Consider the following 59,668-nt stretch of genomic DNA (forward strand, 5'->3'; position numbering starts at 1 on the left):
CTTCAGTTGAGCTTTAAAGCAGAGGAAGGAACTGAAGGAGCTCTTGATTTCCCTTTTTCTCTCTGCTAACCTTGAAGGAATTCTCTGCACATAAGACCCCCAGGCAGTTTCTAGTCCCCACAGAGATGTCTTCAACAGAGCAAAGACTGGTGTGGCTGCAGCAGGGCATCACAAGGTTGCACGATTTGATGGAAAATTATTTCTAGCAGTATCTGCTCAGGTATTACCGCTAACTGCTGCCACTGAACCTCTTCATTTCAGCACACCACCACCATGTTGGGCTTGCAGTTTGGCATGTGAATACATCATGGTGTGAAGAGAGGAGCAGCAGGAACAGTCCTGGGACAGAGGGGTGTCTGGTGGCTGTGCAATATGGCATTTTTACCTTGACCAAGGTCACAAATAGTCTCTGCAGCACAACCGGCAGTCTTCACAGTGACGTCAATATAATACAGCTCCTGAAAAGGGAATTTTCATCGAGGAGTTGGAGGTAGTCCTAGGCCAGTCTCCTATCACAGGTTTCTAAGTGGCACTCTTGTGATGACCAGGTTTTGACCATAGCTGATTTGTCGTGCACATGTGTGTGTTTCTGCACCTGGGCTCCCAGACTTCCTTCCCAAAATACTGGGAAGCTGATAATGTCCACATAACAGTCATGACTCAGTGCAAGCAAAAAGTCAGTGTGCTGAAGGTGAAAGTATTCCGGTCTCCTTCAAGAATTTCAACAAATTCTCAGTTAACATTTTCCTATGTACAGTAATTAAATAAACTTGTAGGGTGAACTGATCTTCTTAGTAAAAATGGCACCTGGCATTTGTGTGTGTGTACATGCATCAAGACTATTCACGAGCAGAAGTAACACAGTGGTACCACATGCTAGCTGACTACATGGTGACTTCCCCAAAGAGACAGGACCTCAGACCATTTAGAAAAGCATTGGTTTGTCTTGGTGCATCTCAGGGCACACTACAGAGCAGCAGATGTGATTTATGGTGCAAGACCTTCTGTAATTTTGACCTTAACTCCTGTCAAGCCAGCTTAACATCTTGTCCTTTTAATATAGAAGTTCTCATCCATAATTAATTGAGAACTTAATTGTAGCCTCTCAATGCTCAGCTGATACCAGGTACAGTTACAGAAACAAAACTAACATACAAAGAATTGAGACGTCCCATTGCACAGAAAGTATCAGCAAAAAGCTGTTAAGTAAAAACTTTCTGAATCCCACACAACTCAAAAAAACCACATCCACCCCCCCAAAAAAAACACAAAACCAACCAAACAAAACCAACTATGAGACTATCATCAAACTATATGAAGTTCATCTAATTCTCATGAGGTATTTCTATGTAAGTTGTTTAGGTAGTGAAAAGTTTCATGCTGGAAAGATACAAATGCGTAGTCTTACTCAGTGCATGCATTTTCATTTTCATTTACAAATAAGGAAATGGCTTCTTTTCCTTGGAAAAGACTGGGTTTGGAACTGTTGTTTGACAACTGGAAGTATAAATGATTGAACAGAAAGTACAAGACTATCTAGCTTCGTTTTTCAAATGTACACACACACGTAGTATTGATTGTTGCAGTGCGTGTCACACTCTTCTTCCTTTCAGAAGGTATTTCCATGATGGTGTATGTATGGTCGGTCAGCCACTAGCCGTATAACAACTTCAGGCAAAAGAAGAACTTCCAGAAATTTCAGCCACAAACACCACCACCAAAAAAAAAAAAAAAAAAAAAGCAAGTAAATATTAAAATGTTGAGCAAGTAATGCCTAAAATTTGTAATGCATCCAGTGTGCTTTTGCTGCAGTCCTGTTTTGAAGAAGTCCTTTACATGTTTTACATTCCTGCGCAAACTGGCAAGGCTGCACACATATAAACTATCCTGTTCAATCAGTCCTAGGTGTTCATATGCAAGCTTTTACTTAAGTAGTTTAGCTTTAAAATGCCTTATTTCCTCAGAGGTTTACAAAGCTTGCTTATGATTATTGACTAACCAAGGAGCACCATTGTTGTGTGTATTTACAGTTTTTCTGGAAGCAGTACACTAGTTCAGTGGCAGGAGATTTGCACAGGTACTTCGAAATGACAAGACAACCCATCTGACTTCTCTTTATGTATTTGGCTCTGTGGGGCTTCCTCGGGCCAAAGACTGCTCCTGGGATAATCTGGGTAAGCAAACATGTCTTGCTTGTTTTAACGACACACTGTGTGTCTTAAGACATCAAAAAAAGGGAGAAGCACATATCATATGATTTCTTCCCTTTTACTGTTGAGCAACAGTCTACAAACCCTGTTTTTTACTCTAAATATGTGCTTTCACATTTGCAAGCTAAAGCCATGAGCAATGCTGGGTTTAGAGTTAAGAGTTAAGAGTTTAAGAGTTTAAGGGAAACCTCACCTAGGTCTTAAAGTTATCCTACTACTGGAGGCAAGTTGTCTGTTAAAAATCGAAGTCTGTCTACTCCTGGTCAGATGCAGACCAAGTCTGTGTGTAAATCTTCTAATATCTCACCTGTGCTGCAGCTCTTGGTGTCGCAAACAGTGTTTTCCAGTAGATACTGCAGGATGCTATGCATAAAGACACTAGCCACACTGGTGGTAAAATATGCTACTCTTACCAGGTTCAGGTCCAAAGGCAGGAAAAAGCAGTTTTCAGATATTAAATTACAGGGGAATAAGAGGGACTGTCCTGGAAATGTTCCTTGTCCCAGTGGAAGCATCATGACCCTGCCCAGCGGGAGATGCTCCCTTGCCCCCGACCCAGCCTGAGCAAGAGCCCTCGAGGGGAACACGGGGACGGGACTGGGTCTGCAGCTGCGAACGCCTCGCCGTTTTCTCTCTTTTTGCTCCAGGTTTTGTTTTCCTTCAGTCTGCCAGTTGCCAGCTTTAAGTTCTCCCTAGGTTAAATTCCAGCCGGCTTAGCACGCTGTCACTATCTTCAGCCTGCCTGCACTCACAATAAACATTTAGACAAACATTGCCCAACATAGCGGCTCCGCCGGTGCGGGATGCCCCCAGGGCGGCCCCACATCTTCTTCGGGAGCTGCGGCCGCCGGCGCTGCCGGGGCTGGACCGCGGGGCGGCGGGTCCGACACCCCCCTGGTGGGCGCTGGCAGCGCCAGGGCACGAAGCAGCCCAGCCAGACCCCCCACCCTCCGCCGCGGCCCGGGCGCTGGCGGGAGGCGCGGCCCGCGGGCGCGGCCGCCAATCGCGGCCCGGCGGGCGCGGCCGCCAATCGCGGCGGCTATAAGAGAGGCCGCGGGGACCGAGCGCCATCGGGTCGGGGAGACGGGGGAGGTTTGGAGAGCTGCTACTGAGGTGAGCGTGGCACGGTGGGGGCTGCAAGGCGGGAGCGAGCGAGCGGGCGGCCGGGCCGGGCCGGCCGGCCTCGGCTCCGTCCTTGGCTCCGTCCTTGCTGTGTGGTGGAGCAGCTCCCGGCGGGAAGGCGCCGCCATTCCAGCCGCTTCCCTGGGAGGCTGCTGGCCGCCCGCCCCGCGCCCTGGCCCCGCCGCTCGAGCTTGTTTACAGTGGCGGCTGGAGGCCTCGCTTCGCGGAGGGGGACGGGCAGGGGCCGGGTCGGTCCATGGGGCCTCCCGGGAAGGGCTCTGCGGGACTGGGGGCGCTCAGTCGCCCCGGGGGGCTTAGGGGTGCGCGGCTTGCCCTTCTCTCTTGCGATCGGCTTGTGGAGGGGCGGGGATGCGAGCTGTATCTCGGCAGACGAGCTCGTTTCGGGTCTGTCAGGGCACGGGGAGGCGTGCCCGCGCCTGGCGCCGCCTGACCCCGCTCCTCCGCTCCCGGCAGATCCACCAGTATGAACCTGCGTCTGACCGCGCTGTGTCTCTGCCTGGGGCTGGCCTGGGGCGCTCCCAGGGTGGATCCCGAGCTGGACGGGCACTGGCAGCTGTGGAAGTCATGGCACAACAAGGACTACCATGAGGTGAGCTGCCCGCGATACGTGCTGGGCTCAGCAAGCGCTGAGTGCACTCGGCTGGGCCCTGCCAGCTGAGTCATGTCTGCTTGTTTTAATGCTGGCTATGGTCTGCACTTGGAAAGGATAATCACCCCCTCTCCCAAGGTCCCTTTCCTGCCTTTTTGCATCGACTGGGCTGTACTGTACTCCTTGGTTTTGTTAAAAGGGTGGCAGAAAGATCATCTCTTGAACAGTGTTAATACTTCCCATTTGAGTAGTCTAGGTTTTCCTGACTATACAAGTCTTAACAAAGCACATTATCCTGCAAGTGTAGTTTGTTTGATCTGCCTCCTTGAAGTATGTTTTTTTCTGGTTCATCAGAGAGAGGAAAGCTGGAGGAGAGTGGTGTGGGAGAAAAATCTGAAAATGATTGAACTTCATAATCTGGACCACACATTAGGAAAACACAGCTACAAGTTGGGAATGAATCAGTTTGGTGACATGGTATGTAAAGAGACCTGAAACATGCTGCTCTAAACAGCGATGTGTAATAGATGGTGACTGCATGTCTTTAATTTTTTTTTTTCAGACGACTGAGGAGTTCAGACAGCTGATGAATGGCTATGCACACAAAAAGTCAGAAAGGAAATACAGAGGATCCCAGTTTCTTGAGCCCAGCTTCCTGGAAGCACCGCGATCAGTAGACTGGAGAGAGAAGGGATATGTAACTCCAGTTAAAGACCAGGTATTCCTCTGATAGTGGATTTTTTATCCAGTTATAGGTCCAGTTTCTTGAAGGCTACCTCCAGTTCCACAGAGGAGAAACACTGTGGATTTGTTTAGTAAAGCCTAGTGCTAGTTTGATAAAATACCTGTACCACTTTAGGATTTTTTAGGTGTTCTGTACTAAATGTCTAAGAAAAAATACTGTAGTACCTTCACTTGTACATGCTTCGAGTGTGGTACTGAAGTTGGTCTTGTGGCTTTTGTGTTTTGCTTGTTTAGATCAGTGGTAAGGGAACTATAATTGCCTCATCCATCTGGATTTGTAACTTGTGATTTTTGTTTCTTCAGGGTCAGTGTGGCTCATGCTGGGCTTTCAGCACAACGGGAGCTCTTGAAGGGCAGCACTTCAGAAAAACTGGCAGACTTGTTTCGCTGAGTGAACAGAATTTGGTGGACTGCTCTCGCCCTGAAGGGAATCAAGGCTGCAACGGTGGTCTCATGGACCAGGCGTTCCAGTATGTGCAGGATAATGGGGGAATTGACTCAGAGGAATCCTACCCATACACTGCAAAGGTACTGAACTTGTATTGCAGGTGTGATGTTTTCTGTGTGGACTAACATATGTGTTGGGAAACAGATACCTAGAAAGGAAAATGTAGAAGTAATGATCAGTAAGTCTGTTCTTCCTGTTGCATCTTTCTTAAGAAAACTGGAATGACTGCTAGCCCCAGTAGAAGTTGCATACTGCACTGATGTTTGAGGTCAAAATCTTACCAGACCAGTTGGAAAAACTCGAGCAAATATTTTTATTCCTCCATGTCACTGCTGCCCTCCTGTCATAATGTCATGCCTCATCTTGCTTGACTCAGCAAATGAGGACCCAGCCCTTGTCAACAGTGCTACTTAGTTGTAGGGGTGCCATTCAGCTTCCCATAACAGAGCTGTTATGGACTTGCTACCCATACACCAACTAATTCTTGCAGCTAGTGTGATTTTTTTTTTTTTTTATGGTAGTTGTCAGTAGTGCTTCTAAGATCTATTTCTTGGCTAAATGTGCATAAATACAGATAAAGGGCAGCTTTCTAAAATACCTCTAATAATCTATAAGAAGTTAAACAGACATGAGAGGACAAAAGAGCAGTGATAAATTGTGGTATCATTTGAGAGCCTATAGTTTGTTTTTCACCACTTGAAGTTCTACTGGCTATGGCGTGTCTTTCCTTGCAGCTTATTTTGTGTTGATGGAATGTGCAATAGCAGTGCCATTTGTTGTGAGCAATGTAGAAGCCTTTGCTTTGGGGTTCCTGTTCACCTGCATCTGTGGAATTTTTTTTTTTCTAATCTTGACTCTTTGGAAGATCTAGATTGGTTATAGAAAGTGGCCAACTTCTTGAGTACACAAAGTAAGCAGCTGAGGTATGCTCTGTGCTCTTTTAGTTGGGGGGGGGGCAACTTCAGTACTGCACTTACCTACAAAGGTAAGGGAAGGATGAGCTTACTTACGTCTGTTTCAATTTGACATGTCCTGACTTTCAAACTAGGCCCTTCTCCTGAGGCTAATGCCTATGGCACAAAAAAAAAAAGTATAATGTGAAGAAGCACAAAATACATTAATGCTTTATGTAAGGTCATATAATACAAATAACTGACTTCCAAGTCATTCTGTACATTTTTTTGAACTATGGGAGGCTAAAATTCTAGATTTCAAGTGCTTGCTCATTGAGAAGTTTCTGGATTGCTTTGTAATTAATGAATACTTGGCTCTCTTCCATTGCCTGTTAATGCATTCTGGGCTTCTTTCCTCCCTGAAAAGAGATTTGTCCTGCTCACCAAAGAAGGCAGGGTCCCAGGATGTGGTAGTCCTTTGCATCCCAGTGAAGCTTTCCTTTTGGGCCCCACTTCCTTTGCTTTTTCTGTATCATTAAGAAACTCAAAAGCAGGTTCTGTGATCTCCCTCAGCTCTTTTCCTTTCAAAACACAGCTGAAGCAATTGGATCCTCTTCAGTCCCTTGCTTTTAAGGCAGCAAAGTAACAAAATGCCTCCTAGTTCCGGTGCTCACCTGTGTGTTAAGTGGAAAACTACGTAATAACTGCAGTTTTCTTTGCCTAGGATGATGAAGACTGTCGCTACAAGGCGGAGTACAATGCTGCTAATGACACTGGCTTTGTTGACATCCCTCAAGGACATGAAAGAGCGCTCATGAAAGCAGTGGCAGCTGTGGGTCCTGTGTCAGTTGCTATTGATGCAGGGCACTCTTCATTCCAATTCTATCAGTCAGGTGGGGATTGATAACTTTCTTTTTTTTTTTTTGAATACCCAGTATTCATTACCTTTCAGTTTAATAGGTGGGAAAAAACCCACAACAAATGAACACAAAACAAACAAAACCAAACAAAAAACTGTGATATAGAACATAACCAGGAGTCCTTTTAATTCTAGTCCAGGTTCTTCACATTTTGTACTTCTTTTGCATATGTGTATATTTGTTCTTCAGTTTCTGCCATGTTACACCTCACTTATGGTTCCTTTCTCTGACTCTCAGGAAGCTGTGCAAGATTTAATTTGACATAAAGTTTCTGGTGGGGGAGAATGGTTTCCTGCAGATGAGCGTGTTCACGTATGAACTTTGGCTTCTGCAGGTATCTACTATGAGCCAGACTGCAGCAGCGAAGACCTGGACCATGGTGTTCTGGTTGTGGGTTATGGCTTTGAGGGGGAAGATGTAGATGGGAAGAAATACTGGATTGTTAAGAACAGGTAAGATTTCTCTCTGCCTTGTAGCTTTTGGGGGCAGGGGAGAAAGGAAGGTAGTTTGTCACCTGTAGTGGGGGGTGGGGAGACAAGAGTAATTGAAGTCTGTTGATGGAAAATATCGAGATTGTTCTCCAATTGTATTGTATGACAAAAGTTAAACCCAGCTCATGCTGCTGGCAGCCTAATAGACAAGGCCCAGAGCAGTGAACACTAGATAATGCTTTTTTCAGTTAGTTCAAGGGAGCTTTGTACTGGAGCATCCCATAAAGATAGTAGATGTTAAAGTGGTGGAGCAGAGGGGAAAGGGAAGGAAGCCAGGTTGTGGGAGTGTAATGGATTTTTTTTTTTTTTTTTTTTTTGGAAGTGCTTCTCACTTGTGTGAAATAGGGTAACACTAGAGTTTTAAAGATGGTGTTGCCTCCTGTGCTGGAGGGAAAACAATAAATTAATGCCAAAGGGCACACCATGTGAGTCTGTCACATGTTCTCTGCATTGCTGGGGAACCACCCTTAAATGCTTTGAAGTCTTGGTCCTCCCTTAAAGTTGGCTAGGAGCAGTGTCTGAGCTTCAGACACCTATAATCCAGGGTTGCACATCAAGATCTCCACAGAGTGAGAGGATGGCTGCACCCTTTATTTCTGTAAGCTTGGGGTACCTCTTCTGTAAGATGCATTTAATTATGGGAAAGCACTTCAGTTTGGCTGCAGCTGTCTTGGTTTCTCTCCACAAATGTGGAAGGCAGCAGTTTTCAATTCAAACACTTCTTTCAGGAGGTAAATAAGTCTTTTCTGAATATGGAAACAAGCCCTTTACTTCTGTTTTCAGCTGGGGCGAGAAGTGGGGTGACAAAGGATATATCTACATGGCCAAGGACAGGAAGAACCACTGTGGAATAGCAACAGCTGCTAGCTATCCACTCGTATAATTTGAAGACTGAACATTTCAGTACAAGATGGGGATTTAAACTGAATGACCAAACTGATATTCACACGTGTGGTAGACTTATATCCTTTAAAAGCCAACTTGATTTTTTTTTTTTTTTAAACTTCTGAAGTATGTTTTACATGTTGGTGACATGCCACTTGTTTTAAATTAATGTAAATGTTGGTATGTAAACAGCTTGTAATATTGCTACCTTATGACTGCTTAATCTAAAAGATTCTTCTTTGTATTTTTTCCTTTTTTTTTTAATTACAATGTGCCCAAAGGTTTACTTTTGAAATAAACACCTAAATTCTAGTGTGTATAGATAACTTGGCTTTTTGGTCTGTTTTTTCCACTTGAAACTTTTATCAAATAGGCATCCTAAATTATAGTACTAACTGAAGCTTAATACGTATGCCTCTTTTCATTAGTTGCTAAAATGCAACTCTACCTGGGAATGGCTAAGATCTGTTACAAAATGAAATGTAGTGTTTGTGACACAACTAATTTAAAATGAGAAGTGTAAAAATGTGTTTATTGGCTGAAGTAGAAGTGACTGGAAATCTGACCTTCATTCTTTAAAGCTACTGACTCCCCAGAATGTGTCTGTAAGTGAATTTTTGACTTAGTCCTGTGACCCAGAGGCAATACCCTCTCTGCTGCTTTGTACTCCATAACAAAGATCTTTAGTCTTTTCATGCGCTACATGCAGCATCTGATCTCTACTCAGCATAGCACACTTAATGTTTTCCTCCTATACTAGCTTTTGCTGGAGAAAAAGGAATGCTCTTCCTATGGAAAGTGAAGTTGGGTCAGTCTGTTAATCCCTGGATACTTGATGGCTGACTGCACTTTACTCGATCCCCTACCCCCCACCCTTGCATTTGGGCTGGAGGGATAGGAAGCTAGTTTTGCAGCTTAACTAGCACTGGGTCAGAATTTATAGACACAAGTTTTTATGCGCAGTATCTTTCTGAGTCTGATAGCCATACATGCAAGAGAACACTCTGACTAGAAGTTATGGAAGCTGGATTTCCTTGTTGGAGAGAAGTCTAAGCTTGCATTTCATAAACACCTTTTTTAAAAAAAAAAAAAAAAAAACAAACGAACAAGATGAGGTTGCTAGAATAACCAAAACTTAACTATAGTTCAGTTGTGGATCTGTTCATGTGCTGCTTATAGATAAATTCTTTTAACCTGAATTTCCTGACAAACTCTTTTTCTAAAGGAAGCGCCTCACTCATTCCAGTGGCCATTTCACAAACCACAAAGCAGAAATACCGGTTAGAATTTAGCTATTAAGCTGACTTGCTAAGCCTGTTATGGAGAGCATCCACACTGTTTGGAGGAAGTGAATGTGGAGCTCAACTGGTGGTCCTCTAAAGGCATATGTTCGGAAGGAAGTGACAGTGGTCTGTATGTTCAAAATGAGAGACAAGGTGATACTGCTGCCAGGGAAATTACTACATAAGCTCCTTGTGTCATAGCTGCTTTTTGTTCTTGCTGCCCAAGGGAGAGACCTGTGTCTCTAAATAGTTTTGAATCCTGGAAGGTGACATTACTGTGAGCTTAGCAGCACTTAAGGTGTTACTGATTTTCTGTATTGATTAAAACAAGACAGTGAGACTATCCAGTGCAGGGTCAGACTGGTACAAAGCCTGCTGGGACTTGAACTGCAGCAAAAAATGGGCACCTAGGAAAGGTGTTTGGTTACTAAGACCAAGGTTAATAAAAGTTGCTGGGAAAACAAGATACCTTTTGTGAACAGATAGGAAATAACTTTCCAATGCATATGAATGGGAATGTAGCTCACAAAAGAGATAAAAGCCTCTGACTTTTTCAGAAATAAGATGTGATAACACAGCTATTTGTGTGCAATAAAACTTGATGACTGTTCTGGCTCAACATTCTCTCTGAGTGAAATATCAAGAAGGGGACAGGGTAAGTCAGGTCATGCAGGTAACTCAGTATTTACACAGTCTTCTTAAGTAACAGCTTCACCCTGAATTGCCTTACATGACACTGTAAACATTAAAATTTTGTGCAAGTTGCAGCTAGGCACACCAGTAGGAATTTAAAACCTGTTACACTTCAAGAGTTATATTAAATCTGGTTCTGTGATTCTGCTGCAGCAACCCTATCTTCTATAGAGCTGTTTCTTCTTTACTTTAGAAATACTACTAGTAAGTATCAAATTATTCTATAATGGTAAATGTCCTGTTGTAGGAAGCATCATCTCCGAAGCTGTTCCTTTGTGAAGATACAGCAAATGCATATTACGCATGTGTGCACAAAAAACTCCTGAGTAATTCCCAGAAAAGCTGTGGGTAATTAAAGCTCTTCATGACTGCATTCCAGTATTTTTTTCCAAGCATTCTTTGGTTTTATATTCCTGCTCATAGCTGATGTTCCATTTATTACAAGATGTGTTATTTTTAAAGATATCAGTGCACATGCATTTTCAGTAAATATCTGATCTATACTGCCCTGTTTAGACCCTGCCTAAATTACAGCTACTGGTTTTGTTAATGGGGCTTATGCATATCTAAATATGTGATTTGGGCACTGTGTTATACAGATGGTAGATGGCAGTTTTGTACAGTGATAATGCTCTGCAGTCATTGCTTGCTTTCATTGTGAAAATGAGCAGTTTATTTAAATTTGGGAAGAAAAAAGGTTTTGCGTTTGGTTTGTGTGTGCTAGTGCTTCTTAAATAGGCTGTGGTTGTCCTAGAGGTCTCGTAAGAGTAACTGTTTCTTCGACCTGCCTGGTGAATAACTCTATTTATTAGTAGTTGTCATGAGTTTCTAAAGGCAAATACTCTTGAGGCAAGGAAAACCATGAAATGAAATTATTCCACTTACACATGAAGGACTTCCTTTTTGAACTCCAGTGAGAAATTAATTTAACTGTCATGTAGGAAACTTTCTTTTCCCTTTAAAAAGTCGTTTTCTCATCCTGTCTGTGGCTGCAAAGTAGAATGGAATTTTGTGTGTTTGTTTTTTAATGTGTTGTTTATCATCTTTGCTAATGTTAAATCAATTTCTGAAGATTAGCACTGGAATAATAAGCTTATTATCCCCCTACATAATCCATGAAGGAAAGTAATTTTTAAAATATTTTGAAGGGCTACGGTGACAAAATATTTGTCATCCTACTCTGTTGAAACCTTACAGGGAAGCAAACATGACGAGTTGCATCCGTGAAGTTTTACTAAAGTGAAAGATTAACTGGTGGTCTGCGTAAGGGCACCCAGCGAACACATAATTCTGAGACAACTGGAGGTATAGGGAAGTGGGAATATCCACTTCAAAAAAAACAAGACAATAAAGACTAGTTTCTAAACATCAGTTATGCAGTATTTACTATTTATTTAATCTCCTTGATGAAATAAAAAGTCCTGCTGTGTATCTCTTACGCTTAAATGAATTAATCAGTTTTTACATATTAGAGATTAACTGTAATTTCTGGCTGTTAACCAAGGAATTGAGCATGCCTCGATGGCTGTGATAATGTACATTGATACTTCTGCTTTCTAGTTCTCTTTGCTGTTTATGAAGGTATATATGACAGATTGAGAGTCCATTTTTAATTGCAGTCCATCCCAATACCCTTCTCTCTTGTTGGGATGTCATAGCAGGAAACGCTAAGACTTAAATAATGTACTGTTTTGAAGGGAGGACTGTTTAAGATGAATTACTAATGGAGATAGTTTTTGTCATACTGTAAGCAGGGCTTTATCGAATCATTAGTGAAATTTCAGGCAAGTACAGGGGAACCCAAAGCATCTGGAAGAAAGGATATCATCAGACACAAAATTTCATTAAAAAAAAATTCAATTTACAAAACCAAACCCAGATGACATTCAGTAAGGCTCATCTGAAAACAGAAAAGGAGCCCAATTTAAAACTTCACTTTGGGGCGGAGGAGACTTGGCCACATGGTCCAGACCTGATCCATGGACTGATTAGATGTATTAGAGGCCTCAGATGAAGCTGCCTTCATTTGCATTCACAGGGAACATGACTGCTGTATTTGTTTTTTTCATGCTAAGGTGCATGAAGATTTATTTTCTGGTATTCTTAAAATTTGAGTTCTGCAACAGTTTTTGTTTCCATCATGCTAGTGTCTGTTGAAGAGCTACTGCCAGCCTTTGTGAGTAAAGGGGTAAAGAAAACATTAAAGCAGGCATTTATGAAATGTATACTGGGTTCTTTTTAAAATGCTTCTTCCTCATTATATTCATTTACAGTTCTCATCACCTCCATGAGATCCAAAACCTGCTCCAAGTAAAATCTAATAGCATTTTCCCATAACATGATCCCGGGAAACATGTTTTAGAAGTATCAATGTGTGTTGTCAGGTGTAGTGCTGCAGCTCCCTTACCTTCTGCAGTCCTTCTGGTTTGGGAAGAAGGGGTCAAAGATGGAGTAAGTCAGAGAATGAGCAGTTCCCCTCCTCAACCACCTTCAGAAGATGGTTTTGGGCAAGCCTGGGTTTGTGAGGGCCTGCAGGGCAAGATTGGTTGGGCTGAGATCTGGGCGAGGAGGAGGTGATTTTCAAGGCTGGTGAGGGCTGTGCATATGCTTAATGACATCTGACCCACTTTGGACATTCATTTGGAAGTAGCTTTGTATTTCAAAGTCTATGGTAATGTGTGTTCCTCCAGGGCGAGCATGGCTTAGGTGTGCTCTCCTGGGGTGCCACCAAGGGTCCTCTGAAGCTATTACAGCTATTACTTTATGTGTCTGCTAGGGAAAATGTCCTAAATTCTGATTTTAATGATGAAGTCGATTTTATTTAATTACTAGTGAAATCTTCTGCACAGCGTGAATGCAGTGGCATAGAACTGATTAAAATAAATGCTGGGCTGTTAGACACAAACCAGCTTAGGGTGTCTGGGAAGCTGATGCTGAAACAGGATGTTGAGAACTCCTTGAGGCTGTAGCACATCTTGGAACACACTTGCTTTTGCTTAAAATCCAAAAGTCAAATGAAATAAATGTGGCTTCAGAGGTACTGAGTCACAGGTGGTTTTTCCTACTTAGAAAGGAAGTACATATCTAAACGGTATCTCTGTAATATATTGGTTTATGAGGCTGTTAACAAGTCACAGAAAAAAACCTAGATAGTGTTGCCCACATAGCTCTCTGAACAGTTCATTGCTGCATATATAGGTGCCCAGTTTTGCAAGATACGCATGTGACCAAGCGCATACCACAAGCTTTTACCACAACAGCACAGCAATGCAAGCATTGTGAATGCCGGTTCTTCTCAATAGCCCTCTTAGCATTCCTTCTGCTCAGCCGTGTTCGCTAGGATTGCACTTTGCTTTCCTCATTCAAGCATGAAGCGCTGGCTGACAGCAGGGGATTTTTTGACATAGGAAATACATACTGAAAACATCAACTGTGATGTGAGATTGTGTTGGCTTTTGGATATTTAGGATAATACTATCCTGTAGTTGAAAGAAACTTCAGTGTTTGTACAGAAACTAAAATGCCTTGTGCAAAGGTTAAGAATAAATACTGCTGCCGTTTTGCTATTAGTTGCGCACTAGTCACAGGAAAAATTGAAGGGGATCTGTGTTTTCTGATTCAGTGCTTTTGTGAGATCTGATCACATTTCTCTCACAACATAATAGAGTATTTCAAAAGCAAACTTGTGGTCACTGGGATTATTATGAAGTGGTTGCAGTATTTCCAGGTATTTGAACAAACTTTATAGTCCCCTTTTGTTAGTTGCCGTGTAAACCAAAAAGCAAGAGGTTTTTAATCTGAACTTACAGACAGCTGAGGAGTGGGAGAGGAAAGAACGCGAGAGCAGCAAGGCCGCCTGCCAGAGGCTGTGCAGCCAGCGAGCAGCTGTGCGTGTACGTCTGAGAGAGGGCTGGCCTCCTCCTCTGGCTTTGTTTTCTCCCAGTGTCGCTGAAAGGTGAACATCCCTGCTTTTTTCCTTCTATGGAGTTTAAATTTCAGTTCTGCATTTGCCTGCATGGCCCTTTCCATTCCATTTACCCTCCCTGCTTTCTTTTCATTTGACCTGTCTCCTTTTTCTCTTCCTGTGCTGGAATAATAAATCACACCAGGTTGTTAAAAGAGAGAGAAAATTGACCATGCAGGAGCAAAACAGGAAACCGGGCAATCAGAACGGCAAAGCCCAGATGGTGCATCACCAGGTGCGTAAGTGCTGGGCACACCAGTCTCTCCCAGTTGTGCTTTTGGCAGCACGTGATCTCGAGGCCAGTGCTGCAGCAGCTGGGTGTGGGGAGAAGGTGATTTATTTCTTTCCTGGGCATGTGCTGACAGCGCATTTGGGTGTAACGCTGAATTGATGAGACATCATGAACGGTCGTGCCCTGGGCTGGGATTTGGCTGGCCTCACACATTTAGCCCAAGCAGAGCTGACCAGGTGATTGAGCAGATGTGTTGCCTCCTCTGTGGAGGCATCTCTTCAAAAGTGATAAAATATTCACAGGGTGATCTGCTCAGCAGCTGACAAGAATGCTTGCGCCAAGCTCCGTTTATTGATGTGTGAGTACATAGCTGTCCTGGCCAACAGCCGCTGCAAGCTGCGACACCAAACTCCCTTCATCAATTGTAGTGGCCAGAATGGCAAAAGCTGCCTCCAGAAACCTGCTCAGCTCCTGATGAACAGGATCCTACAAAACCGTGATGCAAATAATTGCATTAGTTGAGAGCAACCTCCCCACACTGCCCTAGGCAGATCTCAGTGGGAAACCTATCTGTCATCTTTCTCCCCAAAGTATTAAAATCAGTTCAGTGGCATCAGATCACATGCTTGGTTTGAGTGTTTAATTTTTGCTGTCTGAAACCACATCTGTATTTGCAGAAAGCTAGGAACAAAACCTGAAAGTGTTTTCAGTAGCAATGCATGAGGTTTGTGTGTATTGTCCATGATGTCATGAAGCCTCAATATTAGGGACTGTCTCCTCAAAACTTGTGGGGCTCTGTACTTCTGGGTAACTGTTTGTGTACAGATCCTCTCTGTGTTCATTTTGTTCATAGCTTTACTCATATCTGGGCCTTGGATATCTCTGGAAAATTGATACATTTATCTTTGGAGTCTTGCAGGACTTAATGATTTTATCATCTTTCCTTTTGTGAATCTCTTTCCTCTGTTCCCCTAGCTACCAACCACCCTTTTGTCACAAGGAGCCTAACTGGGAAGTATAATCCATGTAAACTAAGAGCTCTTTCTTTTACTCTGTCTGTAATTAGCCTAGAGGGTACTGCTTCCATTATACAAATTAAGAAAAGTCTTGCCTGATTTTTCCAGAAATATGAGTTGGTTTTATTAAGAAACTAACAAAACTCCCTGTGTGTACATTTTGTGGAAAACAGAATGAAGTACAGACTTTGGACATGAACGCTCAAGGACACATTTGACCCGACAATTGGAACAGCATCTCCGCGTCAGCCGCTTTGCTTTCGCAGGGCAGGGTGAGCTCCTGCAGCAGAGGGCCCGGGACCAGCTCCCCGCGGGGCCGGTGGGCAGCCTGCCAGCCCCAACCTGTTCTCTCATCCCTCATCTTGTGACTGCAGTCACAAGGCCAGCTCTCTGCGACTGGCTCTTCAGGCTAACTTCATTTCCAGACAAGGTAATTAGCAAGCAACTCCTCATTTATTAGAGACTGGTGGGGTTTCTGTGTTTTCTTGTGTTGTTGGGTACCACCAGGTTTAGGTAGTTTGCTTTTGTTTTACTTCTGAAATAGGTGCTAAGGTGCCTTGAGACAGGAGATAAGAATTAGGTTTCGCAGCAAGTGGGAAACCAGTGCTTCAAGAACAGTCATGTTTGTTATATACCTGGTACAATACAACTGGTATGCTTTCCTTTCCACATCCTTCTCTACAAGTAATAGGAAATCAAGCTCATGTTGGTTTATACATAATTTTATGTCAAGAAACCAGTAAATACTGATACAAAGGCACACATGTGAACTAATATTTGAAAGCATATCTGTTCCTTCATGTACTTGATGTTTCCAGGTATTTGCAATTTTGTATCATGCTGATGAGTATCTGAGTAACACTATCAGGCGTCACCTTCTTCTGTAAGTGGAGGCAGGCTGTCGTGGGTGCTGGTCCACGCCAGCTTCCCTACTCCTCCCAGTGGCACTGACTGCACTCGTAGTGTGTCCCCTTTCTTGTCACTCCAACCACTAATTACAGCCTCTGGACTCTTAAAAGAAAAAAAAAAAGAAAAAAAGAAAAACAACAACTACTACATCTTCTTTTCTCAGCTGTCTGAATGCCCTCAGATGCCCTGGCAGCTGACAGTGGATGTAAGCTGTGGCCCGGTATCACAAGGGCTTCATAGGTGGTGACCCCTCCGCCACAGACACCCTGTGGTTTGTGTCAGAGAGCTCTCAAGATATGGTCTGAACTGGTATCGTGCTGGGAAGGGAAAGTTTAGACTCTGTCCCGAGGGTTTAAGAAGCACTCTGTAGAGCAGTCTGGTTGCAGGATTGTGCTAAATGTAGCAGGGGACATTTAAGTACATAGGAAAACAGTGTAAGTGCAGTAGTTCAAAATGGGACTCAGCCAAAGAGCATCCAGTGTTCACACCGGAGAAAGTCACTGATTTCTTAATCTGTGTTGGGGGTTTGCATGGGTTGTTTATACAGGGAAGATACTGATCTCTTTGTAGATACCAGACACCCAGCAGCCCACAAAGTGTGGGTGTTATCATTTAAGCATTAACAGGCACCCAAACTGGAGTTGTTTGTGAGGTTGGTGGCCCAGCACCAGATCCTTTAACAGATACTTCTGGTGAATAAAAAAACCAAACAACATACTGAACCAAACCAAACCAAAAAAACCCCAAACCAAACCAACCAACCGATCAAACAAAACAAAACAGAAAACAAACAAACAAAACAAAACAAAAAAACCCACCACACACAAAAAAACACCACAAAAGAAAAAACATAAAAGAAACCCCACTGCACCCAAACCATACCATGGGAAGACTAGCAGCTGGGTTTATATGCAGCTTTTGCTGTGAAATCATACTTAAATGAAAGTGAATAAGGTGCTGTTATGCTGGCAGTAGGGCAGTGCGTGACTGACACATTGCAGTACACAGATATGTAACTGCCAGCACAGGAACACAGGTATTAGTCACTGGGGTGTGTATACCCACAACAATACAAACTTTCTTTCCACATGTCCCTATAAAGTGATTGTTTTTAGAGGCCCTGTAGTTACACTGGGGAGTACTAAGTGCCTGTTATTGCTCTGTTCTTGATCATCTCCATTGGCCCTTTGGCAACAGGACCAGGTAACAAGAGATATTTCTTCTGATATAGTGCTGGTATAGTTAGCTTACTAGACTAGCCTCAAATTATGCTTGTTTTTAGGTTTCTGATTTTAAAAGTGTGATAGAGTTTCTCAATAAATTGGTGACAGCAACTGCTTGTGTTCTTATATGGAGATTGTGGGAGAGAGAGTGACTATATATGTACAAAATATATGTACAAACATATATATATATGCACACATACACTGTGTGTATATTTTGTTTGCAGGAAAACTGATGTACTAGCTTTCATAGTCAGAGTGCACAATTGCATTCTCCAGCATAAAATTGCCTATTACCTAAACCCTCGCAGTTTTTTCTGCTTCCTCTTCATTTTCCAGTATTTAAGCATTGCTTGTGTTTTGCTGTTGATTGCAGAGACTGGGGAAGCACATGACAAGGAACAGAATAAGCAAGTACACACTGTACTTTCTGATCCCAAGCAGTTGTCACCATTATAGCTTTAAAGAGTGCCAGATACAGACCTGCAGAAAGAGTGCTTTGATACCTGAAGCAGTACTGAAATCACATCCTCACCCCTGGGATAACAATACCTAAGGGTAAATACCTGTCCTATATAATTTTCTGTCTGCCTTTATTTAGCCTGTCTTTTCTTTATGAATAACAGAACATAGTTGTAAGTTTAAAAATAACATTGGAGTTTCTTAGTAGGAGTATTTTTAACTCCTGGCTGTGTCCTAATGTAATTCACAGAATGTTCTTAATAAAGTCTTGTACCAGCATGGCTGGGGGCATGGGGCAGGGGTGAAAATGAGCAGACAGGACAGGAGTTGCTTTACGGCAAGAAATTTGCCAAAATAAACGTCCATATAATGAGACAGAAGGGGTAGAAAGGGATCAGGGTGTCTAATACTTGAAGTGACGTAAACCCCAGTTTTCACACCCTTATCACTTAACATATCACACATTTGTTGTAATTAGTGATTTTTGCACTCTGTGGTCAATGAATGGCTACTTGTTTAAGAGCTGATTCCTGATCTCCATAGGTACTGTCAAGTCTGAGATTTGGTACTAAGGCACCAACAGGACAGATGTGCTGGAGGTGGCAAGGAACAGTAGTGCAGCCTGTATAAAAGGACAAGCTTCCCTCTGAAATGAGAACCTTCACAACTAAAAGAAAATGGGGGCATAATTGTGGCATCATGGCAATTCCTCATCTTCTGTTGCAGAGAACAATTGATACACGGGGAATACGCCTAAATAGAGTGTCATATCTCTAGAAATATTTTACTGTAATTTGTGCCTTTGAATGTTACCTGTCTGTAAATAACACAAGGCATTTTCCTATTCTTATGAGAATTTAAATCCTCTGGCAACATTGCAGCCTTTTCATCTTTATTAATTATCCAAGACATATGTAATTTTGGTGCTTAAAAACGCTGTTTCAGACAGCACGAGACTTTTGATCTTCTCAGGGCTGACGAGATAAAAACACCTGCAACAAATACCTCTGCCAGAAAATCCAGATAATGGAATTGTGAGTGTTGATGCGAAAACCCTTTCTCAAACAATTCCAACTGTGTTATATAAGGTGTAAAGCTTCAGATCAAATGGGGGTACTGACACAATCCACTACTTTTTATTGATATTATATAAAGTAAGTCACTTTTGTTTAATAATCAGGCCTCTGTCTCTACCTTTGCACTGCATAAATCAGAGTTAAATGACTTTTACATTTGCCTGCATGCAGAAAATAAACTTCTGTTTTTCCCATCAGCTGTTCTCATGATTTTTCTTGTTCTCATAAAGAGAGATTTTACTGAGAGATGGGTGCTAATTGCTAGAATCTGCCATCTTGAAAGGCATGTTTTTTCTTGTAGAGTGAAGATGGATGATCAAGGTCTAATATGGAAAACCCTTTAACTGCTCTTCTGGTGTTTCTGTACACAAGCAAGGTATTCCTGCACGTCATCCGGAGAACCAAGGATAAGAGGGACTCTCTGGTGAATACTCTCGGGTTTCACATCCAACACCGCCTCAGTCCCTGTAGTTGCCATCCCACCTGCCTGCTCAATGATGTAAGCCATAGGGTTGCACTCGTAGAGAAGTCGTAGCTAGAAAGAAAGAGAAAACACATGATTGGTTGCTTTTGGGGGAAATTACACCAAAAGGCTTACCAGAACATAGCCTTCTTTTTGTGATTTTGGAAAATTTTGTACCGAACATCAATTTTCCGAAGTTATCACTGTCTCTCTATCAGCCTCTCCTTTCCCTCTCCTTCTTTCACTTTCCTTCATAACCTCTGTTTCGAGGAAGAATATATTGATCCTGCTGCACCCCAGCGTCACCACCATCGTTTCCAAGCTGACATGCTGAAATGCAGTAGCAGTGAAGCAATATTTTGTCGAAAATGCCCAAAAGTAGCTGTTGGGCCCACAGACATCAGCAAAACAGCTAAGCCAGCTAAGTTAACAGTGCCGGGAAAGAAAAGCCATGTACAGACTTCACATGTTACCTCAAAGCTTGGAGTAATCGCATTGTGTTTGGTCAGGATATTTTGGAGTTTGAAACTTGATGCTCCCAGTTTCACATTTCATGATTTGACTATAGCCTTCAGAAATGTGAGTACATATCAGTGGCCTGAACTCATCTAGATCGTGACTTTGTTTTCAGAAGTAACTGCAGTAATTAGTAAACGAAAATTTTCCCTTTTGGCATGGAGGCACTTTCAGTTTGGGCTCTGGTACCTGTTTACATCTTTAAAATTGTTACCTCTGGGGTGTGTGCATTCCAGTGGAATGCACACTTATTTGGAACATATGCCAAAAACTTGTGTGTTTAAAAGGATGTAGATAACAGCTCATTATTTTTCAACAGACATTATATCTGCAGGTTTAGTTGAATCTTTGACAGTCTATGAAGTGCTCATGTATGACAATGTTAGTACAGATTATTTTTAAAGGCCTTTTTATATGTGCAAAAGAGAGAATGTTTTCTGGGGAAAAGGAAGTGTAACAGAATGAAATCATATACAGAGATGAAGAAATGGGTCAGACACAGGACTTTACTACCCATCATTCCTTTATCACGCTGTTTGTGACAAAACCGTGATATATTACAAAGTTAAATAGTGTGTATTACCTTCATTCTTAACTTCAAAGCCAACTGAAGTACTGCTTGTGCTACAAGGACTCCATCTGACTGGCAAAATAGGACCAACAGCCTTTGTTGTTCTCCTTAGTACACGGCCAGAAAACAGCAGTGGTACCACTGTGGAACCACATGTTGAGTTTCTTGTTGTTTAAGGGTGACTGGATGGCTTAAGAAAAGCAGTTTTCCTTCAAGCAGTTGTGCAGTTGCAGTTAGAGGTTTTCAGATGGGTTTAACATTTTTTGCCTAGTAGGGAACTGTAAGCCAGAAGTTCATAAAAATATTATTTAACGTATCTGATTTGTAAAAAAGGATCTATTTGTTGGCTGGTTCTGCACTGCTTATTGAGCATTTTGTTCTCATTTTTTCTTTAACATAAAGAAGGTGGTCTAAGTGCTAGGGCCTGCATGCATGTCATTTGCATTTGCTCTAAAGCCTTTAGATCAATTCCAGTGATGTTTGCTTCCTTTCGGTTCTCTGTCCAAGTGCATAGACTGCATTTCAGAGGGATGATGATCAGAGCACCTGCCACAAAGGCAGTATCTCTGCCACAAGAAGAGGTTTATGTGTAAAGAACTGTATATATCTGCACTCCAAGAAGGAAAGAAGAAAATTTTATTTGTAATGATCATACAGTTTTGTTTCTTTCATTACCTTCTCTTCTATGGTAGCACAAGCCAGATCAGCTCACAAATCTTGATTTCTATAAAATTCTATAATACTTGGTACATTTGTTATTTTGTCCTGTTTCTCATCTTTTCAACAATAGTTTAACATGGATTTCAAAACAAAAAGTTTAATCTGAAGAGACCAGTCAGCAATGCCACTTTCCCGCACACAGCAAATTCTTTTTTTGTCTCTTGCTCTGATACACAAACAGATCCACACTTTTGTTGGTTTCTGGTTGGGGGAGGGGGTGTGGTGTGTTTGGTTTTTTGTTGTTTGTTTGATTTTTCCTAGGATGCTGTATCAGACATTTACATCAAATTTGCCTGCATAAATGTGCTGACATTTTCTGTCTGGTATTCTGAAGAGACTTCTCTTCTGTTCTCCTCATTACCCACACCCTTGTACCTGCTCTTATTATGATAAATACATGCTCACCAGGATGGAAACAGTAGTTCTCAGGCCATGAAGAACTGTAGACATGAGGGTGTTCTGATACCAGTGTGGGAGATGAGGCAAGTAGTTTTCTGAGGACAAATTCCTGCCCATACCAGCCAAAGATACAGAACAGAAGCTTTTAAGTATGGTATTGCCCATGAAAGAGGAAGGTCTCTGAGTGAGAGCACCATGACCAATCTATTATGCATGGAACAATTCATAGCCTAAGCCTGACCTGCAGGTGGTCCACAGATCAGCTGTATAATCACATCTCTTTTAAAACATAGTTGTTCACAAGTTTGATAATAAGTGTATCTGATGCTGCAGGAGAAAAGTTGAAGTTGACTATGATGGCCCAGCAGACTCAGGGAGTCACTGAGCTGCATGGCACTGTATTGAATCAAGGTGTGTTTAGTACAGGTGTCCAAATGGGAAATCATATTTTCCAAGAGTACTGATCTCAGCATGCATGAAACTCACCTTCAACTGATAGAGTCTTTCAGATCAGTTAGTAGATGCCAGGGCTGGTGACAGTAAGCTCAGTACACATTGGAAACAGTAGACAGGTAAACTCGGTTGTCTAACATTGAACAAAACCCTGTCCCAAGCTCAGCATTTGCACTTTAGTTGCCAGTGTAAAGTGCAGAGGTCTTCCTTAGGCCTGTGCATGGACACATCTGCCAGCTGTCCATGGGTATCTCAATGGGTTTGTATGGTACTGAACTGTTTCTCTTTAGAAAAATGAATAAAGCCCTTGGCTGCAGTGAAAGCCATTTGATTAGTTTGTAATATAAAAGCACACAGGAAAATTTCTTGCCTAAACTGGCAAATGCCTAAAATTTCTTGTGTAAATTCTGTTGCTGACTATCATATTCATCAATAATTTTCTTCAGAGATGGAAAAATTATTACCTGTCAATATATCTAAAGTATTCTTTTACGGCTCCAGGAAAAAAAAAAAAAAAAGAAGTATGAGGTCGACTAAGTTCATGAGAGAGTAAATCTAGTGATTTACCTTTCCTTTAGGACTCTTCTGATTAGCAGGATACATGAAGATCCCACCATACATCAACGTACGGTGAACATCAGCTACCATGGAGCCCACATACCTGGCACCATATGGGGAACTGCCATCCTGAAAAAACATAGAATAAAACATTATATCTACCAGGCCAGACAGCTGGTAGCAATAAATCTGCTTAAATCAATGTCTGTTTATGGACACTGTAAGTTGTAACCCAGCCTGAAGCTCAACCTTTTGTAAGATGTAACGGTGATCCATGGGGTTATAAAATAAGCACTTTAAAGAGCTGCATTCACAGCATGCAAACCAGGGTGCCTGTAATATAAGTGCACAGTTTGGTATCAATCCCCAGCCTGTGAAAAAGCAAGGGCTGCAAAGAGTGAGTGAAAGGTTCTTCATATTATCAGAACAAGGTACCCATTTGGTTGCTGATCCTTCCATGGTTCCTCACCCCAGGTGTGAGGAGCAATGTCACCTTTCACTACACATCCAGGAGATTCCCAGAGGATGCCAGCTTTTTCTTTCTTCATCAGCTTTGTCAGGTTGTGAAATCGGTCATAGCATTCATTCTGCAGCTTATTTTGGGAGACAGCAATTTATTCATGAATGTAGTTTTCCTTGCTCTCAGCTTAGGAATTGATGATGTTGAAGGAGAGGTCATTTTAGTGAGAGCAATAGGGAAGTATTCGTATCGGTTTCAAGTTTACTGGTCATAAAAGTGGTAAGGTAGGAAATACAGAAGATAAGTAAGGTGTCTGGCATAATTAGAAGTTAAAGACACCAAATAAGCTCCACCTGAGAAAAGCCATATGTGTCACCATGCTTTTAGGAAGGGGAGATACACAATGAACATGGAAACTGAAGGAAGGCTTTTTGAAAGCTGCCATGCCAAGAAGTCTGCTGATCTTTGGTCATCTCTCACTCTATCTTCAGTGAAGCAGAGGAGGAATTTTCACCTCCCCAGAGATGACTGGAGACTGGGACTTCATGTGCATTTAATATATGTATATATTTGAGTGTTGTCGTGCTGCGTTTGAAAAGACTTCTGCTTGCTCTTTCTGTCTGGATCAGTTGTCTAATAAAATATCTTGGTGCTTTTAACAAAGCTTGCTTTGTGCTGATACTAGACCTAGAGAAATATGCAGGTAACTTGTTCAGCATTGCCAGCTGTGCAACCTTCAGGCACCACAAGTTACTCACCCTTCCCAGCAAAATCTTGAGCTTAGGTGGGAGAAAAAAATCCTCAAATGGGAGGAAAAAACACAGAGAAAAACATCATTCTATTTGGAAATCACTTTTTCAAACATTTCGGTGCAACTGTGAAATTTTGATATATACATTTTTTTTTTTTTAATGGGAAGATATTCTTATTTAATTGCACAATATAATGCAATACAATGTTAGTAAGTTGAGTTTAAAGCCACTGAGTATAAGACTTAGGTATTTGATACAGCTGACAGTAAAACTTGAACAGATGACTGCTCCAGCCTAAGTAGTAACTTTTATTCAACTGTACTTGTACAGTTTCCCATGATTCTTCTTGTACACATTAAGAGAACTATTGAAAATTATGAGGAAAACAATACAAAGTGTGAAAGACATGATGGATAAGACACAGCCTGGAGATTTTCTGTTTAGCTTTGTTTTAAACCTGGCCTTATTACTTCCAGACATGACTGATCAATACTTTTAAATATTAGATCCCCTCTTTTTCGTGGCTTATCCTCAAACAATTACATATTTAGACTTCAAATGATAGCTTCTCCATCTCACAACTTTTGGCACTTGTGATTTTGAAACTGCAAAAATTTGAGGTGAGAAAAAAACACCTTAAGAGGTGTTAAAGAGAGACCAAAGCAACTTCACCGTTTAAGAAAAGACTGTTTTCGGGGAAAGATGTGATTACCATCTAGAACAAACTTTTAAAATAAAATCAAAGGAAGATCTTTCTTTTATGCTTTCAGAAGATGATGAAGCAAGTCTTAAGAAAAGTTTGTTAAACATTAAGAAAAGTCATAGCATATCAATCATAAGCAGGCCCTGAAACAGACTGCTAAGGACCATTATCAAATAAGGAGTCTGAACCCACATGTACAAACTTTACTAACCATGAGCTGCACAGCTGAGCCACCTGCATACAAATCATCAGAAATGTTTTGGATGTGTTGGATTTCTTATTTGTGTGCAGGTCATTTACACAACTAATGTGTACATGGGACAGTCTTATGTGAAGCTGATGAGATGCCACTGATAATTTTAGTTGCTTCTTATCCTGATAGAAATTCACCTGCCAGAAACAGTGCAGGGAAAAAATACAGAAGATAAATTCTTCCATTCTGGTACAGTTATCACTTGAACCACAGACTGAAATGAGTTTTTCACCTCCCTTAGCATCCAGCTACCTGCATGAAAGGAATAAATAGTCCTTTTAGTTAGTGGAAATGTTACTTCTTGTTTCTCCAGTTCTTACAGATGAGAAAATTAATAGGTGTTGCATGTCTGATGGCATATTGCCCAGCCTTTCACTTCAAACAAAATAACAGAGCATGAATGCTAGGGAAATTAATCCCAAGTTCTGAGCAATACCAAACTGTGTGTTTGCCCAGTAAGCACTTCACACTGGTTTGGTTGATGCTAATGAAAGAGTTGCAGAACATTGATGTTTCCTTGTTCAGCATCTGTCGCGTTTGAATACGCTTGTGATTGCTCTTAGTATCACCCTGTCTACTGCATTTCTTTGCTTAACCACAGAGGAACAAAAATAGCTCATAACAGATAGGTCCTGTGATTTTTCTTTTCAGAACATGATGGAAAGTACTTCTTTATTCTACTGATTTCTGATGGCTAAGTTCCTCCACAACAGAACAGACCATGTTTTTCTTGCATAACTGTGATGACTAGAAGAGTGGGGAGAAGAAAGTCTTTTCTACAGACTACACCAGGAACACCCCGCATCTCTCTCTTCACATACAGTTATGGTGACAAAAGCACATTGGTTTTATTAGCTTTTGTATGTCACTCAGATACAGATGGGCTGGCTGGCAGAAAAAATGCTTCATGCTGAAATACGCTGTTGTGATAAGTTTTTGATGGCATTGCTAAGAGAAATCCTTAACCAGAGAGTCTCCATTGCATGGCTCTCAATCAATGAGCTATGATGAGACTCAGCTTCTCTTATGTTAGTAGGAAGTGAAGATAAAGCAAAGTAGGACAGTACCCACAGCATGTTTCTGAGTTCTACCATCAGTGAACCAGTGCCAGCTAGAGATCAGGGCCCTGCAGGCATTACCAGAGGAAGAACCCACTGTGGGAAGGAATTAGGTGGAATCCATGCAGAAACAGCTCCTGATTCAGCAGTGCCTATTATACAGTGCAGACTGCAGTAAACGTGTTGCATGACAGGCAGTCTTACAAACATAAGCTTGTTCTTCAAGCTGGTTAAGCAGCAGGAGATTTCATGATGCTTAACAAAAAATTAGCTTTACACTGGACTCTCATTCCAGAAGAGCTGTGTTTAGACAAAGATTTCCCACCAGGATCCATGTAATAATGGTAGAAGGTTTACAGCTGTCCTGCAGAACAGCAGCACTTTTCCAGTGCTTTTAATTGATAATTGATGCCTTAAGTGAATGGTGGTTCACAAGAAACTTTGAGGGTCAACATGGCTTTGTAGTCCAAACTGTCTGATTTGGGATCCTGTTCTTAGACAGTAAGGGAAAATCTCTCCTTTCCACATAAACAGTTGATTTATGATGTTTGGTCATCAATGATAGTGATACAGAACATGGGACATTGTGGACAACATCCTACTTTGTTCACCTGTTTTATTTTTAAATTTTCAGTTTTCTGTGGCAATGTTAGAGAGTCATCTGAACAGCATGTTGACCAAGAGCCACAGGAAGGAGGAAAAAGAGGTAGGATCAAAGGGAGAAGTGATAAAAAAAGTTACAATTGGCTGAAATTAATGCCTTGTCTCTTGGTTTCTAGTGGCCAGAAGGCCATAGGGTAAGAGTGGTCTACTTGGGTAAGAAGATGTCCCCTGTGCTCCACATGACAGCTGCCCTTCAAGTCGCGCACAAAAAGTATCCGTGCATTGCCTTTCTGCATGCTGAAGAGAGGAGAGAGAAAAGAAAAAAAAAAACTAAAACAAAAAACAAAGCTGTGCAATGCTCCATCTGGGTGCTGCAGGGAGGTTAGGAGCATCACCAATGTATCTGTAGCTGGTAAGGCGTACAGATGATGCCAGGAAGCAGGTTTCATGCTATGGAAGAATGACAACACCTTCTCTCTCTCTTGTCCTCCCAGAATACAATTATAATGTCCTTTTAAAATGGAGGAGCTGAGTTATGCAGTTTCCAAAACTCAGGTTCGTAGCAAGCTTTCAGATGGGCAAGGCACTTCCTTGTGCTTTGTGGCCATGACATTGGTGTCTTGGCCCTTCTCACGCAGACAACCCTACATCTCAGAGCAGCAAAGCGATGTGCTTGCTCAGCACTGCTGAGGAAGCTTCCCCTACCCCAAATAACCTGTGCACTACTGTGCTGCTTGCTTTAAAGTAAGAAAAATACCTTCAGCCAGCTTCTGTTGCATTACTGCAACAACATTTTCAATATGTGTTCCTTGAATGAAGCACAGACAAAATAGTGTTTGCAAATGAGGTTATTCCTCTATGTGCTAACCTAAGGATTTAGTGAATCACATGATACAACTGTCCTCACTGAACCTGAGGTGAAATATATGTGTCTGGTCTTTCCACTGTGTTTGAAATCTCTTCAGTCTTTTTCTAATTGCTTGAGGTTGATTATTTTTCCCAGAGTTTTATTTAAACAACACTTCAGTGGTTTGCAAAAACATAAATGGACAAATCCAGCGTTACTGCATTATACTGAATACATAGCTCCACATAATGTGAGCAGAATGAGAAGGACAGATTTTCTATTTCCCAGCTGGACTAGTTTTCAGGAAGTATGAAAGTTGTGTCACGAGCTTCTGCTTCTCTCACAGCTGGACTGAAAGCAGACTTTGAAGTTTCAAAATAACCTCAAATATTCAAAATGAATACATTTTAAATGCTGTGATGTGACACCCTCTGTTGTGACAATCTGGATAACATGGAAAAGAAGTCAGCATTGCAGTTATATCCAATGTAGCAAATTCAGATTTTCAGCTCAGAAGGAGCTTCTCACAGAATTACAATTTGAACTCTTACTTGTAACATTTCTCTTGTACAGCACCCTGAAGTTTTCTACTGGAAGAACATTAAAACCAGCTTTCTGGTCAAATTCAGTCCTGAGCTGCTACATGTCACTAGGTTTCATTATGACTTACTGGTCACACGGACACACTTCCTAGAGACCCTAAAGCTTTCCACATCGAGAGCTTCTGCTGTGTTCTCCTAGCACTGACTAGAGGCCATGCAGAGCTGTATGTCCCAACAAGCGAGTTCATCAGACATGGGATGTTCTGAGCTATATCTTTCTGAGGTATAGTCCTTTTAACAACAGCATATAGTGAAATTGTGCTTCACACCACTTTCATTTATTTCCAGCCTGCGGAGTGGTTCTTGATCCACGTGATGCAAATAGTGCAAGAATGATACCACATTTCTCAGATGCAACCATATACAGGGAGGAGAAGGTGATGCCACCCAGATCCCAGCAAGCACCTTCTGGCAGGACATGGAATCTATCCCCAAATGCCCAGCTGCAGATACAACTGAGCTGCATATTCAGAAAAGCTAGAAAACAAGAGTACCCCCACGTTTTGCTGGCACAGTTTCAGAGCTTTGTCAAAAAAAATGGTTGTTCACGTACAACACATTTTTCTCCACACAGTAATAAACAAGCTATGAATTTACTTTCCAAAGTCTAAGTTATAAAAAATGTCAGGGCACCAGAAACCAACACATCAGGTACATACCCAAAATGGACCTGATGACATGAAAGGCTTACATGCGGCTGACCTGAGCAAGGCCTTCAAATCCTTTCCCCTTGGCCAGGACTGCACGGGGGCAGTGCTTGCCAGCGCACAGTACATCGAGTACAGTGCTAATATTCTCTTACCTCAGGGAATTTCTTCTTTTGTAAATATTCTGTCATCGCAGGATCAAAATACTTTGCATAACCTTCATTGAGACTGTATACCTTCCCTTTCTTCTTGATTTTAACATCTTTGTCCACCAAAATAAATTCACCGAGAGCCTACAAAGCAAGATAGACCAGCTATCAGCAAGCAGCAGAGCATTTTGTTGACTTTCTGTAACAGTTCTCACACTACAGAGGCAGGAACACTAACAGAGCTTGTTCCTTTCAGCACCAGTCTTGTGTATAATTTCACACTATTTCAAACAGAGCAGAAAGCACAGAATCTGCATTAGGTTAATGAAAACTTTTCACATTGGTAGTATAAACAAAATGCAATTTTACTATAATAGTTAGCATACCAAATGGACACCAGCCAGCCCTGAAAGTAGATGGATCATGGATCTCTCTCCACAAATCATAAGGTTACAAATTAAGAGTTTACACTGCTTTCTGGTTTTCAAACTATTTTTGCCTGTCTTGTCTAAATATCTTAAAGTGAATGTGATCAGCTACCGCCAAAGTGTTGCTGTCTGCAGTTTGAGTGCAACTTCCACCTTCTCTTCCTCTGTCTCTAACCAGAGCAGTTCTGCTCCCAGTTCTCCCCTCTTGGAATGAGCCTATTTACAAAGCTGAAAAGGAGTTTTGATAATAACGCATCCTTTTATCAGAAAGAACTCCTCCGTTATTGCCCACATCTAATGTTGGTTTCTCAAATGAGCGATGTCCTTCTTGCATTCTTTCTGCAATACATGTTGGGCTCCCGGGCTGGGCACCAGGGACTGAGACATGTTTGATTGCATGGGCATGGCTGCGCTTTTCAAATTGTTGGGCATCCAGCTTAGAGGACTCAGCCATAAGCCCAAACTGCACTCAGGAAATCAGACATCACTCTGCATGAACTGTATCAACAAACAGTACTTGCCCCAGGCTAAACACTGAAAAAGCTGAGGTTCTCATACAGATAGAGAAACAAGAACAAGAAATAAGCAGAATTCCTTTAAGTGGAGGCAAAGACACTGTTCAAAGTAAATTTTCTTAAGTGTTTGTGCAAACCAGCAGTCTGGTTTGAATGATCAGGTCTTCAAATGCTATTTAACTTAAGCTCTCTTCCAATGAGTAGAAAAAACATGGAGTAGTATTACAACTAACACACTCATGTGTTATTAAATGCTTGTAAGGTGGAGGTGTCATGCTCCAGGATGTGTGTAAAAAGAAAACAAACCAAACAATCATGTAGACTGCCTAGATTACAGAGACAAGGAGTAACAAAAATGAGTAAACCCAAGCACGGAAAGCTCTGAAACACGGTGGCAATGTGATTAACACTATGACTATACCGGATCGAGCATGAAGCAGTCCACTCCTTGCCCTGTGGAGAGGGCGACCAGTGTAGCACTGCCGTACAAGGCATAGCCTGCAGCAACAATATTGCGTCCGGGCTGAAAAGCATCTTTCTCAGAGGGTTCGTTGTCTGTTTCCTGAGGAAAAATTACCAGTGGACTGAAGATTAAATTTTTATAAGAAACAGTAAAAACAACACTTCAATAATGTGGGGCAGATTTCCTTTTTGTGTCTACGCAGGCCTTCGAAACAACCAAAACAGAGGTTATTCCCACTAGTTCAGGGCAAGTTTGGTACAAGTACATGTGCATGCTGGGACATGGCATTGAGAGTTTGTTATTTTATACATCATGCATTCAATACGATACCTGCAACAAAGCTGATACTTTAGCATTGCAGCCCAGTCTATTAATTCAAGATCATCAGAAATCTGAGACAGAACAGAGCTACTAATTTTCTGTATATGTAAACATAACCTATCACACTGACACTCTTCAGAGGGAATAACTATGGGCTGAATTCAGTTATTAACATTACAGACAAGTTGCTTCCAGTAATACAGTATTCAAGAGTAGATGGTGCAACACGGTGGAAGCAAGGTTGTGCATTGGTCTCTGCTGGTGAAAAGATGGGTAACTGAAGTGATACGAGTGTTCACATTATGCATAAAATAACAAATGCATTTGTGGTGCAATGTGTGTGTGTGTCTGTGTAGATATGCACATATAACTTTACATAGAACATTCATGTGGCATTTTACTTCAGGCTTTTGATTGATTTCTGACACTTGTATTTTGATTTGACACTTTGATTATCACTGGATAACGATAACACAAGCAGAGCTGGTGCAAATATTTCCAGCCAGCTCTGGGGGTGTACCTGAGCCATGGCTCACTTTAGTTTGACTGGTGCAATATGAAAGGAGAACAGCCAAGAGTACTTGGGAAGTCTGGCTCCAGCCTTCACCTCCTGGGACTACAAAATGGGTAGGGAATGCTTTATACTGATGTTTTTTTAAAAGCTTGTTGGCTCTAGTGGGTCTTCTGTGAATGTTTTGATGGTGGTTCATGAGGAGTTAAAATGAGAACGTCCTCAGATCCTTTCTTCAGTCTCTGTTTTGGCATTTTGTTGTTGCAAACACAGACAATTTCTCAATGGTTGCATGGTCTTGATTAGATTGAGTAACACCTGTACAGAAATAGCAGGTCTAACCCAAAACATATGGTTACAAAATAAAAATCAGTGGAGATTGTTTTGTGTAGGAAATAAAATATATTATGAATATTGAGTCAATTCTTTAAAGAAACTAGAATGCCTTCCATAGATATTTTCCAAAGGAAAGCACCTCTCCTCCAACAAACAGAGAAACTTTCTGCTGTTCTTCATGGCATGGAGCTCTCAGGGTACCCATCAGGGTCCTAGCAAGCCGGAAGGCTAAGGGCGAACTGGGGATCCTGTTCATAGTTGTATGCCAACATCTAGAGGAAAACAGAGATGTGGGGTACCAAAACTAGGTCTTTCATGCTATATGAAACTGTAATTCCCATCAAAATATTTTCATTTTCAGCAGAAAGATTTTGTTACTTTTTTACTTTCACTTACAGTTTTCAGCTGTATTTTGTCAAAAACTTTTATTATTATTATTTTGCCAAGTTCTTCCATGGAAAAAAATCCAGTTGCCAACCAACTCTCCATTGGAGCTGAAATTTCACATGTACAAATACATAAAGTACACAGCCCCTTGGAATTACTCTGTCAAGCTGCTCATTCAGAGATGTTATAATGCATTTAATGAAGAGAGACTAGTGAAAACCGCTGTTTGTATGTTCCAGAGCTTTGAATACTGACTATTAGTGGCTAATCCTTAACTAAATAATCTTTTACAAAACCAACTATTATACCCTACAAGGCATCTTCTCTTTCAAAACTACATACAACCCAACATCAAACAGGATGCTGCAGATGCAGCCAGGATCCTTGATCTGCTTCCTGCGAGGAAGTTTGTCTTGTGACTGTGCATCAAAAGCAATGGTTGTCTACAGCAGACTAATTATTTGCCACATTAAACACAGAACTAAATTTACATTTACACCACTAGTTGCAAGCCTATTATGATTCCACTAGGTTTTTTGGTGTGCTTTCCTCATTAAATAAAAAGCAATTTTGCATATATACAGTAAGGAGGCTTGTTTTGTAGAACATGTTGTACGTACAGTAAACACAGCTGCTGTTTACATATGATATTGATTTAAAATACATTTTTCTGAGATGAGACTTTCAGCTCTACCTCTTAAATGCATTTTCTATGTTGATATGGCTAAGAAAACACATATTTGTTGATGATTCTGAAAAAAACAGAGGAACTCCTCCCTCAGGAGATGGACAGTCAGACAGAATTAACTTGCTTTTCCTTCCTTATTCACAACTGTGTTTCCAAGAGCCAGCTTCCAAAAGGAAGGAAATAAAAGCTCAGTCACAAACGAACATGTCGCAAAGCTTCTCAGAATGTAAAAGAGCTGGAGATCAGCTGATATTACGTTGTTAGGACTGCAGGAGTTTTGTCCTGCCAAGTACTATGTACTGTGAACCAAACCAGTAAATTGAGCTGGCCAGTAGAATCTGATAGCTGCTGCATATTCTCACTTCTTTCTGGTGCACAGATGGATTTCCTTTCTATTATATTATAGTTTAACTATGAGACAGTGGTAATGAAATCTCTTTAGAGGTCTTTATGCAAAGCACTGAAAGAGGCAAAGGGACTGCAGAGAAGCCCTGACAAGAGTTGCCAGACTTTTTTGGGCTCATCATTGGTGTGAAGCAGATGAAACAAGGTCCCCAGAGTCTGGTTATAGGGATACCCCAAGGTGTTATCTGAGTTTGAAAATTTTTGCATGTATGATTTGCCCACATCAGAGGAGGGAGTTCTTGTTGGCACTGGGAGAAGCTCTGGAAGGACTTGGTTTCCACGTCTCTGTTCATCTCACATGTTTCATGAGTATCTTTTGACTTTGCCCTGAATGTTTATACCTTGTCCATGAGAGACCACATGGAGGGCAGGACATTGGCCTTATGACAATGGAGGGAGGGGAGAAATAAAATATATCTTAGGCACTGGGCAGTATTAAAAATGAAAATTGAACTAAAACAAAGCAGCAGAGTTTTGAAGCATATATGTGGGGTAAGAATTGAGAGTTGTAGGTTCAGCTCAGTGGCACAAAAAACTGGGAATAATCCAAGCAAAAAAATACTTCTTATCACCACATCCTGACAGTCCAGCAGCTGAGAGCCCCTCAGCAGCAGTGATTGTCAAGGTCCTATCTCTTGCCCTGGCTTCTGCTGATTCAACAAGACTCCTCCCTCAGGCCCATATTTCTGATGTTTCTGGTCTTTTTAACAATACTACCCATGCTTCAGAAAGTAAAAGACAGGTGGAAAATTACATAAACCTAAGACGGCATTTATTTTTTGGATGGTTTTCTCAAACAAACTGGTGCAGTGCTTTTTTGACAGGAGATGTAATAGTACCTGCCACCATAGTGGTGGCTCTGGATTGAGGGCAGCCAGAGAACCATTTTCAGATTTGAAATGTATTGGTCAAGTTTGGCCTTTGTAGAAAAGTGTTGGTTATATTTTTTTCCTAAAATAAGGCAAATATTCTGGTTCTGGAAGGTGTGCCTTTGGAAATGAAGTTACGGTGCTGACATGGTGAGAAAACCAGTCATACAATCATTTGAGAACTGGAAGGTGCCAAATATCAGACAGGTGCTAAGGGTCATCCTTTGCAATTACAGTTGTTCTAGCTTTTCCAAAATGATGTTCATGAACCTTAAATGGCTTAATGAACTATATTTTCTTTTTTAAGTGATTCTCATCCACTGGGATAGATATCTCATTCCTTCCACACTACCCTTCAGTAACAATCAATAAAGCATTTTTTATTATTTCATTATTTCAAAAAGTTTGAATTAATAGTGTTTGAGGTTAATAGTGTTGCTATGAAATTGTCTTGTCTGAGAAGGTGCATTAATTAATATGTACTTTGGAAATAGCATTTTAATGGCAAGAATTATGCAAGTGAAAGTCTGTAAATTCAACATTGTTTCTAACTTTCCAGAGGAAATTGATAAGTTGTTCTTGTAATTGACAAACTGCACTTCATGCTAGCAGCAGGATTTTCATTTGCATATGAAGCACTTGTACAAATCAATGTGATTTTCTTTTTATGAGGAGCTGAAGGGTATCCACCCACTTGAAAACCAGTAACTTAGAAACAGTATTTACAATAAATATGATAAGGTATATTAGAACAACAACAACTACAGAAGGATCAGAAAATTAATTGAAAACGTGAGTATTTGGGAACAACATGGGTTCTTCAAGAAATGTTTCTATTCTGAAGGAGAATCCTAGGGAAGACTGAGCAGTCTGTTGTCTTTACATGCATTGACAGGTGAGTAAAGGTGGTGATATAATCTGCATTTCAACCTGGTAAACTATATTAATCACACTGAGCACTTGCCTTTATAGTTACGCAGAGTAACCTAACACAACACTCCTAAACAGAAGGCTAGTGTTTAACATTTGTAAGATGATACCACATTTAAGAATAGTGGACAACACAGCTACTTCCTACTGTAAATGTGGAGAGGTGCTGTAGTCTTTGGGGCTATCTTTACAGAAATAAATGAAATGGGTGGGAGACACTTTGCTTACCATAAGGGCACATGACACAGATTTCATCCAAACAGCTAAGCTCTTTTCCCTACAAAAAGCAAGGTCATAGATGGTACTGGAGGTAATCCCTGGGCTGCTGTTTCCACAAGCCATACCCAGGCATTATCTCAGTGTTGGCTGCATCCTGTGATGGGGGTTTGCACCAGCCATTAACAGCGTGGACAAACACATGCCAGCATTTGGCTTATGCCATGACCTGGTTGAGATTGTGCTATAACTATCTGATTTACCAGTAATTATTAGTGTGTTACCTATCAGAAATGTAAAAAACAAGGACTAGCCAATTGAAAAATTATGAGTTAAAAGGTGAGAGCAGACTTTAAAAATGTATCTTCCTGTGTTTGAAGTGTAGTGTCTGAATCTGCAAAGACTTCTTTGCAGTCACAAGTACTGTAAAAGTTACTTCACTATAGTGATGGCTGAGGGTCTCCCATAGTCATATGACTGTGAGCTCAGGATTTAGGAAAAACACCAACTGCTGGGCGATTAGCAATCAAATCACAAGACTTGGCATGACTCTAACTATTAATGTTTGTTAACTGTCTGCGCAGTTGCTGTTCTGTGCAGCCCCATGGGAGCAGACGTGCTGGCTGTAGGTGATTGCTTCCTTCAGCCTCAGGTGGCTTCCATCATTAGCATGCATATACATTCCCTTTGTAACAGGCATAGGAGCTCACACAGGGAGGCCAACACACTGCTAACCAGGACATGGTGCAGACAGTGACCGTCAACCCTCCCCAGTCAGTATCTGGGAAGACAAATACTGTGATTTGTAGGCACTGTGACACACCTCTGCTCTACTGCAGCAAGTAAAGCATTGCTGAAGGAGCTAACCAGATGCCTGATGGTGAGAGGGATTTATTTAAATGCCTGTGTGTCTGAAGGAGGGTAAGTGGTGCCACCTAACAGTTTCATGGGGCTCAGTATCTGCTTCCGAAGAGTACAGGCAGCAACTCAGCAAACATGAATCTCACATGCTACCTCTTCTACTCTTTCTAAGGCTCTGTTGACTCCAAAGACACTTAAAGGACCTGGGAAGGAAACTAAGCTGATATACTAAAACCATTTTGCTTTCACCAAGTGAATTGTGCCATGTGTGCTTCATTGATTCTCTTACCTTTTTGTAGATGGCAAATATTGTTCCTATCGGTGCCAAGCAGTCTATATTGGATGAGCCATCAAGGGGGTCAAAGCACACCACATATTTACCCTAAAACAGAAGTGGCAAGGGAAGCATTAGACAATCATAGAACCATAGAAGCATAGAATCATTTCAGGTGGAAGAGACCCTCAAGATCACTGTGTCCAACCATAACCTAACTCTAGCACTAAACCACATCCCTAAGAACCTTGACTAAAGGCCTTTTAAACACCTCCAGGGATGGTGACTCCACCACTTCCCTGGGAAGCCTGTTCCAATGCCTGACAACCCTTTATGTGAAGAAATTTTTCCTAATATCCCATCTAAACTTCCCCTGGTGCAACTCAAGGCCATTTCCTCTTGTCCTATTGCTTGCTACTTGGGAGAAGAGACCAACATCCTCCATGCTACAACCTCCTTTCAGGTAGTTGTAGAGAGTGATGAGGTTTCCCTTCAGCCTCCTTTTTTCCAGGCTAAACAGCCCCAGTTCTCTCAACCACTCCTCATCAGACTTGTGCTCCAGGCCCCTCATGAACTTCGTCACCCTCCTCTGCGCTCTCTCTAGTACCTCAATGTCCTTCTTACGATGAGGGGCCCAAAACAGAATACAGGATTCAAGGCGGGGCCTTGTGCTGAGTACAATGGCATGATCACTTCTCTAGTCCTGCTGGCCATGCTATTCCTGACACAAGCCAGGATGCTGTTGGCCTTTTTGGCCACCTGGGCAGACTGCTGGCTCATATGCAGCTGGCTGTCAATCAACACCCCAAATTGTAGTCTTGCACTATTGTTTCCTTTTACTTGGCAAAACCCATGTTTTAATGACCGTTTATAGCCCTCCAAGCACACTTGGCGTGGCTTGCTGGAGAACACTGCACTGCTGACCCAGCTGGCCCTGCAGCGCAACACTGGCTCCCTGCAGGGCCTGCCAGAGAAATGGGAGGCACATTTCGGCTATGACAGCACAAAATCTGGTGATAGAAAGGAGCAGTCCTTCCAGCACTGCAAGGAATTGCCTGAAGGAAAAAGGAGTGACCCATTCTAGAAAGGCACATCTTCTCCTAAATATGTTTTGTTATGTTTTGTTCCATGTGAAAGGATTTGCCTGTGATGTGAGGTTCAGGAGTAAGAAGGCAGAAGGAAAATATCTAGGTGAAAGGGCAGGTTACATCAACGTGAGCAGTATTTTGCTGCAATAGGATCCCCTCCTGGGGGAAGCCTGATGAAGCAGTCAGGTGTTTCCTATGGACATGTAACATAAAACTCAGTTCTGCCAGACTCTCATCTCATTTTGTCTTGCCTAAATATTAATGTAAACCAAACCGATTACATCGGCAGTCAGGGAACGTAATATTACACTTACACCTGGGCTCTGGTGTGTGTTAGCAAACTCCAAAATAATTATTCTCCCCCCTTTGCTAAACTTCAATAATAGTTTTACCCTCCACAGCTCCTTCAGCTGTTGAAACCATGCCATCCACCACAGTTAATAATCAAAACAATGCAGTAATGGTGCAAATTTTCTGAATTCCCCCGGGAAGGATTAGTTTTGAGGCCAGGCCCATGTTTCATAGGTGAAACGAGAGTGCCACCTGCTGCTGCCCGAGCTGATAACCCCCTGAAGGCAGGAGCTGCACGGACCCGCTTGTCTTTTGGAGTGATGATGGCCTCCTTGTTCTCCTCTGAGACGAGGACGCAGGTGCTGTAGGAAGACTGGAGCATATTAATCACCAGGGAGTTTGATAATACGTCCAACTTCTTCACTTCATCGCCAGTCACATTCACAGTGCCAGCTATACCAAACCTACAGAAAAGTAAAAAATATCAAGGAACCTGAAGAAGGCAAATGTTACAAGTCTCTAGGAAAAAAAGAAAAATACAAGTCAGGGTGGCTCCTTTCTCTCATCTTCCCACACCTCTGACCTTTGGATTAAACTGCTAAGGTGCATTAGGAGGCGGTTGCTGTCGCTAGAAAATATAAGTGTGCGTGAGAAAGGGAAAGGACGATGGCATCTTTTTTTGGGTTTTACCTGGGTCCTTTTGCTGCTGCTTGGATGTTCTCCAGGCCAGGAGCAGAGCACACAACCCGGCCGGTGGGTGCCAGGCTTCCCCAGCAGCCCCATGAAGCAGCTGGCAGCAGCTTTGAGGAAGGAGAAGGGACAATTAGCATTTCTATTATTTTCTGCCACTTGCTGCACAGAGCTCCATGATGGTCCTTTAACCCACATCCACTCAGTCCCCCGAAACCCCAAAATCAGCAGTTTTAAAGACACCCTCAGGTAATTCTGTGTGCTGAACTGTATCTCAGGATCAAGGTCTGTTTTATCCAGTGATCCTCACCTGAGTTAGGATGGTTCTTCCATTCCTTACCCTGATTTTAGCAATATACTAATGATGTAGTATGTCATGGTATATATATTTCTCAGATTTTGAGTTGAGGAAGCACTGTTTAGACCTAATGTGCATGGTTTGGGCATCTTAGAATCGCAAGGAGTCATACAGGGAATAGATAAAGCATTTTTACTCATCACAGGTGGGGAAAAAAAAAAAGGCAGAAAGGGGCAACTAATTAGTCCTAAGAATGTTGGTCAGAAGCAGGCCTTAGTTGGAGGTAGTATAGGTCTTTTGTCTTACTCAAAGCTCAAAGGTACCTGAGCTTTTCAGAAATACTGAGTAGTTTTGGCACTCTATTTTGGAGTGCTAAGTTTGAGATACTGGAGAAGACTATGATTTTCAGTGCTAAGCACCCATTCTCCAGTTAGTACATTTTCAGGCACATTCCCAGCTTAAGTCTATGGCTTAGAAAAGCTCTTCCTTTCCTTTTGAATGGCAAATTTGCTCAAAATTCATGTTGAGCTCTTTAGCATTAAAGAAGTCACTTCACAGTCTCCTATTTGGAGGGGCTAGAAAAAACAACATTCTCTTACTTCACAAATGCAGATGGATGCAAGCCAGTCACCATGGTTGCAAGTTTGTCACGGGAATTTCTGAAATTCCATGGTTAGTTGCGGTAATTTGAATGGTGCAAGTTAGTTACTCATTTTTCTGTTTGGATACTTCAGATATTTTCAGTCCATGACCTGAAACTTTTGTTTATAGAGACATTTGCTCCTTAACATAATGGACATTTTCCTTCCGAAGGGAAGATTCATCTAGCAGAGTAACCATGTGTCGTCTAGGCTAGATGGTTATTCTACCTCTAGCCTACCAAATAGAGGTTCTCTCTGCTTGTTAAACACTTCACAGGTTGCATGTTGAAAGATAGAAATGAGATAAAAACCACTGTTCCTCTTAGTCAAGGAGGCAAAACAACTCAGCTTCACCTGATAAGTACAGAGATGAAGCACAGTTTAACAGTTAGGGCACAGAAGCCTGATGCTGCTGTTGAGTTTATGTCTCATGTTCTCTCTGTATATTGTGGTCCACGCCTGTAGAGTGAAGGTGATAATACTGAAGCACTGAATTCATGATTTGCAAAGATCATTGATCACTTTGACCAAACCACCAACAAAAGCACAAAACACCCCCAGAGTGTTGTACATTTTGGTGTTTCCACAGAAATAATTTTTTACACAGATATATTCCCTGTCTTTTTAATGCATGTACATACACAGGCATGTACAGAAACATATATTTCAATACATAGCAAAACCTGTATCTTTTAAATGCATCATTTTGTTAGGACTCTCCAGCTCTCTGAACTGCTTCAGGTAAATCACCATTTAAATTGTTATGTTTATTTTTCACATAGTGCCTTTTAAGACTGCCCACCTGTAACCCTGATACTACTTGAGGAAGGAAATGCACTCATGCATAGCAGCACATCGCTTTTCTCTCAGGGCCATTTATTTAGACCTGTTCTGCCTGACTGAAGTATAAGTAATGGTCTAAATCAGGGGTGTCAAATTTGTTTTCACTGGGGGACACATCAGCCTCGCAGTTGCCTTCAAAGGGCCAAATGCAATTCTAGGACTCTATAAATGCAGGAGCAGTTACATTTATACAGCCCTAAAATTAGTCAGTCCTCCCTTATACTGCATTCAGGCAGAACATCAGCTTCCCAAGATAAGCCGAGCACAGCTCAGCACTGGGTTTGGATGTTGGTAGAAAATATCACCATGTGATAGTGTGCATTAAAAATACCATAGCATGATATTCTGCAAATTCACAGTAGGTCAAAAATAGATCAATAGGAACATTTACAATGGATAACAGGTTGAGCAGTGCATCAAAGTTCTTACATTTTCAGAGTAAAATATTACAAAACAGTGATTAGTCTAAATGTCTGTCTTGTACCCAACATTAAAATGCTCCAGAGATCTCCCACTTCCCACTCTTGATGATTCTGGCTCTGACCTCATGCCTACTGTCACCCAGCTTAAAAAGACACTTCCAGTATATTTAGTAATCCCTGCTCTCTCCCCAGCTTTGCTGTGCAAGCAGCTTCTCTCTACCTCCTCTTCGTTCCCGTTTCACTAGGTAGGACTCACATGTGGGCAAGGCCTGCCTTTCTGACTGCCGAGGAGATGGCCTTTATGGCTGTCAGCATGGAGTTGAGCAGCTGTGTCAGCTCCCCTGTCGCTCCTTTCACACGGCGTCCCTTCTCCATAACAAATCGCGTCAGCGTCAGCATATCCGTTTCAAAGGGGGTTTTGTCAGACATTTTTACTGGATACCAGAGTTGCTATTGTCTTGGCTGGATGAGACACTTTCTTGCTGCCTTGAGATCCCGGGTAGCTGTCTTATTTTGAGGCGAAGCTGCGTTGCTGGTCAGAGTTTATGTAGATGTTTCCAAGACCATGTGATTGAGTGCTCAGAATAACCATACCCCACACTGGCCCACAGCTCCTCTGGGACACAGGAAAAGAGGTGAGCAAGCTCTGCTGGGCTGCCCTCTCCACACACTGAAACTAGTGATGTGCAGAACTAGTAACACTTTCTGACTGTTAGACTGCCTATAATGCAAAACTCTCACTGGCTGCTTAGCTGGAAACTGCTTTCATGCAGCTGCCACTCAGCAATGAGCTCAGCAGAGCCCAGGTGAAGTGAGCAGTTTGGCAGGTACAAGAAATGAAGTAACCACACGTGCCACCGAGCACCCACTGCGCTGTGACTCTGGATGGTGAAGTTCTGTTCCCAAATCGCCTTAATTTCTGCTTGCTCATCCCCTTTTAGCCTCCACCATAGAGGATAGTTTTGAAGGTGTGTGGCACATCCCAGAGGAATCAACAGGAGGTGCAGAGTGTCTCTAAACACGCATTTATCAAAGATGTTTGATGCTGTTACTTGGTCTGCTGCAATCCCAGTTTAACGGCCTGATTCCTACTCTGGGCTACTTGTAATATTATAGGGCCTGCATGGGTGAGAAGTAGTAGTGAGCTGTGGCTTGATTGGTTACAAAGTAATTATATCTTCAAGAATTTTAAGCTTATCTGATTTAAGCGTGTCTGTGTCATAACTCATAAAATGACAATTTACATTTGCTTTGTTGTTGTACTGCAACATGTAAATATAAGTATGTCCAAGTTTGCAATTATACTGCCAGTAATTCCTTCCAAGCAATGTATTTGGATGACGTGATGCTAAAGTGAAGGTAAACAGAAATGTCAGCAAACTAGGGACATGCTATCTGGAACACCAGAATTGTGGATTTTAATTATATCACTATCCTCCCACTCAAATACGGCAGTAATAACAATTATATGTTGTGGCCTTCATTGTACTTACTGGTAGCACTCTCTTACTTTTAAGCAGGAGATCTGGAAAGCCCACAAACAAAACAAGAAAATCTGGAGTTAAAGAATAAAAGCTTAATTGAGTTTCATTGTTATCATTCAATTAAACCAAATTACTGCACTAAAGTCATGCCGGGAAGGCAGAAACAGAATTTGGTAACAAAACATGTATCTTTGTTTTTGTTAATAGAAAATGCAGCTGTAGGCAAAGAGTTTTGATTTCCCTTTGCATTCCTTTTTTGATCTTTAGCATTTCTTTGGAATTTCCTAAAAGTGTCTCTTCACCAATGAATAATACATTACTAAGAGAGTTGTAAAGGGAATTGAATGCTGAAGTTTTCAACTTTGAAACCAGCCTCAGGCAAAGGTCTCAGAGGATGACAGGGCTGAACACAAGCAACAGGTAGAAAGACACAGTTCACTGCTGCTTGCATCCCCCGTGTTCAGCTTTGGGGTTGTTTTTCAAGTCTCATTCTGAGGAGGAGGAAGGCAATGGTGGAAAAATTAAGTGATCTTCAAGATTTCTTTTTCTCTTTTCTACCACTGTGTTCTAGTTAAAAGTACAAAATACCATTCACATCACAAGACAAATATTCCAGAGCACGTTTACCAGGTTAGGAGACTTTCTTTCTTCAAACACATTTTGTACCAAAACAAAACATAGCATATTTAGGGAGCTCTGGGACAGCACAACGTGGTATTAATAAAAGGAGGGGAAAGGTTTCGCATTATATGTGCAAATGGATCTGCTGACTTAAAGTACAGCCATTACATTCTCCACATTATTTTGTCATCATGGCAGCGGTCAACCTGACCAGTACTAAAATGCTTTTAACGCAAAATCTCTCTGCTGCATAGCTAAAATACCATTGGGATACCAAATCAATTTAGCAAATAAGAAATGGGACGGGCATTAGCCTGTGGCTTCTAACATTTGTGAAAACATAACATACAGATCTTCTTTACTGTTGATTCCAAGTGATCTTTTACACTGGTCAAAAGACAAAGTTCAGATGATCTTCTAACAGAAAGTTTGTTTTGGAGTTAGTGGTTCAAAGGTTGTTCTCAGAGCTAAGCAGTCCACTAGTTTCTGGGTTTGTTGGTGGTTTTTTTTTTATTTTGTTTGTTTGTTTGTTTGTGTGGTTTTGTTTTGGTTTTGTTTTTTAACTGAAAAATACCCAAATGTTTTTTACAGGTACTGGATACTGTTTAGTATGTATAAAGCACAACGCTTTGAGCAGCCACTCAAATAGGACTCCTTCAATAAGAACTTAACTTACAGTAATATGTGAAGAGTACAGAATCTACACTTAAGCTTTCCAGAAATATTGCATCCAAACATGGGGCAAGAAGAGAAATAAAAGAATAAATCTTGGATAAAACCAGAAGACTGGGTTACATGAAAACTTTACCCTGATTTGGTAAATACTGTGATCTCCCTGAATGATGAAAACCTGAATAATTAAACTGAATTATTAAACTATATAAATAATTACCATTTAACTGGGGGATGGGAGAAATCAGATTGCTTTAAAAATGTGCGGTGATGATTTTTTATAAACCTGAAAACTGCTCAGTAAGATGGGTTGGAACAGTATAAAAAAGGTTAAAGAAATAAACACCTCAGTTTGGCAGATCTGTGGGAGATTTGCTATCTGATACAAAGATTACACAAGAAGTCTCAGAGGTGATCCCACTGGCGTATAGGCTAGTCCTGTGCCCTAAAGGTGACACTTCTTGTAGCTGGTTTGAAATGTTAGTCGCTTGGATGGCGCTGGCTGAAATTGGAGCCAGGGACCTTTCACCAAATGCCACAGTTCAGCCTCTGAGTGGAGTGGTGGGTAGTGCTGCAAGGGCGGCTAATGACAGACCCTGTGACAAACCCACCCTCCTACCCCATGTTGAAGCTCTGGAAAGGGGCTGCAGAAGGAGATTACTAAATAGTTCTGCACACCAGTGGCTGCAGGGGGCTGCCATTCAAGTGTGGGTTTATGTATTATGGATAGAAAGAAAAATCCAGCTCACAATGTGAAAAATGCTAACTATAAAATGTCAGCCTACAGGCAAAACCAAAACACTGGAAACCGAACTAACAAACACGGGCAGTATTGGCTTTCCTTCTATAACATTTATGTGCTGCCAGTATGGTGTCTTAAAAATAGATATATGCAGCCCAGGGATTCCTGAAGAGGTTGAGGGCAGAGTACAGCTGAGGAATTACTATAACTAGACAAGAATGGCTGTCAAGTAGTGCCAACAGACCAGTGAGGCACTGTAGTCCAAGCTGACATATGGAAAGACAGAAAAAAAGCTTCCAGAGCTTCTGGTTGTCCTCTGCTTAGTGTATTAAATAAAAAATTGCATCCAGCTACAGCTCTGGGGAGAGGTCGAATGAAAAACTTAAGGACCTAAAAACATTGTGCCTGACAACAATACTCATGTGCAGCATTCAGCATGCTACGAGCATTCAGCATACTAGGAGCAGCATTCAGAACTTCAGAGAGGTTTAGAGTCCTCAGCATGCTGCCTGCTGTAGATATTTAGCAAGCCTGGAACTTTATAAAGTGCTACAGGGTGTGTGCCAGAGGCAGCAAGTAAGGAAATGCTTGGGATAGGAATATGCAATTACTTGGGGAAGTGTTTCAGTGTGTGAGGCAGGCATCTCCAGCCACCCCCAGCACCTTCATGCCTCATCAAAAACTGAGAGAGACTTGCTGTTTCCTTGAAATAACAATGAAAAGACAAAACAGATACGAAGATTACATTTTATTTTATTTTACAAAAGCAAGAGCATGGCTGTATCCCCATGGTCAGCTAACTCACATGAAGAGGCGAAAGAAGCAGCATTGGTTCTGGCACAAGAAAGAGCAGCCAGTGAGGAAAAGCCCAGACCACAGGAGTCCCCTGGCATATGGCTGTCCCACATTCCGTCTGGTTGCATGACGTCCTCTCTGACATCATGGCACAACACTCACAGGCCGGGATACTAAACCCTCTCCTTTCAGGCTGGCCCATGGGCTGGCAACAAGAGCCCTTTGCTGTGACATGTAGGTTTGAGCCTTCTCTCGGAGGGGAATCGATCAGAAATTAGACAGCTTATCACATGGTCGCTGTTTGTGGGGTGCCTCATTTTGCAGGTGCCTATCAGGTAAGGTACATGAGCCATAGCCTGTTCATTTCCCAGAGCAGAGTTTGGCCTACAGAGGAGGCAGATCTTGTGCAGGGACAGGCTCCAGACCTCAGAATATGAAAAACGAGTGTGCAAGCAGAACAAGAGCTTGGTGGAGATTTTGAGGACTGTCCGAATTCCTTAAGTGCTCAGGTCCATGAAAGCATTGTCTTCACTAGGAAAGTCAGCAGAAACTAGGCCGTTCAGTCCCCACCAGAAATGCCCTATCATTTTGGAGAACAGATGCATACATACATTGCCAATATGTCTTCAAATGCCTCAAGCACAACCTGTGCCAGAACTAGGCCCCAAGCTATTTTTGCATGTGAACCCTCAGAGTGTGTGCCTTCACATCATGGTTTCTAGCCTTTCCCACACTATTTTCCTCTTGTTTTACAGGAAGACCAAGCTCAGAAAGGCAAGATCCTCAGACAGCTCATTAGACCTGCAGAGAGGGGCTCCCAGACTGTGGCTTCAGTGAATATTCAGTGGCAGTCCACCCAACAGCAACATCCATGTATCCCTTAGTTCAAGTTATGCAAAGGTGAGTGGCCAGTCAGAAATGTCGAAGATTTGTAGATTTGGACTGATTCAAAACGCCTGTGAGCCATGGCCATAGACTGTAACCAGACAGGTGGACAACCCATGTAGCTCCCAAGCATTAATGTCTTGTTCCCAGCAGCATGTTCTGAATCATCACATTAAATGGCAGTATGCTTTGTGGTGATCTTTGCAAGTTACTTCTGCTTATGCAGCAGAACCCTTTTCCATAGTAATGCACACTCCCAAAATAACACAAAAAACACCTGGTGGTGTTTGCTAGCAAAACACAGGTTCATTTTTTCATCAAGCAAGCAGGCTAATTTCTGGCAAATATAGCCAGTTCATTGCAGCAGAATGGTACCAGACTGTCTATACATGTTCCTTATCCAATTTTTCCATCCTTGTGTAACTGCACTGTACACTCATGTACATGTTTGACAAATGCTAATTCTTGGTCAGAATAAGCCCAGACTGAAGTACAGCAAGTGACATCTGGTGCCTAGAAACAATGTGTGAAGGTGTCCACACTAGCATTTATATTTATTGCTGAAGAACTAGAGACTGGTCTAGGAAAGGTCACTCACTGTAAGAGGCTCCCGAGTCTTCCCCCCAAGATTTTTAGCAGAGGACAGAGTCAGATATTCTCTTGATAGTCTGTAGTTTGTCTGAGAAAGATGAGTCTCCTGCTAGTTATTGAATACAACACAGTATTTCATTGTAGCACACTGGCTTTCGTGTATCACAAATGATAAATGAAAAAGCAAACCTTTTTCCTTGCTTTTACTTTTAATGCTTCCTTTAATACAATCTTTTAATGCCTTTCATTGCACAACGCAATTGCACAAGATCTCACTTTAAAAAAATTCTTATGAAAATATGGCTCATTTACTCTCTTGCTACAGAGGTCAGTTCAGTCTTGCAGTACTGTTCTTTGGTTCAGCTGTAAGGCAATCCTTCCCATCTGCACAGTGATCCCAGCAAGCTTGCCTTACTTAGTTGAGTGCTTCTTGACTATTTCAAGGTACTCCTTCACATCATCAGGAGATCCCAAGACAACAGGCACTCTTTGGTGGATATCCTCAGGCACTATATCCAGTATTGCTTGATGCCCAGTTGTTGCTATTCCCCCAGCCTTCTCAATGACAAAAGCCATAGGATTGCATTCGTAAAGCAGTCTCAGCTAGAAGACAAAGATCAGAATGGCAATGGTCAGCCCAGGCAATGCTGAGAATTCTGAAATGTAAATATAATTGGTGTTCGATTTAAAACCAAACAACACCCCAAGCACTATGTATTTCAGATAAACTTTGACTCAATAACAAAATTGTGTGGATTTTTCTTTAAAAAAAACCCACCACAGTGAAGACTGGATCTGTCCAATTTGAGTGTTCTCCATAGCTCATGTTTGCCTTGTGCTCTTTACACAGAGATAAGGCTCATATTTAAAACACAACCTTTAACAAGGCAGCAGACCACGTAGGCCTGTGTGAAAAGAAAAATAAAGAAAACCCAGTGCACTGGGCCTGACTGTGCCATTAGGTTTCTCTAATGAATAACTGCATCTTATCTGCAACCTGAAGCAATAATTTACAGACAGTTACTAAACAGATGAAAGGTCTTTGCTGAATAAGCAGTCCCCTTGTCAGCCTGCACGCCTGTGATCTTCCCTTACTGACCATCGTCCTGGCAGGGGCAGCCATAGATCCTCCAGACAAGGCAGTGTTACCAAATACAAGATGCAGATGGTTTCCTCTTTGGCAGAGTTTCTCGTAAGAGATGTGCCACATTTAGGCTTCTTGCATACTAGCTTGTAAAAGGAATCTCAGGGTAATGTGGGCTGTTTACTTTGTTTTGTGGTGTTTTGCATGTTTGGGGCCCGCACGGTTTGGGCCGAGATGATACAGAGAAGCCTATTTGAACAGCACATCTCCTGCTATGTTACATAATCTGAATATGCTTGGGGATAAAGAGAAGTCAGTGCAGTTGAAACATGTCAGCAGCAGCACTAAAACAGGTGTCTGACAACAGGTTGCTGTCACTCATGACAGTGTGCAAGGGGTGACTGCACCCACACACCAGAGGTGCAAGCAACAAGTTATAAAACACATGTTCCACAATCAAAATACTGATCTGTGACAGTGAATATCTAGATAACGCAACATTTTCTGTAACTGGGCTTGTTCATGTTTACCTTCCCTTTGGGACTTTTGGAGTTAGCAGGATACAGAAAGATTCCTCCATACACCAGTGTGCGATGCACGTCAGCCACCATAGATCCTATGTACCTCCCACCATATGGTGAACTGCCATCCTGCAGAAAGACATTTAAATGAATGTACCTTCCAAGCACATCAGGCTAATCCTTGTTTGGTTTTGTTTTGGTCTGGTTTTTTCCCCCTAGTAGTGATCCTAACATCTACTTCCTCCATATTGTGATTCATTGATAATATCCAAAGTAGTGTGGGAGAAAATACCTTTTTCTTCCTAATTTTCTAATTCAGAAAATCCAAGGAAAAGGATTGACAGATTTCAGGAGAGATGAGGGGTAGTGTCAACAACAGAAAACGCATACCAGCTCTCCATCAGTGAACTAACCCTTGGAAATTACTGCACTTCTAGTAGCAAAAAAGATCAAGTGCTAGGAATTGATGCTGAGGGGGTTTTTTTTGTAGCAGAAAAAAAAAAATCAAGGAGCAAAAGGAGTGATCTTTCATACTTCTTCTACCAATTTTTGCCAGCTTCTGCAAATTTTTTTTTGTAAGAAAAAGTGAACAGTTGACTACTGATATTATTTCCTTATTATACTCCAGAGTATAATACTCCATTTTAGTATCTAAACAACACCTTAAGCCTAGCAAGATGCTAGATAAAAACACCAGTCTTTGTTCAAAGCAAGATCAGGAAGTCCAGAAGGGTCACAAACACTTAACAGCAGTAAACATTTAGACCTCATTGTCGAGGCAATAACTCCAGCAATGACAGGCATAAGGCATGAAAACAGACATGATTTTTACAGGCATTCCTCAGAGCTTCAGACCTCCTGACACCAGGAAGCTGCACAACCACAAAGCAGAGCCTGAAACTACACTGGTTTTCCAAGTGTAGTGGAAAACCAGTGGACATGACTTGTGTTACCACCAAGCAGTGACCCAACACTGTCCCCACGCATCTCACTCACCGCTCGGCCACTGCAGTGGGGAAGCAGAAATCTAATGCACATGTTGGCCAAATTTCTTCATCATCTGATGTGACTTCCTGTCTACTTGAATACAAAATGCCCAGTTTTGCCTCCAGCACTGTTATTCAAGCCCCTGGTACTGAGGGACTGTGAAATATCTAGTCACATCAACTGCTGATCTTATGATCAGTCCTACAAGAAGATTCCTTTTAAATAGGAAGGGAAGACAAGCTCTGAGCAGTGCATGAGACTGTGACCATTCATAAAGTTCAAAATGATGAGTGTTGCTCATCATCAGAATTTTTTTTTAAACAGGACCTTTTACCTCAGGGAATTTCTTCTTTTTGAGATACTCTGTGACTGCAGGATCAAAGTATTTAGCATAGCCTTCATTGAGACTGTAGATATTTCCCTTCTTCTTGATTTTCACATCCCTATCCACCAAAATGAATTCTCCAATTGCCTAACAATAAGAAAGAAAAACAATTGGTTAACGTTAATTCCTCATTTATTTACAAACAAAGGCAAAAATCAATTTTTTAAAAAAATTACTGCTGCTGCCACTTTCTTTAATAATTCAGTACCTAGGAAAAATGTGGTATTTGCAGTCCAGATGTGAAGTGTTTTGTTCATCCATAAAACACAGACAGACCACCAGTTCTGGAATCACCCAAGCTTCTTCATACTAACATTCCCAGCAATCTGTCACTTCTCTATGCCAAAAAATGCTGTTGCCTGTGAAGTTATTTAGCTTTCCACTCTTTTGCAAGACTTACAATAAAAGCACATCTCTGAGGAGTTTGGAAGCTGAGAATGGTGGCTGCAGCAGTGCATAAACATCTTCAAACAGCTGTAGATATTAAAAAATTCCAGTTTGTCATAGCTTGGGTTAAATGGAAGCTTGGAGTCAAGACAGCCACTCTCTGTAAACAAGAGCTAGTCTGTTTAGTTTTCACTGAAGTCTATTTCCAAGTTAGTGCTAAAAGTAAACAAAATAACATGCACACATGCTCAGTCTGCTGTCTGAACACAGACAAAAACACATGCAGCTACTTAAGCTGTTATCTAACAGTGAGAATCAAGTCTTACTTCCTACTGTTTGACCACTGCAGATTCTAAAACTTTAATACTGGCAGGTGGCACAGCCCAACTAACTGATTACAAACAAACCGCTCACTAAAGCAAACTACTTTCTGCTATGATCAATATGACTTCTATTTTAAAAGTCATACAGTGAACACAAGCTAGAACATCAAATGCACCCACACACATCACTTACTCTTTTATACATCATGGTCGGATCTGAAAACACAGAAGAAGGTTAAATATTTTTGCTTCTCTGGTTTACTAAGGCCTTAGCACTAAGGAAAAGATAAACAAGTCATTAAGGGGGCTCTGCATTGCAGAAAACAGCTAATTTTAAATATCACATGATTTGGCACATGCTCTGTATTTGTTGCACTGACTAAGCTGTCTTCCCATTGTTGGATCATGCAGAGCACCGTTGCAGCAGGTGGGCAGAATGCAAAAATCTCTAGACATTATTGCTGATGGGTTATTAAGTGTACTTCAGTTCTCATTGTTAGCTTGAAAATTGGTCCTTTGTTTTATTTGGTCGGTGGATAAAGAGTTCTTCCAAATAGTACCTTGTTATCCCCCAAAAGAAACTAAGAACCAGAAGACATTCTCACCGGATCCAGCATGAAACAGTTGACGCCTCCAGCAGAAGTGGCCAGTACCAGCATTGTGGCACTGCCATAAAGGGCATAACCAGCTGCCACAAGATTACGCCCAGGCTGTAAAGCATCTTTCCCAGAAGGTTCATCAGGGGACACCTGGAATGTAAAGGAGCATAGTAAGATTTCTTCATTTCTATAGTTATGACACAACTGGGGTCTCTGGGATAGGGATGGTCTTCTACTCCATATCCATGCATGAGGTGGCACAAATGCGTCCATGATGCACAAGTGAGATTCCTACTGTATGCACTAACACAAATTATGTGGAGGAGTCACACACGTTGATCTAGAAAAACTCTTGTATAAGCCTACTTGGAATGCAGGAAGCAGGAAAGGATTGAGGAGATAATATAGAGCTGTGCACCTCCTTGTAAGTGATGATGAACACAGCTCGGAGGAAAACTCCAAGGCACAGTTGAAAAGCAAGCAAGGGAACGTGACTCATGGAGTTCATAGCTGATCAAAAGTACTTGGGATTTTTCTGTTTTCTTTTGTTTCACACAAAAATGAAGTTGAAAATAGTTATTTTGGGATGTATGACAACATAAGATGATTAAAATGGACAGTCAGGTGTGTTTTATCTGACTTACTTTTTCCCCCATCCTGTGACATGTAAATCCAGTATTTCAAGCTCCTTCAGACAACATTTCTGCCTTTCAAAGTGAATTAGACACTTCAAATGCACATGCTATGTTTCAGCTCTGGTTTGTGTTTGAAGCCTGCCTTCAGGCTAACCGGAGTATTAGTACAGAGAACAAGAAAATCTGAAAGCACATTCCGCAAGTACATGACAATTGCATGGTATTTTGTCTCAACACAAATGCTCATGAAATCTAAGACCTGATTTGTTCATAAGGGGTAACTCCTTTAACTGGCTAATTAAATATCAGCCAGGCTTCCATGTGCATACAGGTGCCTCGTCTCCTAAGAGACTGATCCAAATACCTCACAAATGTTTTATGTCCCTCCCAAATGTTTTATAGAATTATCTGTGAAATAGCAGATTTAACTTAAAGCTGGTCCTGAAAGCCTCTTTCACAAACAAGTTCAGTTAGATTTTATAAAGTCTTCACATGCATCTATATTTCAACGAAAGGTGCACAATAGTTGTTCCTATCCTACACGAAAGCATTTTACCTTTCTATAGATGGCAAAGATGGTCCCAATGGAAACAAGACAGTCAATGTTCGATGAGCCATCTAAGGGGTCTATGCAGACTATATATTTACCCTAGAAAATATAAAAGAGGGAGCAACTAGGTAAGTGAAATTATTTACCCACCTTCCCCAAATAAAAATACTTCAGTAGGTAAATTTCCTCAGAGACTTCCAAAGCAATATAAACAAAAAGTCTTTTATAGATTATGAAGGAACTGCATTCAAATATTAGAAATTCTTTGGCCCAAATTTTATTCTTGATTACAACTGTGTGATTTGTGCCACAGAAGAAGCTGGGAAATCTTTAAAGTAAGTAACTAATGATGACACCAGAAACATGTTTTCCTACAGAATTGTATTTTATATATATGCATATACATGTAAAGGAGAAGACTTTTTAATGTATAGTTTAGCTTCATTTATTTAATTAATGCCAATTCATTTTGATAGATGTTCTGTAATAACTACTTAGGCTATACTTTCTATCCACAACAAAATGGCTTTCTGATTTATAAGGAAAAACATAAATGAAAAAGATCAGCCTTTTCCATGTAGATCTAAAATTAGAGATATTAAAAAGGCTTTTAACACCTGACATTCATAAACTATGCATTTCACCTTATCTGTGCTCTGAATGGACAGGTGGTCAGAAATTATCTTAGCCAGCCTGTGGTCTTATCCTGTTTTTTTGTGACGTTTCCCTCCAAAGAAAAGAATGGTCCTTGCCTATTGCTGTTTTAAGGATTCCTGTAGGTACAGAAAATTTCCAGTACAGGGAAAACAGCTGAATTAACTGTCTCTTTTAAACAGCTTGTTTTCCCCTTATTTTATCCACAGTAATTTTAAAAATCATGTGTAACAACACTAAGTGTTCATTTGCTTTTTATTTGATTTCATCCTGCTTGCCAGAAACTCTGCAGGTAGGAATTCTGGGTAAAAACACTATATTAGCTCACATTTAGTTTTAAAAAGCATTAACACTAAGCCTGCCTCAGTGATCTTTGTGGATCTAAAATCATATTTGTTCAGATCTACAGTAGTCTTTGTTCATACAATGCCAACAAAATAAATTTTGAAGACTTCTCAACAGAAATAGAAAGAGATAACTGCTTTAACAAAACAAACACTATTATACTTTCTAAATTACATTTTAGTTGTATGTTTTTGCTAAATTTTTACTCAGATTTTACATAATGACACCAAAATATTAACTATGAAAAAGGAACAAATGCATGCAAAGTTGTGACTGTAAATAATTATAAATAAGTAAATATCATTTTTGTTTCATTGTTGCTAAGCCCTTCATGGGATTCAAGGAGAATTTTTACAAATTAAAGTATTCAATATTTGACCTGCACTGAACAGCTTCTCAGTGTCCTACTGACAAAGCTACTTAACAAAAGGGCTTGACTGACTGAGAGCATAGTTCCAGAGATCAGATAGGATAAACAAGAAATCAGTTTCCTCCACAATTAGGAAAAGGCTAGAAAATAGGAAGGTGGGGAGGAACAACAGGGAAAAAATATTACAAAACCAACAAACATTAGTCAAGAGAGCAGAAATTACAGAAAGGACAAATATTGACTGACTTTGTCCAGCTCAGTTTCAGTTTCTCATATCTGAAGCAGTACATCCACAAAAGCTAATTTGAAATCAAGCAGGGAGAGGCTTTAAAGCTACTGACCTGTTTTTCACTTTCCACTATCACAGCGTCTTTGTTTTCTTCCGACACGATAACACATGTACTGAAGGATGACTTGAGCATGTTGATCACCAGGTCGTTGGAAAGGATGTCCAGCTTCTTTACCTGATCTCCCGTCACATTGGTAGACCCAGCAATGCCATAGCTGGAGCAATGGCAAGAGGGAGCATTTTGTGAGAATGAGGCACTGCATCTTTCAATGCACCCTGTTCCTGGCAACTTTATGCTTCTAAAACAAACAGCACTTTTGGATGATATCTCAGTTCTCTAAGCATGTTTTTTATTTGCAATGGATTCTTGCTGATACCTGCTAACATTAGCCATGATAGCAAACCTACAAGACACTGAACGTAAGGAACATAAGACAAGGAATCAACTTTCAATGGCCAGGAAGCTATAGGCAAACATAGCCAGAGCAGCCTGTGAAGGCTGAGTTACAATAATTGTGTTATTTAAGGAGCTCCAAACTTTAAGACCTAAATACTGGCACTGGATGCTAGGTTCTGATATAACTGCACACCCTAGAAGCTAAGGCATTAGAAAATCTGTACTTAAACAGTAACAATGAATCCCTCGACACTAGTTATGCTCTAACTTCTGTGTGTAATTTCCTCCTGGTTAGCAATTTGATGTGTGAATTCCAATAGAAACACTTTGCTCACAGATAAATCAACATTTTTTTGTGGATCAATGTTTAATTTTGATTTAAGTAGTAAACATTTCCTTGGGATTAAAACTGGGAAGTATAAATATGAAACACAAATAGAACCCTGTGAGCTAATCAGAATCAAGCCATCTGGCATCAGGAAGTAGCAGGAGATCTTGTGGCAGGTGATTTTGAAAGCACGCAAAACAGAAAGAGGGGAAGTTCAGCACTAAGAACAGAAAAACAACAGCCAGCTCTGCACACATTCAGATGACTCTTACATACTTCAGCTACAATTCATTGATTGGGTTGAACACTGGTATTTTAGGGTTTTTGTAATAACACTGAACACACTACTTTAGGAATGTATTACATTTCTTCAGTTTAATATATGAGACAAAGAAAAAGAGCTGGCATGATTCTTTCTCTCCCTCTGCAACAATGGCTTGAACATTTTTCCTCAAGTGTAAAAGTCCTTTTAGAAAACAACATATTTTGAACAGCATGCTTGTGAGTGGAGCACAAGTCCTCATCCTCAGAGCAAAATCTTCGTACAGGCAGCAGCCACAGCTCTCACACCTCGTGTGCTGGGGACTCCTGGCAGGGGATCACAGGGTACCCTGTGCAGAGCCTGCAGCTGGGAAGAGACTGTGGCTTCCCTGTCTGTCCTGCACATCTGCTGCTAGGCAATCCTGAGCAGACAGCGGAGCCTGAGGGTGATCCAAAAAACGGCCCCCAGTCATCCCTATTTCTTCACATTCCCTGACAGCCAAGCAAAATCCCACCACCAGTTAGAAAAAGCAGTTCCACAGTGGGAGATGTGCTGCTCAAGGAGGCTCACAAGTCCAAATGTGGATACTTCAGCACTAGTGGAGAGTCAAATTCACTCTAGGGAATCATAAGGCAAGGCTAGCAGCACAGGTATCAAACCTGTGAGCAGCTGCCAACAGATGTACATGCAGGACACATAAGGAACGGGACCTTAGGTTAGTACACCTGGTGTTTACTGATAGACATAGAAGGCACATGAAAGGGCTAGCACATAGTAACAAAAAACTATCGCAGTTACATAAAGTCTGAACTCGGAACACAGAAAAATTGTTCAAATGTACATGAAGTGAAGGATTTTTATTCTCTTTTGCAGTTCCTTCTATTTTATTAACTTCAGTCACCAAAGTTTTCAGCTCTCTGATACATTTTGTAATAAGTGTTACTCTGTATTGCCAGAGGCCTTTTGCTTATTACATTTTCCACTACACGGTGTGTAGAGGCAAATTCATTTCCTCTCTGCTACAACTTCAATTAGGTAATGAAGCAGCCCATGCCTGAAGCCCTGATCAGTATACAATTTTTCTCATCAACAATAGGTAAAAAACTTAGGGGGATTAGTTATCCACAGCCAATTTGAGTTATTTAAAATTTGAAGAGCTCTGATTTCCTTTTGATGCATCTCCAGAGTTACTCTCCTCCGTCACAGCTGTTCCTAACCAGTGCTCTTTCTAAAAAGCCTTATACGTCCGAATGTTCATAGAGAAACCGAAGTTGTTATGATGCAATATGAAAAAACTCCACTGAATTTGGTTAAATGCCTCATAGCATAAAATAGTGCTTTGGCATTAAGCTGCTGACTACAATGAGCTATAATTCAGCCATATTTTGACAGGCTTTGTCCTTCAGTCTGTTTGTTTGTTCATCTGGTTCAAAGCACCCTTCAGAAGTTTTGCATGAAGGTCTCTCAGTAGCAGACATCTGTCAAGGACTGCACCCCTTACACTGTTAGAAAGTCAGAAGGTGCATTTCACTCGAGAAAACCAAGAGTCAAAGATGCTAATGGAGTTACTGACAGCTCTGTGCAACGGGATGGGTGGGGTGCAACCCCACTAGCACAGCTTTCAGGTGACACCCCCATCGCCACCACCCCGGGGGCGGCAGGACCCTTGGGCCCGCAGGGATGCGGGGAGGTGCGGGATGCTCCCGGCGCTTCCTCGCCCACCCTCCTCCCAGCATCCCGGGACTTACAGGTTGGCGATGCCCGCCTTCCGGACGGCGGAGGAGATGGCTTTGATGGCCGTGCAGAGGGAGTTGAGGAGCTGAGTGAACTCCCCGGTGCCTTTCGCCCGCCTGCCTTCCTCCATCACGAAGCGGGTCATGGTGATGACATTGGTGTCGAAGGCGGAACGGTCCGTCATGGTGGCGGCGACGGGAGAATGCAGCTCCAGCTGTCGCCGCCGCCACTAGCCCCCGGGGGGCGTGGCCGCAGGAGTGGCCGGGGGTGTGGCGGGGGTGTGGCGGGGGAGGTGGCGAGAGCCCCGGGCGGTCCGCCCGGGGCTCTCGCCACCTCCCCCGCCACCCCCGCATCCCTCCTAGCTAGAGGAAGGCGGGTATGGAGATGAGGAGACGACCCGCACCCCACCTTCCTCCCCGCCTCTCCCTAAATTAACCGCAGCGGGGAAGCCACGAAAGCACTCTTGCTTGTTTGTTTTGTGGGGGGAATGAATGCTTGAGGCATCCGGTATGTAAATGGGTACAGGAAGTGAATCGAGACAGTAACGTAATAATAATAATAATAATAAATAATAATAATAATAATAATAATCCCTTATGAGGAAAGGCTGAGGGAGCTGGGTCTCTTTAGCTCACTAGAAGAGGAGACTGAGCGGTGACCTCATTAATGTTTATGAATATGTAGATGGTGAGCGTCACAAGGATGGAGCCAGGCTCTTCTCAGTGACAACCAATGGCAGGACAAGGGGCAATGGGTACAAACTGGAACACAAGAGGTTTCACTTAAATATCAGAAGAACCTTCTTCTCAGTGAGGGTGACAGAGCACTGGAACAGGCTGCCCAGGGAGGTTGTGGAGTCTCCTACTCTGAAGATATTCAAAACCCACCTGGACACATTCCTGTGTAAACTCATCTAAGTGTTCCTGCTCCGGCAGGGGGATTAGACTAGATGATCTTTTGAGGTCTCTTCCAATCCCTAACATTCTGCAATTCTGTGAGACATGGGTCCTGGTAGTTCTTGGTGTTTGCCACGCTCACACTGTGATGCTCGTGCTCCTGAAAGAGCACCCCAAAATTCAGAAGTCTACTTCATTTCACAACTTGATTGCAAAACTGAGTTTGGCATGTGGGTTACGGTGAACTGTACACAACCTACGGAGCAAAGTTAATTATCACCTGCCTCACAGGAATACTTCTATCCTGACCCAGCAGTACGGGAGAAATACACATTCAGTAACTGATTCCATCAAGCATTAACTTATTCTATTTAAAGAGCTTGTGCTGTGCCCACATGCAACAACATATCTAACACCATAGAAAAGTTGCGAGGAAGCAGCAACTGACAAGTGGACCCAACAAGATTTTTATAACAAACTTTCCAAACCTGTTCAACAAAAAGATGTTGCTCAAGTCCCACTCCAAAAGCTAGAAATTATCGCATCTCATACAAGTACTGCTGCAAAATATACCTAAGAATGTAGACCCTCCTGAATCTGACCGCTTTTGACTCCAGCCTTCCCAACTGGGCAACAAAATCAAGCAACATGTTTTGTTCCTAATGTGTGACCAGAAAAATCCAGGCACTAGTAAGTGAAACCAAGTTCACCCAACACCTGACCCTAAATAAGCCATTGCACACAATAATGTGTCAAATACAGATCTGATATCAATGTTCTGCTCTATACAGTGTAGATTTGTTGTACTACCCACCATTTCATGTTTGCTTTATCTAAGGAGACAAATCCAAGAAATTTTGATTACTTTTCAGTAGAATACATCCATGAGTTGGAGAAGCACAGTCTCAAATCCTGAAAAATAATACTGCAGACTGAAATAATTCCAGGTGGTGTCAAATGCTGGGCAAAAATATTTTGAAATGTCCACCCTTTTGCATATCTATTTTTTTTCTTCATGCAAATCGCATTGCATATTTATACATTACATACTTCGAAGGTATGCATAAATGTAGTGTCCTGCAAGTGCACACAACTTTGGCCTAATTTAGCACTGCCTGGAATTACAGATAGTCATGAAGATATTAGAAATAAGAGGTGAAACGCTCTTCCAAATGGGATATTTCAGTCTTTGGCAAGTGGTTACCAGCCCAGTATCATAAAAATATTATCGGAATGGTAGGTCAATTCTGTAAAATCTACAAAACATTTAAATTATTCCTCTCTTTAAGGGTAAACAATGCTTTACAACCACTTATTGCAGCTAGAGCAGTCTGAATAGTTGCTAACAATTAATAGCAGAGATCCTATAAAATTTTGCATGACTGCACTTGAACTGGGTAGAAATAAGCAGTCTAGAACAGTCTGGGAAAATATGAGTTATGGTAACAAACCCCAGAGTTGCTAGCTTAGGACAATTTACCTAAATTGTGAAGAACCTAACAAATACCTCTGTAACCTAAAGGAAAAACAGTACTTTGCTGTAAAATAGCCAAGATCAGCTCAAAATGGTTACAACCTAAAGTTTTGGTATCCATATCTGGGGATAACTAACTTCCTTCACCTTACGCACAGGCCTATGCATACTTTACTTAAGCTCTAAGCTGAAACCTGTGCTGGTATTACACCATCCAAATGTGTATTTTCCACTGTAGGAAAGTAACGTAATTATTTTTAGCAGATATAGCATGTTAATAATTTCCTGCAGTCAAGGCATCTCAATATACTACATATTAACTCATTTCCACAGTTCTGTCATTAGAATATGTGCATACATTGGTTGTTTCTGGGTTTTCACTATAGTGTAGAAAGTTGACTTGGCATTAAGTAATTAAGATCTAATGGTCAAGGGCAGACAAGTTGTAAGAACATAAAGCTTAGTGCCATAAATTGCCAGCTTTTGGGCATAATCTGCAGCCCACAGTGAGTTCCCCGCTGTGAAAACTGGCCAATTAGCCAAGGTATCCAGCTAAGTTTGGCTATACGAGCCAGAGACTGCAGTATAGGTATATCCTGAGATTATTCTGACCAATTCTTAAATACGCATTTGTTAAGAAAAAAGGTCTCCAGCTTAGCCAGTGTTATACTATGGGCTTATTTTTCTTCCGCTGTCAGTATTTGCACATATCTTAGGACAATACAGAAATATGTCAGAAGCAAAATGAAAAATTAGATAACACAAGTGTCAAAAGGTGTTTGAAATACAGATGAAAAATTTTAACTCCTAAAACATGTTTTCAGCCATACAGCACGCTGCTGTGTGGCAACTATAAAATCAGTGTAAGATTAAAAGTATGTTCTACATATTGTGAACCTTTCCCTTTGGAAATCAGTAGTTAAACATTTATTGAAAATAGATTTGTGGCATTTGAGAAGAAAGGTCAGTGCTGGTTGATTAAACATTGCTGAAATAGCACTTCTATATAGAAGAAAACAGTCTTGTTTGCGAACAGGTGACGTTCAACTAGACATGGCTCACAGCTGGTTTAGAACCATAAGTATCCAAACCCACATACCTTCTTTGAAACAAAATTTTCTCCCAACACCTGAAACCCCAAATGTGTGATTACTTTGAAAACAAGACACATGCTGATGAGAAATCCTCAGGTATTTTATTATGAAGGTTGCCTCTTGTAGGTTCAGATGACAGTCAAAAAGACAGT

The 59,668-nt window shown here is 41.5% G+C and overlaps 3 protein-coding genes across 4 annotated transcripts; 1 reads left to right on the top strand and 2 right to left on the bottom strand.

Moving 5' to 3' along the window:
* Nucleotides 1–3,216: 3,216 nt before the first annotated feature.
* Nucleotides 3,217–8,649, top strand: CTSL (cathepsin L). 2 transcript variants are annotated; one of them, XM_065861570.2, is made up of 8 exons: nt 3,217–3,323; nt 3,807–3,942; nt 4,297–4,419; nt 4,505–4,660; nt 4,990–5,214; nt 6,752–6,920; nt 7,282–7,399; nt 8,222–8,649. In XM_065861570.2, the coding sequence occupies exons 2-8, from the start codon at nt 3,817–3,819 to the stop codon at nt 8,319–8,321; spliced, it is 1,017 nt and encodes a 338-aa protein (XP_065717642.1). In that variant the 5' UTR covers nt 3,217–3,323; nt 3,807–3,816; the 3' UTR covers nt 8,322–8,649. The 2 variants fall into 2 exon arrangements, with proteins under 2 accessions (XP_065717642.1, XP_071658020.1); XM_071801919.1 differs by lacking the exon at nt 4,297–4,419.
* Nucleotides 8,650–18,969: 10,320 nt separating this feature from the next.
* Nucleotides 18,970–41,014, bottom strand: LOC136115173 (fructose-1,6-bisphosphatase isozyme 2). Its single transcript, XM_065861114.2, has 7 exons — nt 40,669–41,014; nt 37,820–37,982; nt 36,155–36,247; nt 30,300–30,440; nt 28,942–29,079; nt 22,871–22,990; nt 18,970–19,716 (listed from the first exon to the last, which is right to left on the bottom strand). Exons 1-7 carry the CDS (start codon nt 40,839–40,841, stop codon nt 19,522–19,524), a joined length of 1,023 nt encoding a protein of 340 aa, XP_065717186.1. The 5' UTR covers nt 40,842–41,014; the 3' UTR covers nt 18,970–19,521.
* Nucleotides 41,015–46,392: 5,378 nt separating this feature from the next.
* On the bottom strand, nt 46,393–56,267 carry LOC136115364 (fructose-1,6-bisphosphatase 1). The gene is made up of 7 exons (XM_065861432.2): nt 56,067–56,267; nt 53,384–53,546; nt 51,680–51,772; nt 50,495–50,638; nt 49,129–49,266; nt 47,817–47,936; nt 46,393–46,805 (listed from the first exon to the last, which is right to left on the bottom strand). The coding sequence occupies exons 1-7, from the start codon at nt 56,234–56,236 to the stop codon at nt 46,614–46,616; spliced, it is 1,020 nt and encodes a 339-aa protein (XP_065717504.1). The 5' UTR covers nt 56,237–56,267; the 3' UTR covers nt 46,393–46,613.
* Nucleotides 56,268–59,668: the final 3,401 nt, after the last annotated feature.

This window comes from Patagioenas fasciata, chromosome Z (assembly GCF_037038585.1).
Source record: "Patagioenas fasciata isolate bPatFas1 chromosome Z, bPatFas1.hap1, whole genome shotgun sequence".
In the NCBI taxonomy this organism is placed as follows: Eukaryota; Metazoa; Chordata; class Aves; order Columbiformes; family Columbidae; genus Patagioenas; species Patagioenas fasciata.

Bases quoted from the DNA above. Each gene is read 5' to 3' on its own strand.
- CTSL (XM_065861570.2), top strand. From the start codon at position 3,817: ATGAACCTGCGTCTGACCGCGCTGTGTCTCTGCCTGGGGCTGGCCTGG. The intron at 4,661-4,989 runs GTATTCCTCTGA...TTGTTTCTTCAG, and splicing joins TAACTCCAGTTAAAGACCAG to GGTCAGTGTGGCTCATGCTG. The intron at 6,921-7,281 runs GTGGGGATTGAT...TGGCTTCTGCAG, and splicing joins ATTCCAATTCTATCAGTCAG to GTATCTACTATGAGCCAGAC.
- LOC136115173 (XM_065861114.2), bottom strand. From the start codon at position 40,841: ATGTCTGACAAAACCCCCTTTGAAACGGATATGCTGACGCTGACGCGA. The intron at 37,983-40,668 runs GTGAGTCCTACC...ACTTTTCTGTAG, and splicing joins AAGGCAGGCCTTGCCCACAT to GTTTGGTATAGCTGGCACTG. The intron at 36,248-37,819 runs GTCCGTGCAGCT...CTTCTGTTTTAG, and splicing joins TCACTCCAAAAGACAAGCGG to GGTAAATATGTGGTGTGCTT.
- LOC136115364 (XM_065861432.2), bottom strand. From the start codon at position 56,236: ATGACGGACCGTTCCGCCTTCGACACCAATGTCATCACCATGACCCGC. The intron at 51,773-53,383 runs GTCAGTAGCTTT...TATATTTTCTAG, and splicing joins TAGTGGAAAGTGAAAAACAG to GGTAAATATATAGTCTGCAT. The intron at 47,937-49,128 runs GTAAAAGGTCCT...GTCTTTCTGCAG, and splicing joins AAAAGAAGAAATTCCCTGAG to GATGGCAGTTCACCATATGG.